Here is a 72,089-nt window from a genome sequence, read left to right on the forward strand (position 1 = left end):
ATTCAGTTAAAGCCAGACAATTCTATAAAAACGAAATCGAATTCTACACACACACACACACACACACACACACACACACACACACACACACACACACATATACACAGAAATAAAATTGAGATTATGTCAATATGAACTCTATTGACGGGTAAAACAATACAATTAGCACTATAATTAAACGCTCCAAAAATCCCAAAAGACCCTTTGTATTGAAAAAGCGAATAAAATTAAGAATGCTTATTAGAGAGTGTATTCATTAAAAAAGTTATTGCCACTGGCGTTTAGCATCTTAGTTTTCAAGCGCAGTGATGATGTAAAGAATGGTCAATATTTCTTATAGCGCCAATGTCTATGGGCGGTGGTGACCACTTATCATCAGATGATACAATTGCACGGCCGCTTATCTATATCATAAGAAAGATAAATGCGAAACGAAAAAAAAATGAACTTTACGTGTGAACTTTTTCAAAGACTGTTTTTGTTTATGTATAACTTATCATTAACTAAGAAATATACTTATATATATATATCTGTATATATATATATTAAATACAAAAAAGTCTAGAGGAAATTTTTTAGTTCAATAATTTGAAAACATTTTGAAAATTGTACCTTTACTTTAGAAATAATAAATAGGTTTATCCTGGTATTAAATTTAATTTATCTATATATGGAGATGTACAAACCTACTTGAGAATTCTCATTTAAATTTTGAAATACAGAATCTCTATTATATCTCTTGGCGTTTTATGGAGAAATAGTTGCAACTTTACTTGGAAGGACTTTGCATATAAAATCCTTGACTATTTCTTGCGGATTATTTTAAGCACCTTCGCAACTTTTATTCATTATTTTCTTCTTTCAGTCGAAGAAGTTATTACTTTACCAATTTCACGTAGTTTTGAAATTCGAAATCACAATCTTCAAAACAGGAAATTTAAATTAATGTTAACTATAAGGTGCTTGCTTAGAAGGTTGAAACTACCTTTGTAAAACACATGACGTGTAAACCTAAGAATATGGTAAAAAAATAATAATAATAAATATATATATATTTTACTTATAGTGAGAATAATTCAAAGATATTTTTTTTGTATAGTTTATGTAAAATATTAAGTTCATTATTAATTGTTAATATGGATTATTTATCTGACACTTTCGAGAATAAATTAACCCTTATAATTATGCTTACTCAAATTAATTTAACATTAGTTTACGACCGCGGCTCCGCTCGCAATTTAGTTGATCTTTAGATGTTAGGCATAAAATACCCAAGTCCTTTCTTGGAGTTCAGCATTGCTTCCTCACAAATTTAGTTCCGTTGCTGTGAAAGAGCAACAGACAGATCTCTTCCCAAATACAAACGTCAAATACCCAGGAAACCATAGGAACTGGCATCCCTCAAGTAACCAGCTTCAACACCGTTTATTAGAACAACGCTGGAAAATAGTGAGCGAGGAGACTCCTCCTCCTCCTCCTTGGAGTCCTGAGAAACAGAAAAGTGGTCTTGTTTATATTCACCAACTACCGAATGTCTAGAGATAGTCTTTTGCAACGCCAGCGGATCAGACTATAGCAATGCCAGGAGTAGTTCTGTTAATGAAAGGTACAAGAATAAGCATGAATCGTACAAAGTATGACGCGCGACGAACTCGAAGTAGCGGAACTTAATTGACAGGAACGCAGGAAAGTCTCTTTCAAACTAATGCCATGAGATGGGCCATTGGCTCGTCCGCCAACTAACAACATGAAACAAAAAAATAAAAAAAAATGATATGATATAAATATAATTTATTTCTCACGAATAATATAGCTTTCTTATTAAATTGATTCATTAGTTCCAGAGATACACGAGCAAACAATTTAAAGAAAAAATAGCGCATCAATATTATGTCTATTCGTTACAGAATCTTATAGAGACATAAAATACCATGGAGTACATTTTTATCGATGGAAAGGCTATAAATATTTATAAAATATTGCATGCGTTACGTTACGTCACCAAGCGGTGACGTTATCTTCGGTCAATCAACGTCCGTGTTGGAGCCATAACGAGCTGAATGTAAAAAGCTTTTCGTAATCACAAAAGATCCAAACTCTACAACCTCCCTGATAAAATATTATAAAAAATGTATCAATTGTTCTATCATTATAAATGAAGTCTATAAGCATAAATAACAGATAAAAAATTTATGGTCCGATTATAGAATGAATAAATTGAATGTGTTAAATAAATAATAAATTAAAAAAAAAGGTTTAACTTTATCCGCATTATAAAAGTTTTTACTTGCAAGAGTTAGATTTTATATAGAGTCTTAAAACATAATGTCAGGATATTTTAGGAATAGAATTTCCATCTCTTTATTACTTTATTAAATTTTAAGGTTACAAGACAATAAAAGATTATATATGAAGCACAAATATTTATTTAACCATTATAATAGCTGTAGTAATCGTAATATTATATTAATTAATATTTACATTAACATCAATTACCTTAATACTAACTTTGCATCTTGATAATTCATATATCATCAATAATTTGACAAACAATTACAATTATACTTTATCACAAAATTATATCATCCCTTAAATTTTAACACCTTGCTGATTCAAGAAAGAGTAAAGAGTAAATTGATCTGTACGGAGCTTCCATTACTTATAGCAGCCTGTAAATTTTCCCACTGCTGGGCTAAAGGCCTCCTCTCCCTTTGAGGAGAAGGTTTGGAACATATTCCACCACGCTGCCCAATGCGGGTTGGCGGAATACACATGTGGCAGGATTTCGTTGAAATTAGACACATGCAAGTTTCCTCACGATGTTTTCCTTCACCGCCGAGCACGTGATGAATTATAAACACAAATTAAGCACATGAAAATTCAGTGGTGCCTGCCTGGGTTTGAACCCGAAATCATTGGTTAAGATGCACGCGTTCTAACCACTGGGCCGTCTCCATTCCATTACTTATATAAGCCTAACTACAATGAATCTCATGATTCACAATATTGAACAGAAAAGTCAAAGTATCAATGTTATCAATACAATTCAAAAATAATTTAAATCTACTTATTATTATAACAGAATATATTAAAAGATTAAATAAATAATGTTAGCGTTTTTGTAATCTTCTAATTATTTAATAATTTCTTACTTAATCTGTCACGTGCAATAAATAACAATTATTGCAAATAACACATTAAAAAACATATTAATAATTCGCGCTCATATTTTTTTCATAACGCGCCAAAAGAAGTATAACTTCAAAAAAGGTTAGTTTAGCAATTTTTTTTTTTTAGTTAGTAAACAAACGTCTTAAATATGTGAGGCTAGGTTTATTGAGGAATGTTGTTAAAAATTATATTTTAAATTGAAAAGTTTTTAACACCAACCTAGATAAGCTATATTTTAGGTTATGTCAATAAAGGTGTATTTTTTTGCACTCTCTACGTTGCTTTATTTACCGTCTATATTTTCATCACTCGAAAAATAAACTCAGATCGAAAAACCGCTTCCGGAATCCGGTTAACACTTGTTACCACTTCGTGCAAATTAAAAATAACAAAACAGTACAAAAAATCCAACTGTATATATTAAAAGTCGAGACCTATATATATTTCGGCGAACCAAACGTTAGCGCGATTTAGAATTTACATAGTTATAGAGGCGCTATGTAAATTGTAAACAAAAAATCATCACACAAAAATGAAACATGAAGTAACACTAAGTTATTTAACAAGCATAATAGCTTATATAAAAGTTACGGCTGTATAATGATAAAATACCAGCTAAAACCAGTTTTACAGTTTAATAGAGTTACGGAGTTCGGGAAAGGTTCATTAATAATACATAATTTAAACACTGAAAACTATTCATAAGCTAGGCAACGCACTGTTGACTGACAAACTCGTTTTACAGTAAACCTAAATATGTTATGTTTTATATCAGTCGCTAAAGTTTTAAAAACGTAAAATTACCTTATGCATATTATCTAATATAGAGGAATAAAGTATTAATAGGATTTCTAAATATATAATAAGACTATATATATAAAATATGCAATAAGACTAGCGATTATCGTTTAAAGTAACATTTATGTGAATCGAGCAATAACTGATTTCAGATAAGAAATACAACTTGTATACGATTTTTTTTTAAACAACGTTATAAATATCATACTCAAAATGTGTTAATACATTCATGAATCCTAAAAAATAACACTCCTTTTTTTGCGTACCAATAAAAAGTCACTTGAGATTTTTTTAATAGCTACTAAAATATCGCCGATTTGTGGGATTTTCTCACTAACAATTAAACCTTAAACCTTTGTAAAATTAACCTGTCTTGGTCAATTTTGGGCACGGCACCACTTTTAAAGAAGCCAACCTTAATTATATACAAATATATATATATATATATATATATATTTATGGTACAAATCATGACCATGTGTTATGGTGGCAAGAATGCTAGCAGCATTCCCCATTGAATCGCAATACCAATCCTCTGGGCAAAAATTATGTGTTTAACTCATGTACCAGTCCTTATATCCAATATAATAAATAGTTTATGATAGGGCTCCATCTCTAGTAATCAATAAAACTGAAGTGACTATCTTCTTCTCGTTTATTACGTATTATTTAAATTTGAGGGCCCTTCACTATCAAAATTGAAATCAAATTATCATTTATTGTAATCAATTGTTTTCTGCTAATAGTTTAAATTACGAATACAGACAATCAAAACAAATTATTCCATTATAAACTTCGAGCGCGTCCGATATATCCAAATCTTTGTTCTACCTATAACGCCCTTTACAAATAAACTGTGTTGAACTTTAGAATTACAAACAGACGCCCATTGTCTTGTAGATGTTATCTCAATTACGGGAAAGTTTGAGTTTGAAACTTATTCTAGGGAGACCATGACTTTGGTCTTGAAAAGCGAGAGAAGAACTAATCTTGATATTTTAGTACGAAGTTTATTGAATAACAGAATTATCTTTAAATATAAAGACACAGTAGACACTGTCTGTTTGTATCACATAGGCTCTTCTATAATAGTATAGATTACTATAGATTCCTTGCTACCCAGTGCCATAAAAATAAAATTTAAATTGTATTCAAAACATATTCTTCATCTAGGAAAAGGAACAAGAGCGAACTATCGTAGTTTCAAAGTGGGTATATAATTGTGATAATTATAGTGTTATTTAATAATAAAAATAAGGAAAGGAAAGGAATTTTGATAAAAGAATAAATTGGAGATGAGAAGAAATATGAAGGAGATGAGAGAGACTATAGGAACGGTGGAGAACATGATAGATAACGATTGATAAATACATATTTCAGCGTAGACTCTGTTTTTTTTTTGTATCACAAAAGGGTTTCTTGAAACATATTAAGTAAAGAAAAAAAGGTTAACATGCCGTAAATATCCTTTAGACTATGTTCATACAAGAGGCACATTATAGGCCTACTGACATAGTTTCACCCGACGCATAGATTTCCTCTGATTATTTTTATCCACTTCTTTAAATTAATTCTATTCACTATTATTTTTCATCGATTTGTTTATTTCTGTTATATATTTAATAACTAACTCCTTATTTTTCCTCCTTCAAATTCCTCTTAACTCGTATCTAGGATATATTCATATCATAATTTGTCCGAGAGTAACCGAAACGCTTGGATACACTATTTCACTGGTAACAGGTACAACGATACAGTTGGCTGTAAAATGAGAAGCTTGTGAGATATTATATGGTTCTTCATAATGACTTTAATTAAACTATGTCGGTATACACATACATATATCATACAATTTCCTTACGATTTTTTCTCATCTCAAAACACGATGAATTATAAACACAAAAATGCAAATTCAGTGATAAGCACGTGGAACAGTAATTCAAAACGACATCTTATTGTAAATACCTCAAAAGTGTTGTCACTATAATTATTAATTTTATTGACAATGGTCTGCCTCATTGGTCTTATCTTGGGTTAAAATCCCTGATTGGGCTGATAAGCTTATTGAGTTTTTCTATAAAAAAAAATCTCAGTAGGCCGGAATCTGGAAATAGGAAGTGTGTTTGACTCCCCTACTTCGAAAAGCACGTGAAGCCGTTTGTTCTGCGCCTGAAGTCTTTCCGGTTGTGTAGGATTAGCCGTCCTATTGGATTATTAGACAATATTATATTAGAGTCAGGGAATATAGAGTGCACCTGTTATGTGGTTGCGCAGATACTTGTGCTCTAAAACATGTCCTGCGTAGTTGACTTATTCAATATAGAAGCAATGCGCTTACTTATTGATTGTCAAATTAAACACTACCACTGGTTTTAAAAAGAAAATACTCTGAACTGACTCAGTTGGTTTTTATTGTCAACTTGTGTACAAATATCAAAATCAAAAAGGTAATTTAGTTACTTTTATTTTGATTCCCATTTCCAAGTTTATGTCTTAATGTATCTTTAGTTCCTAGGTTATAATTAATAGCGGCTGCTTTACCCCAAAGCATAATATCGTAAAAAATTATACCGTGAAAGTAACTGAAGTATACTAAGCGAGCCGTATTTAAATCGGTAAATAATCAACAGCGAAATCCATCGATTCCCCATTGATAAGTACAATTTTTACATTTAGTGTACCAATTTTTAGTTATTATTTCGCCTAAGATTATTTACACTAAACTAGTGTACTATATATAGAGATAGCATTGTTTACACCATCGTACTGTACCTGGTTTCTACTAATTTTAAAAATCAATGTAATATCATCTGAAATTCTATTAGTACCGAAATTCCAGGAGACCTTTTTCCTTGAACGTCCTTCAGAATTCTTTTGTTAAGAAAAGTGATAAATTAATTATAAAAAAATAGTTTTAAAGTGGAATGTAAATATTATGTTTTTTAATCTACACATACATAACATATACATAGGAGACGCACAAACATTATATATACGTTTAGATGCTCATACACATAAATATTTACTAACAAATACACATAATCATATATAAACTAACACACACACGCACCCACAGGCACCCACGCACTTTCGTTGTGTAATTTTGGTTTTTCTTCTATTTAGTGTAAAATTAAATAAATAAACAGGTCCTAACCCTAAACGAGGAGCTAGGTGACATTAATTGTTTTTATTATTAAAACTCATAAGAAATATAAGTCGAAGTATCAGTGGGAGAAAATAAATATATGTATTAAATATACAAACAATTAGTATAATTACGATAAGCTATGTCAACAGTGTAACATCGTCTTTAGACAACCATGGAATGCTTCAATCTAAGTTACATGTATAGAAAAATGAGCCAATTAGCGGTACACATCTTTTCCCTATTACAATAATACTGACTGATATACTCTTTAAAAACAATACAAATCATTGTTGTTCCTCGCTACAATAGTTATATTCATGATTTCCACTCAATAACTAATGAACTAGTTATGAACTCAGCCTTAGACCACTTACGGCATTCACAACCAGTAAATGAAAAATAAACGTAATAATTTAAAACGTAATAAAAATAAAAATTTATATGCTGCATATACTGGCTTCGAATTTCTGTTTTGTTATTGTATATAACGTCAAATTTATAATCAGAATCTTTTGATAGTAGAATTATTTTTTAATATTGGTGGGGCGGACAAATGGTCCACCTAATGATAAGTGGTCAACACAGATACGTAAAGACATTGGCGCTTAATCAACCATTCCTGAAAACTTCAACGCGTTTCCAACCTGGGTTCTCAAAATCGAAATATTGTTTATTAAAATAGGCTCACTCAGGCTCAGAGCACTTTCGAATCGTCATGCTACAGTGTTCAATTAAATGTAAATATACCACCGGATCGGAAAGTAGATTCTACCAAAAACTGGTTAGATTAATTAATATATCATTAAAGTACTATTAAATTTAAAAAATATTATGTCCACGCATTTTAATCTTGTATTGAGTGATATAAATTATTTATCGATATTTTTTTGGGATAGGCTTTAAGATTTTGTCAATGCCTGCTTTTACATTGGCTCACTCACCTTCGAACTGGAACACAAAAATACTGAGTATTTACTGTTGCAGAATATATGATGAGTGGGTAGTCCCCACACAGGCTTGCGTAAAACTCTACTACCAAATAAGACACGAATATTAAATATATCAAATTTGTTATGTTGATAGAGTTTTGAGTAAACGATCAACGGAGTATTAACTACTCACTCTTCAAACTTAGCATTAAAATATGCCAAACTGCCAACGAGTATATTTTATCAAAGTGGCGATGTGAAAAGTCTTCTATACTTTATCTTTATCTATTAAGTTTGAGCATGGAATTTTTCGAACAATTATTTTAACCCTAGACGTTGTTGATACCTTAATCTGAGGACCGGCTTCACAGGACCCTTAAGACGTAATCTTAAGCCTTAAATATACTTTCAATTTATGGCTTGATTCTCGGTTCTCATCTTCCTGATTGACACCATTGAGACTGATCGTACAAACGGTTAATAAATTCCGAAAAGAACGGAAACAGTTAATAGTTTTTTACCAAAATCTTTGTTCTAAAAATACTAACCACTGTGAGCTGAACAATAAAGATATAAATTAATAGTTATCGCCTGCTGTTTCTCTCGGATTTTAGGGGTCGATCGTCGAGTGTTATGCATAAAAAAGTGTTTTATTAAATTCGGCAACACAGACAGAAAGAGTTTTGCATTAATAATATTCGTATAGATAATATATCATATTATTATTTCTATTGACATTATTAGGCGTCCTCTATATCCTACAATGATATTAATTTAACATATAATTCACACATTTCGTCAAATATATTTATGATTTTGTAAATTATTTGTATTTATATTGTATAACAACGAAAGTGCCACTAGGTGGCACTGTAAAGGATCTTGGTTGCGTGTGGTCTACATGCTTTCAGTTCAGTTGCTAAGTGAACATTGGTCGTGACACTGCCTACCTAGGTTACTCAGTATTTAGTGACTTTTTAAGATTAACTATTTAAGCGATATCGCATAATACACGATACCCAAGTACAATCCAATCACCATATAATCCATCAAATCCAATTGATCAAATATCGTAAATACATGATATAAATAAACTTTAATGTCCACTGCACCAAAAAAAGGCTGCATATTGAGGTCTTGAAGTCAAATACCGGGTATTATAAGTTCACGGAAATATATCCGGCACTCTCCGCTTAGAATACCGAAATTCAAATCAGTCAGATAACGTTATTACGTCAATAAATCTTTGTAATTTATATTTATTTAGAAAATAATTTATTACGCGCTGTTAATTGAATCATAATTAAATATAAACGTTCAAATTATAATCAAACTGTAACATGAATAGTTAATACACTGTTAATACTGTTATTTCATTTAATTAATTATACACCAAGTATTGAGAGAATTCCATTAATGTAATGTTTAATATATTTGACTAACATTTTAATGATTATATTTATTGATGATTATTTTATTTCTATGGAGATGAAAAATAAGGCTAGAATCTAAAGTTTGACTTATTCTATATCTATTCCAAATTTCATCCACACACGTTCAGGAATTTTAGAGATAAGTTTGGACGTTTAAATAAACGTCCGAACTCTTGCATCTTGCGTCCGACGTTTATCTGATATAATTCTAACTTATATTATTATTAAGAAAATGAGTTGGTTAATTAATTGTTTGTGTTTGTTTGTTACTTTAACGTCTTAACTTCTTATCCGGTCATTATGAACTTTTGCACGTTGTCAGGGGTACAGATAAAAACACCACATTTCCTTTCCAAATAAGCGAACGCAACCGCGTTGGAAAACTAGTAAATAAAAATTGAATTATATTTAATTGCCATAACTTTTCTTACACTCATAGCTTCCTCCGACATAATATATATACAAATAACATATATAATTGTCATAATCGAAACAAAGAAAGGTTTTGTTTTATTGTTACAAACTAAAACAAATCGATTCGATGTTTGTTTCTTAAATCGACCTCTCATTGATGTACCTCCTTGGAAAGCAGAAGTTAATTCGGTGCAGAAACAGGCGGATACCTTTCTTTAAGAGTACACGGGGACAGTAACGTAACGTAAGAGACGTGAAATAAGATTTAAAAAAAAACATCAAAAGTGCTACCGACATACCGCTCATAAAATTGAAAACAAGACAATTGTAATCATTGCCAAAACTCAAAATTAAACGAAAATAATAAGTATATGTTTTATTCATTAATTTACTAATTAAAATTAAGCAAAATTGAGATATCCGATAAAATAATAATTTATTGCAATAAGTGACCTACAATTAATAAAATTAATTTATTGGAAAAAAAATTACTCCGTTTTTATTTTTCAGACTCGATTGACGTGAAAAGTTTTTATATTACATTTCTATGAAATAAAATCTATTTTTGAAAATAAGAGAATTTATTTCCATTATATTTTCTTTACAAGAGTAAAGTATCTCAATTCCGTGAACTAACAGGAGTGTAATAATAAAAGTAGTTGGCGGAATGAAACGAAAAAAGATCGTAAAGCACTCTCTGACGCTTCGTTTAATGAGTCGTGCAATTCACAATTTTTACATGCATGCATATTTATGTATATTCATTTCTAAATTCATTTAAGGAAGTAGAAAGTAATTTAACTGTTCTGTATTACTGGCCTAAGCCTTATTTATTTAAAGAAAAATATTTGCCTTCAAATGTCAACGAATCGTCATAATACCTTCGTACTATTTACAATCAAGTTACCCAGTGACTAGAACGCGTTCACCTTTAGTGCTGATTATGGGGTTAAACTCAGGGTAGCTCTAAAATGTTTTTTTTTTTTAATAATCTCGTGCTCAGCTGCGAAAAATTTATTTGAGGGTAAGTCTTCGTCAAGCCAATTTGGGTAGGTATCACCCACGTATCAGATATTCCACTGCCGAGCAACAATACACAGTATTATAGTATTCCGGTTTGAAGGGTTAGTGAGCCAGTGTAACAACAGGGACATAACGTCTTAGTTCCCAAGGTTGGTGGTTGCTAATGTAAGGAATAGATAATCTATCCATCCATCTACCCAAGAACATCAGGTGGCCCATTTGCCCGCCCACCTACCTATATCATAAAAAAATCAATAGTACTCAAAAAAAGTCATACATATCTCAATGTAACAATGACATACAATGAAGGCATTGTACTTGACTTATGACGTTATAACGTGAACAGTAAAGCCCATAAAGGCATACACACACAGTTGGACATGAAATAAAAAGGGAGTGAGACGTAACAATAAATTTTCACATGACGAGTCTCATAAGGTTCCTCGGACGATAAAAGGGCCCGTAACACGTGTCTCCGACTAGGGTTGTCACTGAATTATATTATTCTAAATAATTTTATATTCTTTGAATGTCTGAAATTAAAAATGTTGTTTTTTTTTTCTCATGGAAAGTGTAATTTCGGTGTCTATTTTGTTCAAACTCACCGCTAGATGGCGCTGTAACAAAACGCCAACTCAAAACCTATATGTTGAGATAAAATCTACCGATACCCATGAAAGTTTGAATATGAAAATGAATTATTTAATTAAGAATACTTTTACTATTAACTTATTTTAAAAAGCCTTTTTTTTAAATAGGAGTACAATGAAAAAAAATCGGGTAATTTTTGATTTTGAGTGAGTTTCAGTCTTCTCATTGTTGTCTACTGCTGAATATTCGGATAATGCTAGTAGTTATATAAAAGTGAACTTTAATTTTAAAATATTACGAAGTATTAAGCGTGATCGACAGCCCTAATCTCAAACAATTTATAGCATCGCAATCACTCGCGTACGTTACAACGGCTCTTCCGCGAAGTATTATTGTTAGCGACGCAATCAGGGGTGTATATATGAAACTTGCATTTCTTGACACGCATAAAAGTAATGGCTACGCTTATTACATTTTTGCCCCTTAATACACGGAACAAGCACCACCCCATCTCCCTCAGTCCGTTACCTTGACAGTTATAGCCAAAGTTTTACATCAAAAAAAAAATCGACTAATTGTGAAAACAGGGTCGAGTTGAATTATTTCACAAAATTTTGATCTTGATCTACAAATATTACAAAACAAAAGGCAAACGGAGTGCGCGGAACATTAAATGCTATTAGTAATTTTTATCACACATATTATTAATTTTATAGACGTATTAATACAAAGACGACGTTTCACAGTACCGGGAATTTATAGTCGCTTTTGATGTTGTATTAGCTTCTATTGCTTAACTACAATGTTCCGTGCACTCCATCTGTACAATCAACCTATTTCTATTAATATTCTAAATAATTATATTCGTGATATATCAAATTGAAAATATATACTGTATATGTAATCCAAGAAGAAATACTATATAATCGCCATTTCACGAGACTATATCATTTAAAAGCTACAAAAATAAGTCCACAAATTCACATGATGAATCTTACATACAAACAAAATTGATTAGTTAAGCTTAGTAATTTCATACATTCATATTACTATACTATTTCTCTGTTGCAAATTTCGTCGATAGGGTAAAATATATCCAAACTTACTTATCTCCCTTGTCCAAAAAGTTCAGGTAGGCTTTTCCACCACGGTTCTCTTAATGACACAATAAAAAGGGCTCTTGCCACCATCGACGTTCCTGCTCTTACTGAGCCTCGTGGAGTTAGTTTTGACGATGTTAAGAGACCTGATTGACTGACATTTGTTCCCTGGGAAAGGGGACGGGCTCTTGTGTGGGATGCTGCATGCGTTGACATGCTGGCCCCGTCTCATATCCGAGAAACAATGCTAAGAGCTGTTGCCGCTGCGGACGGAGACCTGAAGCAACAAAACGATCCAAATATTTGTGTCTTATATCAAATTACATTTAGTCCCATTTGCTGTCAAAACTTGGCCCTTGGGGTAATGGTGCAAAAAGCTTAATTAAAAGTATAATACGTCACCTTACTGTCTCCGCTGGTGACAGAAAGACTGTTTCTTTTGTTGCCCAGATGATTCAACGGGGAAATTCTGCTATTATTCTTGCCACCATTCCACACCATGTATATATCTAAGGACATAGTGTTATTGATTGTTACGTAAATTAATAAATAATTTACGTAAGAATTCTATATACTTAGATACTTATAATATTATTAGTTTAGTGTCATTACTGCCTCATTGGTTAGTAGATATAGCAATAAATCCCGAGATCCTGTGTCTCTTACCCAGAGTCAAGCTGTGTATACAGTTAGCTAGCAATATTTCTCCTGTAACCTAAGTTACATTTGTATCGCTGTAATTTAGAGAATGTATATTATTGTAATGTTGTTTTTTATTAACCATGGAGCTAATACTTAAAGACTTCCAGGGTTTGTATTTAATTGATATAACGTTGTATCTCAAATGTTCGAAAAGAGTAAATACTTAAATACTTGCCGGTCTTTCTCGGTAGAGTACCTTTTACAACGAAGTATTTTATTAACGCATAACATTATATAAAACGAGATTTCCAACTAAATTAGCATGTAATCTAAATAAATACACGAAAACCGTTTCAAATACGCTATGACCTATATTTTTGGACGTGCGTGATAGCTGACGTGTTTATAACTTTCCTTGACAGAATTGCTTTTTGTAAATAACAAATCAGAAAATATTTATACACACTGTACATTCTTTTACGTGGTGGTAGGGCTTTATGCAAGCCTGTCCGGGTAGGTACCATCATGTATGTACCATCTTACATCAATACTTAGTATTGTCGTGTTCCAGTTTGAATTCCAGATTAAATGTAGATCAGTATAACTTAAGGTTGATATGTCGTATTGGCGATGTAAGACAAGATTTATATTTCTTACAGCATCAATGGTAGAAGCTACAATATTCCTGAGTATTATAGGGTCTCAATTACAAGCATATCGTATCAATTTCTTTATTAATAAACTGCAACCGTGCAAAGCCGGCATGATAGAGATATTATTTTTATGAATTGTATCTCATATTATCTCAAATTTATGAATTTAAGGTTATTTTTTTAAAAGTACTGTCAACGTTCTTATCCTATCCTACCACGCGCAATGACTGCTTAAAGTGGGGTTGACAATAGCCCAAGATGCTAAAATGGAAACTACGACTTTTAAATCTTTGAGTAAGCCGTTGAGCTGTTCAATCTTAAAGGAGTTGAAGGTGGCGCGGGGCGTAAATTTAAGGGTAAAATTGCACAATTTGGATATTTTAAGCTATGTTCAAAATTCTATCGATATGTCATACCGATTGGCAAAAATTGACCACTAATTCGGCATAAGCATTACGGATCTGAGAAGAACCTTACTTAGAAGTAAATTAAAGTCGCAAAAGTATTTTTTTTTTTGTTTGAAATAGTCTAGTTAAATTACAAAAAGCATGTTATATGTTAAACAATTGTTAAGTGCCATAGCAACAGTATTAGCAAATAGAAAAAGATTTGAGTAAGATATCCGAAAACAATTCGTTTCTTTCGAACAAAGTGTTTTATTGTTTTACGTTTTATTCGTCAAATAAGCTTCTTTTAAATGTCTGTCTAGAAATAAAACCGTTTCTATTGTCTCTTGACAGTACTTAAGAGATCACTTTCGAACCCTTCGTCTTTTGTTCGGAGAAGTTAAATAAATATTGTTAAGCTGAAAAAAATAAATTTTTCTTGTAATAAAATTTTGTTTGAAAAAAAAACAATATTCTGAATCACGCTGTCGATTGGTTCAACTCGATATATATATATATACCTTGTATAGTAACATTAAAAATAGTGTGTGCAACCGCCTTTCATAGAGACTTAGGTTAACTTTTGGCGCAAAGTTTTGGTACTTCGGACATACCACCCACCATTGGTTGATAGAATACCTTGGGAATGAAAATAACGCTTTCTGGCTATTTCTTTTGAAATTCAAACAGCCAATTTTGCCATGGAGGTTTTCTTCGCATTTTGTAAATATTGCTATAACATATTACGCCACGGAGGCTTAGTTTTATATTAATATCACTACAGAACACATAACACTACAGAAGACATATTAGAAATATATTTACAGCAACAAAATAAGAAACGCCCCCGGGTGGGCTCGAACCACCAACCTTTCGGTTAACAGCCGAACGCGCTAGCCAATTGCGCCACGGAGGCTTCTTTAGTTATTTGTTAATATCGCTTCAATATATACCTGAAATTTAATTCAAATATATATCAACAGCAACAAAATTATAATCGCCCCCGGGTGGGCTCGAACCACCAACCTTTCGGTTAACAGCCGAACGCGCTAGCCGATTGCGCCACGGAGGCTCTCTAATACTTTTATAAATACAGTATAGCATACGTAACAGACGGTGCGCTGTAACGATAGCATAGTTTTCTTTTTACTATCATAAACATAACAATGAATCCCACAGGTGGGGTCGAACCTCCTTGCAGTTAACAGCCGAACGCGCTAGCCGATTGCGCTACGGGAGCTCCATAACCTTCTGAAAATATTTGTAAAATGCACACCAGGACGATTAAAAAAATATGTTACATATCCCAGCACGGCGAACGAGCGTCGTACCTTCTTCTTAAGATGTAAAAGGGCAAAGTTACTTAAATCAATTTTAAGTATAATAATATTACAATAACGCGAGTTACTGCTTAACACAATTCACTCGCAGATACTTAGAAATAACTAATTGCGTTTGGCAAAGAGGTAAATTATATTAAAACGAGACACAGCTTATAAGACTAATATCGCGGATGTAACAAATAAGTTAAATACGAAAAAGGGAAAAGTGAGTGATATTCCACTTACTACGAGTTTGATGTTATCCTAAACAATTTTGGCAACAGCAGCAAGGGAGACCAGCTCTTTTATGCAGGACATATTACATACAGAATAAATACAGATGCACTCTATATTTACTCACTCTTATAATCTGACGAAACGGCAAATTCTACACGACTGGCATATCTTTCATTCTGGCACTATGTTTACCTATATTATTTTTGACATTTTCCAATTCTTAGGGGGTTTGCTTTCTGCTGTTACGAGAATGCAGTTTTCCAGCCGTTTGATGATGGAAAGCTTCTCGTTGTCGAATTCCTTCTCACAAAGTCTTCCTATTGGAGTCATTTGAATCCAAAGTCTTTCTATTGGAGTAATTTGAATCCAATTTGGAGATTTACTTGAACTGTCTGATAACTTGAATTAGTCCTTGAAGGATATAATTGGATTCTTAAATATTTGACGTTTGTATTTGGGAATAGGTACTCAAATTCTGTTATGTGTTTCTTTTCAGCGCTATTTGAAATATTTCTCCACGAACGTCAGGAATATGCGGTATGTTAGTCTCTGTCAGCTTGATGTTGAGTTAAGTTTCAAGGTATGTACAATCTAGAATGATGAGCCAAGTTGACTTAGATTGAGCTTGATGCGGTGCAGTTATTCTGATGCTCTTGTACTTGGATGGGTTTTAGTTTTATTACTTGCACTATTCGGTATACTGTACATACATATATTGTGCAGGAACTTCCTGGTGATTCGTATCTGTCCTGTCGTTAGCGGATTGATTTCTAGCAAATATGCTAAATGTGTAGTTTGAGTCTACCATCTCTACCACCTCGCACAGACCGTGCGATCGCAACACCATGGTAATATTCTAGACTAAACTAAATATATAAATATATATCCACAAAATCATTTTTACTTTCGAAAATTTCGAGTCGTTCTAATAAAAAAATATATTTATTTTGAGAAACAGAAAATAAAATATTCAGTGTTATTTGGCCTTGTATTATTTCCGTACCCAAAGGGTGAACCCTTTTATTAAGCGTAAGGAAACGGCCCTGTGAAAAATGCCAGTATCATCCACAGGGCCGTTTCCTTAGAACCTCAATAGCTAGCCCATTATGACAAATAACAATAAAAAAATCAAGCGTGGTAGAGAATTCTTAGACCGCGATTCAGGATTCATTACTTTTCAGTCTAATGGTTAAATATGAGGCCGTGGAGCATGAGGTGCTGGGTTTAGATCCCAGGTCAGACCGATAAAAAGAAGAAGCGCCTGCACCTGAGCTATGTCCGTTTGTGTCGGATTTGGCGACCCATGGGATTTAGCGCTCTTGTTTGCACATGTGCACTATAAGTATGACTACTGTCGCTTGTCGAACTTGATCTTGACCGCCGTGGCCAAAATTGGTCAGGAACAAATTACCAATTTCTTACCTACATTAATATTAACATTAACAGTCTGTAAATTTCCCACTGCGGCTAAGGACTCCTCTCCCTTTGAGGAGAAGATCTTGGAGTATATTCCACCACGCTGCTCCAATGCGGGTTGGTCGTTGGTGGTAGACACATGCTCGTCCGCTAAAATATACCATAAAAAAATCTTAATATAAATTATATTAAGATTTTATAATAAAACCGATCGACTTTGGCGTTGAGTTGATTAATATATACTAAAACCCTTAAGTAAGACTCCCTACATCTGGTATATGTTTTATGTATATTGGTCAAGTAGTTTTTTTCAGTCATAAGCAACCTCTTGTATTAATGTAGATATATTATAATTATTTTACACGAATGTTCACATTGTCAAACAATTTCATTTATTTTGTTACATACTCGTTTATTGAATAAAAGCATATCTATAAAGTTTTATTGTAATCATTTTTGTAATTCCATTTATGTAATAGTCTGGTTTGAATCACATCGTACAAGATTTATCATTGCAAGCTTTAAATAATATTCTATGTCCTAAAATAGCTCAAGTAATGAGGTCTCCAGAGGATAGAATGTCTACGCTTATTTTGATATTTTACCGTTTACACTCTAGAGACTGGAATGAGCTAATGTATCTCTTAGATAAATCTTCCGTACTTTAAGGCTATCTATAGAAATATTAAACTTGAATGTAATACTCGGTGAATTTCCATTGGTAGCTTAGAGACTAAGCTTCATTTTGTCTTGGACTGTGTATATTTGGAAGAAATATATTTTATTGCGTCTTGTGGAAGCTTTGGTTTGGTACAACTCACTCACCATATATTCCAACACCAAACAGCAACACTTGGTATTAGTATGTTTTACAAAAACGAACATTCTTCAAACATCGAGAATAAATATTGAGAATTTATACTTAATTACCAATAATATTTCAATTTTTTGTTATTATATTAAAGTTAGGTCACGATTTCCACGAATACAGCCCCGACTACCGACGATTTAATTATAGTGCTTGACCCTGGGGCAGTTGACGCATGAGATGGGAGTATTGCACGTCCTGTTTCAGACGGCCTCAGAGGAAGGCACTGCCGTACACACTAGCAAGGAGTAGAGAGAGGCGAGATCACTTTTGCCCTCTGAAGAGAGCTCGGACAAATCCCGCAGATTCTCCGATTTATGCTGAAGATGGCCATTGCAGGGGTTTTAGCAGGCATGAATTCCAACATAAGCATGTTAGCACAGACGACGTGTATTTTTATTAATATGTAAATCTTAAAGTGACTCTCATGATTTTGTACTCGCTTTTATTGCTTCATTTTAATGTTCCGTGCTTTCCGCTTATATGTTTGATTTAATAGTCCCAGAATTGAACTATGTTATGTCTTTAACTATATCTCTTTAACTAAACACTAACGACCCTAATATATGTAAATATATGTGTGTAAATTTTGTAGCTCCATGATAAACATGAAACAAAATGATAAATGATAGCCAGAACGGCTATCTACCCCAGACGATACTTATACTACGATAGTTTACGGTCAAATGATCATGAACTCTGTCGATACTTAAGTTTTATTTCTTATCGATAAACAAATAATATAACAAAATATAATATATACTAAATAAGGTATCGAATACAAATCAAGGAACATAGAGATCAAACAATACAAAACTGGAAGTAGTATTGTAAAAATATATTGATAGCAACAAAACAATAAACGCCCCCGGGTGGGCTCGAACCACCAACCTTTCGGTTAACAGCCGAACGCGCTAGCCTATTGCGCCACGGAGGCTTCTTTAGCCTTTTGTTAATATATCTAAAACATGTACCACAAATTTAATGCAACTATATATTAACAGCATAAAAACAATAAACGCCCCCGGGTGGGCTCGAACCACCAACCTTTCGGTTAACAGCCGAACGCGCTAGCCGATTGCGCCACGGAGGCTGATTATCTCTGCACAAAAAGAAGAACTTACTTATTTATAGTATCACCTCCAAATCAATTTTCTATTCGACAATTTACAAATCAATGAAAGGTTTATCGAAGAAGTAACAAGAGCGTATTTCATACTTACTCCTTCATAAGTCATACATAGGTGTGTATATTTAAATAAAAATGTACTGTTATTTGCACGAATTCTGCCTCATTTCTCGCGCGCTACAGCGTAAATATCTTCTGCAGGCATGTTTGCTGAGCATTATATCGAGCTCGGCTATCTTGAAATCAAGATTGAATAGGAGTTTTCTAAGCAAGCCTGTTCGAAATTTAAATCAGTACTCAGGTAAGATTGAGGTCGAGAGTAAATAAAAACTAAAAAAAAAAAGAGTGTGTGTTGGAATCTATTTATTAATAATTAAATAATAATTACTTTTATGATATATCTCAAACACTAAATCACAAATTTAAATATTCAACCTAAATTTTAAATTTATAAACAAACATTGTATAATCAGATAAGGTGTGAAGTTATCTATTTTAAATGGCTTGGCACTTAATTGGCGGCTTAGCTTGCAACTTCATGATGTAGTTTTCATGTTACTCTATGCGCGTGCATCATAAACGTTCACTCTCAAAATGTTTTAATAGCATATAGCAATAATATAACAGCAATTGCGGTCGATTTTCTCGCATTTCTTGAAGAGTTCCGTTGGAGACAATCCTCGCATCATCGGATCCTTACGACATTGAAATGTAACCATGAAACTACAAATGGAAATTGTTGGCTTTTTTTAGCATTAGCATTAGCAGCCTGTAAGTTTTTCCACTGCTGGGTTAAAGGCCTCCTCTACCTTTGAGGAGAAGGTTTGGAGCATATTCCATCACGCTGCTCCAATGGGGGTTGGCGGATACACATGTGGCAGAATTTCGTTGAAATTAGACACATGCAGGTCACCGCCAAGCACGAGATGAATTATAAACACAAATTAAGCACATGAAAATTCAGTGGTGCCTGCCTGGGTTTGAACCCGAAATCATCGGTTAAGATGCACGTGTTCTAACCACTGAACCATCTCGGCTATTAGTTTAATTTATAAATGAGAACCAACATATAAATATGGAGTACAATAAAAAATATAGTTTCGTTAGTTTATTTTTATTATATATACTATATACTCTAAGAGTGGGCCTCGACGGCGACATAGAGCGAGCGCTTATACGTTATAAACGTTCCACCTGAAATCGCATCGATGAATGAATATTCATATGATATGTTTCGTCGTGCATGGAAAACTTACCAACTACGTCATGATATAGTTAGTAGTGATACTACACTATTTAAACTTTTTTCTCTCTATTGTAGTTACATACATATCCTGAGAATATAATATGATACTGTGGCAAAGCAATAATAAAAAATGTATAACATAACATAAGACTTTTTTAAATGTAATTTTCAAAATTATATTCCAGATCAGAACAAATATAATCATTTTAAAATTAAATTGAATCGTACAAATCGACTTGTCATAAATCATCTACAGTTTGATTTCGTACATTTTCGCTTGACGTTTTTCCAGCGTCTACGCTTTTCCAAGTATGATCAACTCTGTCAAAACGTATGAACTAAAATACTTCTCAAAGGCTTTAAAATATACACGCAAAAATACTTTTTCGAATCGAACTGACAGTTCTTCGAATTAATGCGTTCAAAGGCAACCGCCATGTAAAGCATGTTACTGGTAACATTAATACCATTATAAATGTGTCACTTAGGATTAGAAAATCTGCTCAAGTTTAATCTAGATTGAAGCTATATTCCTGCTCCCTAAGGGAGTCAATACAAAATATATGTCAACTCCCAACTCCCCTCCCAACAGACCCTATTAGTGATGTTACTATATATCAAAATGATGGATACCTTGGGATTTTGATAAATATTTATTGAATTTGGACACTGACATGATATCATATAAACTTAAATTTATACCGGCGATCATTTACGACACATACAATAATAAATTCAAAATCAATTCCTTTGGTAAAATAATGTTCAAGTATATCACTTACCAAGTAATAATTGGGAGTTAGAAAAAACCTTAACTTGATAATATAGATATAGAACATTTGCGTTTTACGTTTCCTAATGGATCGTTTCAGTTAAAGGCATTCTGACCTCTATGAACTCACGGATTGCATAATGACATCACACAGTATGATTAGGTGATGACGTAATGATAATGATTAGAAATTTACTTGCTATTATGTTGTAGTAATTTATTTATTTAATTTATGAGTCTCTTAAACTATATACACTAAACACATATTCCAAAAATTAAACAATATAAGGTTTACAAGATGTGTACTCCTTCAATTATAAGAAAAAAAAATATTTAAATACACTTGAAATAAAAAGTGAAAGAATTATGTAACATAGCAGCAAAAATTAAATATAAATTAAAAACTTAAATTTAAGAATAAGTTTATAAATTCGAATTCGAATTGTTTAAATGTTTAGTGAGACGTTCTGAATTTGGACCAGCTGTAACGATGAACATCGAGGTCATTATTATTCCTAGAAAGTTGTTTATGTATGTATTTAGTATTGTCTATAGTTCCTTGGAACAGCATCGTTATGTCCTACGTTTGATTGAAATGTAGGAAAAATAAATTTAATAAATTTTGAGTGGGCAGTAGCTATCCAGACACTGGTGCTGGGACTGTATGCAAACTCGTCTGGGGAGGTACCATCCACTCATTAGATATTCTACCGCAAAAAAGCAATACTTAGTATTGTCGTGTTTCGTTTTGACGAGTGAGTGAGCCGGTGTAACTGCCACAAGGGCAACATCTCAATGTGCCACCAACCTTGAATGGTGGCGCTCTATCAATTTAATAAATGACTAACATTTCTTACACCGCCTATGTCTATAGGATCTATACCATCAGGTGGGGAATTTGTCCATCCGCTTAACTATAAGATAAAACAGACCATCGAGGAAGTAAGTAAGTTGTTATCGTATCTTTGGAAGTAAATCGAATGTTGGTATAAGTTGTTAAGTGAAACAGGTTTATGTGTGTATTATAAAAAAGAGCTATTTGGAGTTCGTAATAGAGAACAGATATAAAGGCGAGAGATCACCTTTGATTTCTGACTTCTAGATGTAATTGGATAACAAGATAAAACGTCAAAATCAATTGTATAATCAATTTACTTCTTCAATTAAAACGAAAATCAGTGTTTAGTCCAAAAATCTAATTAATAGTCTCAATATTCACAAATGAATCGAAATTAACGAAAACTATCGTAAATTACACAGAACAAAAGTGATTCGTCGTATTCGTGGTGCGTTTACGATGACGGTTTCTCTTCCCAGTTCGATGCCGCCATTTTGTGTGCGCTAACCATCCACACGACGCTCCGCTAGATTTTGACAGTGACTAGTAGTTGTCAAATGTAGTTCCGACGTAATTCAACATATGGCGCTACGCATGCGCCGTCATATATTTAGCTAATAGTATAGAATCACTCACCGCCCCAGGCGTTTATTATTTTTTCGCTGTAAATATTTTTCCAATACGTATTGTAGTGATATTAATGTAGAGCTCAAGAAGCCTCCGTGGCGCAATCGGCTAGCGCGTTCGGCTGTTAACCGAAAGGTTGGTGGTTCGAGCCCACCCGGGGGCGTTTATTGTTTTGTTGAAGTAAATATATTGTTGCATTATATTTACAGTATTGCAACGATATTTATTGTTAAATAAGCTTCCGTGGTGCAATCGGCTAGCACGTTAGGCTGGAAACCAAAAGGTTGATGGTCCGAGCCCATCTGGGGGCGCTTATTATATTTTTCTTAAAAATGTATTTCTGATAAATGTATATTTCAGCGATATTAATAAAAAGCTAAAGGAGCCTCCGTGGCGCAATCGGCTAGCGCGTTCGGCTGTTAACCGAAGGGTTGGTGTTCGAGTCCACCCGGGGGCGTTTATTATTATGTTGATGTGAATATACTTTTGCATTAATATGCATTTAGCAAATGAAACTCCGTATATAATATATTTAGAGCTAGTTTTCACGTACCCTCAGAATTTATGTGAACTTGTGGCTTGGTACCAAATATGGTGGGCAAAGCCGGTGGGCTGGTCCTCTCTGCTCGAGAGGAGAGAAGTATTTATCTTTATCAATAATAATATTATAAAACGATATAATTTGTTTGTTTTATGGAGGGAGTAATCTGCGGGAATTATGGTACAATTAAATAAAAAATGTCTTCTGTTAGAAAGCTACATTATTCCTCAGTGTTATATCAAAAAAATCTTATATATTTCTTTATCGTATAATTTCCTTTTTTAATATATTGCACCCGTGCCGTGGGCCGCTAGTCTTGTAAGTAATTTAATTGAGAATTATCTAATTTTAACTTGATATCATTTATCTTCAACAGCAGTATAAATATTATTTTGTGCTACATTCAGAACGGCTGGTTTTTATTTTCTGGTTACACACGAGATATGCGACCGTTGTGGTCAGAGCACGCCGACTATGGGAAATGAAGGCTACAAATAAAAACCAAAAAAACTGAATTCAAACTAAAAATTTCAAATTTTAACGCTGGGCCAAGCTGAAAAGCCAAAAATTGAATTCAAATTTCAACGAAGAGTTTGTTTATTTTCACTTAGTAGTAACAGTCTGTAAATTGACCACTGCTGGTCAAAGCCCACTTTTCCCATTAAACAGAAGGTTATGGAGCTTATTTCAGCACGCTGCTTGCGGGTTGGAAAATAGCAGAATTTTATTGAAATTAGACACATGCAAGTTTCCTGACGATTTTCTCCTTTTTTCCACTGACACGAGATGAATTATTAACACAAATTATGCACATGAAAATGCGGTAGTTCTTGCCTAGATTTTCTCGTGTAGCCCGAGAACCCTTCTAGGTGCTGGAGGTGGTGCCCGCCGAAAGACGGAGAGGATACCGCTGCTTTTTAGTATGTATTCCGGTGCACTCGGCGTCCAGGGCACTGGCGAGTCCCACAAACCCCTCCCACTTCCACGTGGAGGAAACGCGTTACGCGTTTATCCAGCGCGAAAAAAAAAGGTTTTCACGTGTCCTAACCAATGGGCTACTCTTTTTTGCACTTAAGGAATGGAATTAGAATGAAACAAATAAATAAACATAAATGTATGATACTGTCTCGTGGTTGCAGATTCTTAGTTTCTGTCTAGAAACTATGAATCTGCAACCACAATCTCCAACCACGATCTAGATTCTATACCCGGTAAGAACTAGTAAAATTTTATTGTATATGACTGTTGTCAAATTAGTAATGATGACCGATATCAATCACGACGATCTGTTTCTACGGAGAACAGCAAACAACGCAGGATAATATATTACAGAGTTCGAGTATTATATAAAAATTCAAGTAGGTAATCCTCATTTTACAAAAAAAATGTAATGCATATCATTACCATAGGAGCATATAATCATCCATTCTCAGGAACGGAGCGGTAATTAGACATCAATTAGAAGTAGCCTTTCTACTACCTAGAAATTTCTACATACTGGTAGAGGTTTCTTCCGAAACAAAAGCAAATAAAATATTACCAAGCTGAATCACTCAATTATTTATAAATTGAACCTTAAATGAGTGGTTTTAAAATGCCTTAAACTTTGCAGGTGCTTGTGTAAGTGTTGATACTTTACCACCAGATTAAACCGAAAAGTACTTTTGAACTGCTGGATATAAACACGACCCTCCATGATATTGCCAAGAAAGACGTTACTGGTTATCCCAGAAACGCCACGTTTGGTTTGATGATTATCTAAACCTTAATTGTTTCAAACGTATGTCCATCAGTTAAACCTTTTTTCATCAATCCATTTAAGCTACTATTTTAATGATATAACATGTACAATAATTTTCAGAATGCATGTCAAAGCATGCTCACTGTTTTTGAAATGTTCTACTTTAATATTGCAGGATATACCTGAATAAGAAAAATTTGATATCAGCGTCTGTCCTTGTTATATTATTCAAGCGATGGGTAAAATTTATTTATTGTAACAGTAGAGACTATTTCCTTAAGGCTGTTTTCCCACGCGCGACACCATCACCTTGCAATAATGTTTTACCGATTTAGTTAGAATATATTTTGCTTAAATCCAATGCACAATGAAAGATAGAAAAATAGAAGAAGTATCGTAGGTTCGTTACATTTTAAAAAATCAATATTGAATTTGGTCCAGCATAATTTGTGTTTATAATTTGAATTTAAATTGACAGGGTATCTGTTTGTGTCGAATGAATTTTTGAAACATGAATTAATAGTCTTCTACTTTGGATAAACGGGTATAAGCTCTAAAACTAGTAAATATCGTATAATTTCAACTCAACTGTAAAGATCATTCTACTATGGCTTTATTTTAGGACCAAGAGTAAATTCCATTTCCAATTAAATTCAATTTTTTTTTTTTTTTAGCATTAGCAGCCCGTAAATGTCCCACTGCTGGGATGAAGGCCTCCTCTCCCTTTGAGGAGAAGGTTTGGAGCATATTCCACCACGCAGCTCCAATGCGGGTTGGCGGAATACACATGTGGCAGAATTTCATTGAAATTAGACACATGCAGGTTTCCTCACGATGTTTCCTTCACCGCCGAGCACGAGATGAATTATAAACACAAATTAAGCACATGAAAATTCAGTGGTGCCTGCCTGGGTTTGAACGCGAAATCATCGGTTAAGATGCACGCGTTCTAACTGGGCCATCTCGGCTCAATTAAATTTAAATAGAAACTATTAACTTCGAGACCAAACCAAAAACTCAAGGTCACTCTTCGTGTTGTGGAGTGAGTTCATTTTGAAGTATAAAATAAGAACATAACGAAGATAATCAATGATTTTACTAACTGCATGTCTGTATGTAATGTGAACTCTCATACAGAGCCATGATGGCCCCGTGGCTAGAAGACGTAAAGTTCAACCGATGATTCTGAGTTCAAACCCGGGGCTAACACTATTGAATTTTTATTTTTTTGTTTTCATAATTCGTCTCGTGCTCTGCGGTTAAAGAAAACATCACGAGGAAACTTTCGTCTGGGGGATGAGAATGTACGAGAAAACAGAGTGGCCTAAGGTCAACAGTGGGATGTTTATCGACTGCTACTCTTCTTTTACTTCATGTAAGCCAAGATAGTTATCAGTTCGTATGAAAGCGACCTTATGTGTCTCCGTCAAATAAAGGAGGATAAATCGTATGGTACTTATGATTTTTATGGATATTATTTATCTTCTTTAAGATATAAGATCATCAATAATACATTAAAATGTAATATTACATGAATGAAAATTATTTTAAGGTATGACTATTAGATCATTGACATATTGATATCAGATTCATTTATCAGTTATGTTAGTGCCTACTCTAAACTATTCAAACGTGTATGTCATACAGCTAAATCATTGCATATAAAAAAAAAATTTTTGACGCACCTGATAAAATTAAAATGACATGGAAAATTATTAATTGCGAAACTGGAAGAGTCAAAAATAACATCTCCGACTTTAGCTTAGATTATTATTATTAGTTAGATTTTTGACTATCAATAAGCAAATGTAAACACTTCTATATTGAATAAAGATTTTTGACTTTGACTTTGACTTTGAGATATTATAATACCGGAAACAGGAAACGGTGATATCTTCAAAAGTTTTAATTCGAATATTAAAGTGTTTAGGGCTATTTTAATACATATCGTATACCTCAGGTAACTAAGATATTTGTCTGAAATGGGATTAATAATGCTCTAGAGAAAAAGGCTTCGCAATTAACTTATCGTTTTTACTCATCTGTAATCCTAATTCACATGGTAGTGAGGTTCGTGAAAATCAGTTAGATATTCTACCCCAGCAATACTTTTTATGGTAGCTTAAATACTGAGTGAGCCAGGATAACAGGCACAAAGAACATAACATCTCCGCAACATTGGTAGAGCATTGTCAACGTAAAGAAGATACAGCACCAGTGTCTAGGAACAAGGTGGTGACCATTTACCATTAAGTGGCCCATTTGCCCGTCCGCCTTTTAAAATAATATTACAAAAACTTGGTTAGGTTTTGTATTATGTTTAAGATGGAAAATGGATCCTTTTTTAACTGTAGGATAAAACGATATGTGTTCATGTGTGTGTGAATATTACCTCAAGCCTACTAAACACCTCAATTCCGACAAATGAGATATCATTAGTTACGGAGCGTGGGGCTTAAGACGTTATTAGGTCTAATATGGTTGGCTAATATGGCAATATATTCATACATTTTTTTATTTCTGTGTGTTTATTAAGTATTTATAATCTAGTATGTCTGATCTAGATAAATATATATCTGTGTTGTATACATCATACAATCAGACTGCATGCTTCCCAATAGGACGTGGACAATCAAATGAAGCACTGGATGGTAAGTTTTCATCATCGTCCATAGATTTGAAATATATTGACCATTCCTTACATCACCACCACCACCACCGACCTTGAAAACTAAGATGTGATGACCCTTGTTTAACTTTACCGATTCAAAAAATGTTGGAAAAGAGTAACTATTGAGTTTTTAGCTAGATCTTATCGTTTGACTACTTTGACTACTTTAAATATATTTTGGTGAAAGCATACTTAGATAAAGCATATTTTTATTTCGATTGATTTTATCCCCATAGTTACACTGGCTCACATCTGTTCAGCACGACAGTACTGAGTATCTTTGTTTGGTTGTAAAATATGTGATGTTACTAACTGACGGGCTTGCACAAAGTCATACCATCAACTAAGGCTTAATTTTTGTTTTTTTGATAAGTTGCAAATATTCATTTTCGAGACAGTTCATTAAACATGGAAAGAAGCTCATTAGTCTTTTGAATTCAATAAAAGTTTCGTAACCATAAATATGTGTGAACAAGCCGCTCAAATTGTGGCATTGGTACGGGCTTCGATCAAGAAAAGATTGCTAGAAATTTAAATTTAAGCCAGACTACGATTTTTAGAGTATACCGAAGGTTTGAAGAGACAAGTTGTTACAAAACCCAGTACCGACAGAACTCGAACAACCAACCATCGTGACGTCCGATTTATTGAACTTCTCTACGAAATCGTTTCCTCGCATCAGTTAACATCAAAACAGAGCTAAATGAAGTGCATGGAGTAAACGTGAGGGCACGAACAACAAGAAGGAAGCTGAAGGAAGCTGAAGAAAGCGACAATCATCTCTCTTAGATCAGCAAATGGTCCAAAGCTGTCTGTATCTCACAGACAAGCTCGTTTAAAATTTACGCGAAACCGATTAGAATCGGTAATAAAGGCACATGGATGAAATATACTCGTACCTTATTAAAAGAAAAAAAAACTGTGCTTCAACTTTTTTTTTTTTAAACCAAATTTTCCATAAACCAACTAAAACTATTTTTTGTTTTACCGTTTTAGGTAAATAAAAATTAATGACCCTTTCCAGTATACAAATATAAATCGGTTAGTAAACATACAATTAACTGCATCCTTTTGAATATGTTTGTTTAATCAAAAACCCAAAATAAACTCTATTTAAATAGGCTTTTGTATTGTTTTCCAATATTAATTAAATGTAAAACCAGGTTTCAAATGTAGAAACTAATTGGATGGATTACCAAAAACAAAACCGCTTCTATTTAATGCAAATTATGACTTATTTCGTTACCCATGTGATTCAAAATTGCTTATTAGCCATAAAGTGTGTCTTTAGCTCACAAAATACATGTGACTAGTTCTATTTATTTATTTAGCTTTTGTTTTCACGCAGTGGAAACCATCAAAGTCTCTGGGGAGTAGTTTATTTATTTAGCTATGCTATCGGACACAAAACATTTTTCACGAAAACATACAAAAGATTCGCTTATTACAATCACAAATATACATTATATTTATTTATTTACGATTGTAATACGTCTATGATTGTCTTTATATATTATGTATATGTATATATATTTATTATAATAGAAGCTTAACGCTTCATAAGATTATCATAAAGAAAATAAATACATGGTTATTTCTGTTTTCAAGCCCAGACAGGTGTAATTCACAACGTTAATAATTTGAATTGTAATAGACAGGTTTGGAATCACGCTAGGCAGTATAAAATAGTACTAAGGATGAACGAAGTGAAGGTCATTCTGCAAAAAATCTAGGAGTCTGTCTTGAACCAAGGTAGTGGAAATGATTGTAGTGTATACCTGAAAGAAGACAAAGGAAATCTTAGCACAGATAGAGAAACAAACACGATTAACGGAAGAGACGAAGAAATAAAATTGAATATTTAAAAACACATGTTCTAGAAGTAAATTAAATTACAAAGAATATAAAACTGGTACCAGACAAGGTGCTAAATTCTTATACAGCTAAAGCAGCCCTGCCTGTGATTTCCTGTGACAATGTCATTGATACGTTGGACAATGTGGTAACCTGTATACGTTGAGCCCTCGATGTGCATTGGAAAGACTGAGAAAGCTGGGGGACCAGAAATTGGTCTTGGACTGTAGAGACAGGAAAGAACTTGAGAGAGTAAAGACGAAAGATTGGTGGGTTCAAAACTCAGGATAGCAGAGCAAGAAAACGATGATCCTCTAGTAATTCTAAAGAACCTACTAGCCTACAACAGCGATGATAACATATTGTGCTCTGTGAAAAGGCAAAAGAAACGTCTGGTCCAGAACATCCCAAAGTCTGATTACAGAGCTGTAATTGCAAGGCTTCGCTGGCGGTATCGCCGAGTGCCGTATTAACCCTCTCGGGTCTTCACCCTTTGGACATGCGCATGCAAGAAGCAGCAGATCTATATGAAGCGAAACGTGGAAAGACGCAAGATGTACTCAGGGTTCGTATAGTTGAGGAAAGAGCAAGTTATCTTAAGGCACCGAATCCGGCGTCGAGCAACGAATCTTCTCCTCACACTGTGTATTTTTTGGTTCAGTTTAATTGTTTTGATCTCTGTCGACATGTGTATTGTTACTTTGTTTAATTATGCATAAAAGAAAACGAAATGTGCGGTGGGACACCCGAAAAGTATGTATGATTAAAATACATAATTAAAAAGAAATATATTAAAAATCCCGTGTGAATTTAAACAATAAAAATAATTAGTTTAAATAAAACCGCTTATAAAAGAAATTGGCAGAGATTAAGAGAACGAGATATAAAGGTCACCTGAAGGGGCATAACAATTTTCCCTTATTACTGTATGTTCATATTCATATACATTAGGTAGGGCGATAGGAGATGAAAATGGGAAAGAGGTGGACATTACAAAAATTAAGTCTATAGTTATTGAGGTCCGAAGTTGTTATCCAGTTATTAAAGTTATCCCGATCCCTACATCCGTAGGGACGGACTTCGTTTATTAGGTCACGAAACACAAAAACTAGGTTACAATGAAATATTACAAAGTTTTGGAAGAATAACATCAATTATTCATTAACAGACTACCTTCATAAAGATTACATATAAGATCGACCATTTCATTTTATATTATATTAAGTAGTTTAATACTTCTTGTGTTATTATTATGATTACCTTGTTTATCTATTGGCTAGTTTATAAGGATTTAGATTTCTAGGTCCTAGGTTCAAATTCTATCTTATTAACATATTCTGATCGTGTATAGCCGTCTAAAAGAGTTTGTACTTGTGTTTGCTTACACTTGTGCATTCTATATGTGCAGTCAAGTCAGTCATGAGAACATTAATGTATAAAACAGATTATCTTCACAATGAAAATCAAAATTTCACCTAAGTTAGGTATATATGTACACCTTGCCGTCCCATGAGTGATGTGACCAATCTATCATTTGCGCGCTGTTTGCGTTTGCATTAGCCCCCTGTTGAGACGTTAATGAATGAACGTTGAAACTTGACGACTTTATGTATATATACGGATATCTTCGTGATATATTAATCATTACAAGGAAGCTAATGACTAGTGGTGTAAGACTATCCTGTAATAACTCACCTCGCATTTCAGACTTACGGTTATATAGATCTGTCCACTTACAAAGGCGCGCCCTTCATAATAAATTATTGTTAAACAGATTTTTTAGGTAACAGGTCACCTGATGGTAAGTGATCATCACATCCTCTAAACATCGGCCCTGTAAGAAATAACCATGTCCTTACATGACACTAATGCGTCACCAACCTTGGCAGTTACACTTCTTCGTAGAACTGGCTCACTCAACCTTCAAACCGGAACATAAGGATACTAAGTATTGTTGTTTGGCGGTAGAATATCTAACCAAATAAATGAACATGGAATTCTTAACCAAAGAGGATTTCAGATCAAAGTGTTCAGTACGACAAAACGCTAATTTCATATGTAAGGACCTTCATCATGTAGTTTTCGTGTCTCTTTGTGCACGCATATCAATTCACTTTCATCATAGCTTGCCAAAAACAGCATAAGGTCTCAGAATTCGCCTCTAATTAGTCTTAGTAATTAGTCACATTAATATTCACTTCGAAAAAAAACAAGCAAATTTTGTGTTGTACTTCAACGTACGTGACCTGCTTTTCTCCAGGTATTTCTATCACAATAAATACATTATGGCATTTCTACAGGGATTTTGTTGGCTTATGAATAAAAACCCACTGAGGTTATATCAATCCCATGAGCGATGGCTTCAATCTATCACCATAATGAGACATTAATGAATCTGTGATTCATGATAGGGAATATAATGGAATTAAATTTGGCTTTTTGCCTTTAGCTTATAGTGAAAATCAGGTAATGTTATAATAAATAATAAATAAATAAATAATAAATAAATATTGGACAACATCACATACATTACTCTGATCCCAATGTAAGTAGCTAAAGCACTTGTGTTATGGAAAATCAGAAGTAACGACGGTACCACAAACACCTAGACCCAAGACAACATAGAAAACTAATTAACTTTTTCTACATCGACTCGGCCGGGAATCAAATCCCGGAGTGGCTTACCCATGAAAACCGGTGTACACACTACTCGACCACGGAGGTCGTCAAGTATCATAATGTATACTTATATTATAAATGCGAAAGTAACTGTCTATCTGTCTGTCTGTTGCTCTTTTAATGCCAAATCACTAAACCGAATTTAATTAATTTGGTATAAAGCAAGCGTGAATTCCAGAACTTGAAGTACGGTCAAGGGCTACTTTAAACACATAACGAACAGAACCTAGAACTAGTTGATTATAATTTTTTAGTTTTTGTTTTACTTCAAATCCAAATCAGCCAGTGTAATTGGTTATATTAGTAACACTCGTGTGTTTATTTTGGTAAGCGACTACAAAGTCACGTGAAAATGAAATGCACTTAGTAAAGAGAGAGAGAGAGAGCATATTAACAGTTCCTAAAAGTGTCACTTCTTACGATTTCTTTTTTACGCTTCGTTGGGCTGACTAATTTTAATTTCACAATCTCTTCTCCTATTAAAGCCGAAGAGAAAACCAAATAACAATTTCGATAAATCTTACATCATATATACACGGAGGCCTATTTTTATTCAAAATAAGTGGATTTATACTGTCTTTTATTATTTTATTTAGAACAACTTCTGTAAGTCCTTCCGTCCGTCCAAGAGGCCAGAATTCAGTTCTATTTATAAAAATAATATTATAATTCTAGACTCTGTCAATGGATTAAATAATATTTAAGAAGTTATACTCCTTGTATATGTAAAATGATTATGTATGTATCTTATTTTATCTAAATCTTATAATACAGATCTGGTAACATCCGTACATCTAAATCGTCATTTGCTCTGTGTTGCCTGAAACAGATCGTTCTTTAACAATGATGTGACCTTTTGGAACGTATATATTACAATATTTTTTACAGTATTTGTTTAACTACAAATGGTCAAAAAACAATTTTAATTAAAAAACATTTCGCATAGAACTGGCAATTCTGTCCTAGATATTATATTACCATTGATACTTGACCTTGAATACTTTTTAGCGTACACAGTATCGTCGTCAATTTTCAATATATCTTTTGTAATAATATACCTGAGATCTGTACCAATTATTTCCAGCTTCCCACTATTTTTTGTTCTGTTTTGGTCAGATTATTATATAATAATTCTGGATACCGATAATATGAATTATCAGTAAATCATAATTGTATTTTATGTACACCTAACACAGGTTCAATTATGACAATTCCAGAATTATATTGGATATATCACTGAATACCATCCTTATATTTAGTGTTGTATCATATTCGCTTAGCATTAGCATTAGCATTAGCAGCCCGTAAATGTCCCACTGCTGGGATAAAGGCCTCCTCTCCCTTTGAGGAGAAGGTTTGGAGCATATTCCACCACGCTGCTCCAATGCGGGTTGGCAGAATACACATGTGGCAGAATTTCGTTGAAATTAGACACATGCAGGTTTCCTCACGATGTTTTCCTTCACCGCCGAGCACGAGATGAATTATAAACACAAATTAAGCACATGAAATTTCAGTGGTGAACCCGAAATCGTCGGTTAAGATGCACGCGTTCTAACCACTGGGCCATCTCGGCCAATATTCGCTTAATGATACCTAAATTCCTTCAACTGATAATTAGTCTTAGCTGCATCAGTAATGGGCATTATTCGCCCAACAATATACCAGGTATGCTCGTAAATGTAAGTGCTGAGACCAATAAATCATCGTCGTTTTCATTAGCGACTCCCTGATGGGCCGTTAATGCATTGATGCTTGACCGTCTTGTGTTCCTCAAATGTTACATAAAATTGTTTGTTTGTTGTTTAATAAATCACTTATACTGAAGTAACTGTTTGACTGGCTACTTAGTTAGCTCCGTGACTATTTGGCATCAAGTTTCTAGGTTCTAATCCCATGTGGGGTCAATAAAAAGTCAATGAGTATTTCTGTTGAGAAATTCTTAGTTAGAAATTCTTAGTAGAGAGTGGAATTTGTCTGTACACGTACCTCGGAAAGCACGTAAAGACTCAATGGCACAACGGCTTTTCTTCGCTTGTCTTTCCGGTTGTGTCGGATTAAAAAGGTGAGTGCACTGTACACTATAATATGCTTCGGTCTCAATTTTTGATAAAAATAATTCAATTGATGGTCCCGTTGCTTGTACAATTAGCTGATACTTATAGGAACTTGGATCCCGTATTAATGTGGCTTTATTCTTATATGTTGTGGCTTATGTTCTGGAAAATGCAATAAAGTAATATTATAATAATTTGGTATGGATTGGTACAAAATTATTATCGCCCCCGGGTGGGCTCGAACCACCAACCTTTCGGTTAACAGCCGAACGCGCTAGCCGATTGCGCCACGGAGGCTTTGTTATTACATTGTAAATATAACTAGAATACGTATTTGTAGTGGTAATGTAATAATTATTTTACTGCTACAAAACAATAATCGCCCCCGGGTGGGCTCGAACCACCAACCTTTCGGTTAACAGCCGAACGCGCTAGCCGATTGCGCCACGGAGGCTTTGTTATTACATTGTAAATATAACTAGAATACGTATTTGTAGTGGTAATGTAATAATTATTTTACTGCTACAAAACAATAATCGCCCCCGGGTGGGCTCGAACCACCAACCTTTCGGTTAACAGCCGAACGCGCTAGCCGATTGCGCCACGGAGGCTTTTGTGAATCAGATAAAAATAAACTATTTAACAATTATTGTATGTTTAAAATATAAAAAGGATTATTTTAGTATTCTTAGACATAATAAAGAGTTCATACGTGTAACATATACATATACTATGTTATAAAAATTACTTCGTTTTGTTTAACTAATTATTGACACCGTGTCGGTGGTGACTACTGGCCATAAGGCGTCCTATTTGCTGCCTGTCTACAAATCTATATTATTATTATTATAAATGTGAAAGTAACTCTGTCTGTCTGTCTGTCGCTCTTTCACTACCAAACCAATGAACCGAATTTTATTCAATTTGGTATGAAGCAAACTCGAACTGCAAGGAAGGACATAGGCCACTTTTTGTCTAACACGTGACAATCAACCCCCTAAAACGCGAGCAAAGCCGCGGGCGATAGCTAGTTTTAAAAAAATAGTAAATTTAATTATATTGTTACTTGGAGTAATCTTAGTCTTATGGTTGAAGAGGCCGATTCTGTGTTATTAATACACTACAAGAAGGCATTTATCCCCAATCTACATTTACTTATATTATAAACGCGAAAGTAACTCTGTTTGCTGCCTCTTCACGCTTACAACGCTGAACTGACTTATATGAAATTGGGTATGAAAATAGTTTAAGTCCCCGGGAATGACATAGGATACTTTTTTTTAATTCACCCCCCGTGGGAGTAAAATGAGGCGGTCGGTTTGTGTGATATAGGTAAAGTTTTAGCCATATGTTCAGCTAAAATTATATAAAACGATATCCATAATTTTGTATAATAATATCCAATCATAAAATTTTCACTCTAAAAAAATTCAACCATTTTAAACTTGTATTAATCTGACCTTAAAATCTACCGAATCATTCATTTATTTTCAAAGATTTATCACATACATTTTTAAGTCAGGTCACCAGTTTACCGACGTATCGAATGAACTCCCTAGTGGCGTCATTACGGATTCTGGTTTATTTTTGGGCGAGAAGAAATTGTAAATAAAAGAGGAAATATAAATTTTCATAGCGGGATACTATCGACCGTTTTGCTGTCAACGGATATCCATTTTGGAGTATTTTAATTCATGCCAATATATATTTTGGGCAATTCAGTTATTCCTAGACCAGGTTTTGATCGTTACTCTTTTTTTTTTAAATATGTAGGGAGACATGTAAATGGGTCATCTGATGGTAAACCACTTACCTTACTTAAGTCCCTTGTACCTGTGGTTACTCTAGCTCACTAACCCTTCAAACCGGAACACAACAATACAAATGATTGCTGCTTGTATTGGTTGTTGTACCCGAAATAAGCCATGACTATGATGATGAACCACTTTTATCGTTGTCCTAAGATATTTTTATTGGAAATTTTATTGATTTCTACAAAAATGAAATCGCCCCCGGGTGGGCTCGAACCACCAACCTTTCGGTTAACAGCCGAACGCGCTAGCCGATTGCGCCACGGAGGCTTTTTAATAATTCAATAAATACACATAGCACAAGCAACTGGCATTAAGTTGCAACAATAGTTTAGGGTTTTGTTTACTATACAAAAATATAAATCGCCCCCGGGTGGGCTCGAACCACCAACCTTTCGGTTAACAGCCGAACGCGCTAGCCGATTGCGCCACGGAGGCTCTTGTCTTATCTATTAAAATACTCCAGTGAATCATCCGCGAAGCGTAAAACATAATTAAATAGATAACGACATATTTCACAAAAACAGCTGTCCGATCTATTTATAATCTTGGAGCTCGAGACTCCTTGGAATACTTCATAGTAAGAGTATATATACCGTTGCATCACATTGTTTTAAAAATAATATTGGTTGTGTACGTATGTTCCCAATAATATAGATCTTCTTAAATGTAAAACATTTTGATAGAGAAGGCCTATTACTCAATAAAAGATTATATTTAGTGATCAAAAAAACCTAACCTGGACCTCATTTATAATTTAAATGTAATATATTTTATTATTTACACATTCATAATATAATATAATTGATAAACTTAATTATATTATATTGTTATAAACATTGTAACAAAATGAGTAGAAAAGAGTAATTACTTAGTTTTTTGTTAGTCCTTATCGGTAGACTCTACATTTGGAACCAGCTTTAAATTTATTTAAATACTGGTAACATTAAGATTCAAAAGAGATTTTATAAAACTACTCGAATAAAGAATATTTTGATTTGACAGGGATGATTTTGATAACACCAATAATACTATAAGGGAAATTTTGAATAAAAAAAATAATCGCAATTTATCATTATAAATCGTATAAAATTAAAGTTAGACATTAATGTTCCTTATATATATTCTTTAAAATTGGATTTGCGTAAATCCTTAGGCCTAGAGATAGGCGTAAGGAGAGGCTTAGGAAAGAGTCTCCCCTGGGGAAGTATGGCGAACATGGAGTGTTTTTATCGTTTTCGATTTCATACAAGACTTTATAATTATTACGATATCATTTACATCTAACTAATCCTGTGGATATTTGTAACGTTCTAACATTTTTACCTTGATTACGTATCATGATTTTTGTAATCTTTTCCAATGGGAGTAACATCTCAAGGATTTATTAGATATAGATTTCAATAGTTAACGGTGGGAGGGAAAGTTTCTCTACCACAAGGTTAAATTTAAAATATAAAAGTATAGCATAACTCGATGAAAAATTCTTGAATATTCCTTAAAATAAAGATGTAAAATACAATATGGCGTTAAATGATGGATGCGGTGTATCGCTCATGAAAATAACCCATTTACCTAGAATAATATTTTTAGGGAATACGGAGAAAACTAAATAAGTAAATAATGTATTTTAGAAGACAAGAGCTGGTTTATTAAATAGAAAATTATTATATATTTAGAGCTGGACCACTATGGTAAATTATTGACGCAAAAAAAGGTAATTGTCTAAGAACTTGTAATGGTTGTTATAGCGATGACAAAAATTACTTAGAACTCCTCTATCTCATACATATAGCTCGTAGAACCGACGGCCGTTGGGGCAGAAAAGTGTCTCGAGTGTCGACCACGAAACGGAAAACGCAGCATGAGCAGGCCCCTTACAAGGTAGATTGACGATCTGGTGAGGGTCGCGAGAAGCCGCTCGATACGGGGAGCGGCTGTTGAGAAGAACTTTGGAGGAGGCCTTTCACCTTCAATGAACTTCCGGGTGAAATGATAATGAATGACGACGACGACGATTTTGAATGAGCACAGTGCTGTTTTAGACCCTTTTGGAGACTCATCAAACAAGTTCCACAAAAAAATATTGTCAAAATTGTCAGCAAACTAATTTATTTTGTTTATATTTGTATGTTATTATTTTACTATTATTGTTAATTCTTGTCATTTTTAACCTTGATTTACTAACAATTAATTATTTGTAAGTTTGTCATCTCCAACTTTATCTTTGCAAGTGGTATTCACCTTAATAGGTAATGCATTTAGTTTTAAGTTGTATTAAAATTGTATACCTTTGTACGTGTTGATGTATTTACCACTGGTGAATCTTAAATAAATAAATAAAATGATGATGATATCTATTCATTGTCAACGATCAATATTTATAAAACATATTTGTTAATTCTAATTTTGCTTTGATTTCAGATAAGTCAATTTGATAAGTTTTATATATAATTTGAGTAAAATGTATGTTTGTGTATGGTAATATTTGACTAGCAAAGCTTAGCTATACCTATAAGACAGAGACTTGAAAAGAGTTTCTTTATAATATTATTCCTTGATAACATTACACTGGTAGGTCATTCTCTTCTGGTGATAAGCAATATATGTATAGAAGTACATTGGAGTATTTCCAAGAAAAAAAATTACAGTGGGTTTTTATTCACACACACGCACAGTTTTCTTCAGCTTCAAGTATGAAATGACTTATAAATACGAATTTAGCGTAAGAATTCAGACACTTTTCCAGGTTTGATCTAGAATTAAAATTTACGCCCTCTACCCACTGCTTAAAAAATTTTACTTTTCAATTATAAGCTATAAACGTTTATATAACATATGAATATTTAGATTTTCATATCGACCTCAAAAAAGAGACAATACATAATATTATATATCAAGCTTGTTTAACACGACGAACTCATTCGATTTTAAAATATAAAAAACTATTTAAATTAATTCGTAATTGATTCCTATAAGGTCATTGAACTCGCGCTTTATTTTATAGCGAGCTGTCTGACTCCAGTTTCATAGATCGTAAGAAAATTGTGAGTCATTTACTACGCCTCGCGACACTCCATCAAATTGAAGGAAATCGAGGGGAAATGTATTTGTCAACGGAATGGCTCAGTTTTGTCTCCATCTTCGTCCCACGATTGAGACTCGAGGAAAAATATTCCATATTAATTCAATGCTGTGTTTTAAATCATAAAGACGTTTTATGTGCGAAATTCTATTAAAGAGGAACGTAAAAGGCTTCTATAACATAACAAAAATGTACTTTTAATGCTGGTGACACTTTTATAATAACCAACTGAACATCCTTTACCCGCGGCTTAGTTTATAAAACATTACTTATAGCACAAAAACTGTGTCGCTTCATTTTAGTCCTTTACCGGAACTCAAACTCTCTCATTACCAAATTTCATCTATTAAATTTACTTGGTGGTAGGGCTTTATGCGAGCCCGTCTGTGTAGGTACCATCCACTCCTCAGATATTCTACCGCCAAATAACAGTATTCTGTGTTGTTGTTGTGTTTCGGTAAGTAGGGTGAGTGAACCAATTTAATCACAGGTACAGGGGACATAACATCTTAGTTCCCAAGGTTGGTGGCGCATAGTTGTTGTAAGGAATGGTTAATATTTCTTACAGCGCCTTTGTCTATGAGCTGTAAGCCAACCAATGCCATAAAAAAAACTCGGTTCAATGGTTTAAGCGTGAAGAGGTAACATATATTAATGTAGATTTTCTAAAACGCGCTGCGTTTTCTGGTAAAAGTTTTATGAATATTAGTTTAGCAGTTCTTTCAGCTAGTCAGTATAAAAAAAAGATAATCTTTATTTATTATATAAGCTAGAGTTTTCTTAATAGATAATTCATTAGTAGAAACTTTTTTGACTAATACTTTTTTAACATACGAGTGATTTAATCACAAACTTTTTTATTCCATATGGCATTCACAATACTTTCAAGAGTTTCATTTTCGAGAATAATATTTATTTATTACTATTGTCAATATGATTTTAGATTCTCTCTTAATGAGATTTTTATCTAGATAAACAAGGGCAAAATTTTATTGAATTTTCTAATTGTATAATTATTATCAATTTTGCTTAAAAAAACCTCAGTTTTAGTAAACATAATTTATTGTTTTTATTTGGAACGGTAAAGTTGTTTTAATACGTTAACAGAATAAAATAAAATGTTGGTTAGTTCGCCAAAAATGCAGACATGTGTTGGTGATCTGTGTACATACATACGCCTGTCTAAGCAATATCTAAGCATATTAAAAAAATCTTAATAATTAATTGGAAATCTTTTTATTTCTTTCAAAGAACGCAACTAAAATATAGTTCATTGATATCTAAACATTACTTTTCATACTATTTAGTTATTAGGTGAATAACAGATCGAGATGACACTTGGTTCAAACTCAGTTGAGCACGGGTGATAAAAAAATTTACACATTTTCCGTTGCTGGTTTAATGTCACATTGTTTTGATTAATTTAAGTCTGCGCGTCTATGTAAATAGTGCCTTGTTATTTGTAATCTAGTGAAGCACCCCGTCTGTGGTAGCGAGACATTTTGAGATCATTATCAGATCAGAACGCTCCGTATCAGTGGCATTTTTTTAAAGGCTTTTGTTACAAACGAGATGGCACCTGATGGAAATTGACTACCAGCCCATGGACGTCTGTAACACCGGAGGGCTTATCGGATTTGATGAAGTGCTCTGAGTCTTTGTGTATATATACGTAATATAACACGTTTTTAAATGATTTTTGGAACGAAATTCTTTTATTTGGCTCACAGTCGAGTAAGCTGGCAACTCGTCGCGTAAGGAAAAAGCATTATACCTACTTTTTCTTTCTCTCTTTCCCTTTCTTTCATTGACGGTTTTATCTAAGCTTATTTTTTGACATATAATTCTTCTCAATTTTTTTTTAATTAGTTTTATTGTGTCTGACATTAAACACATAATAAATAGCGAAAGTATCTTCGTTCCAACCGTATGTCTTTAACCTTTCGAGTTTTTTATCAGTTTACTGTTACTGTAATAAAACTTACTGTGATAAAAAGTATCTATACTTGGAATATTCTGATATTTTTCGGATAAGGCATGTAGCCACGTTATCTATCTACTGTACCTTCTTGGATCTGACTTTGTAGCGGAATCTATCACATCAATCTTTAGCAAATTGACAATGAACGCCCACATACTGTTCTTATTTTATTTGGTTTGCCTACTGGGTACATGACAGTGACCACATATTCTACCACTAAACATCACTACTTCGTTGGTTTTCGGTTGAAATGGTCAGTGGCTCGGTGTAATAAACGGCACAAGGGACATAACTTCCTCGTTCCCAAGTTTGATGGCACATTGGTGACGTCAGGAATGTTTCGTATTTCTTGCATGGCTAATTTCAGCAGGTGTTACGTGGACTATTTCTCACTCCTCCTACCTACGTATCCAATAATAGTTAAGTAATAAAGTATTCACTTAAACATTGTATAATCTGGCTTGTATTACTAGCTGTGCAAATAGTCATTATGAAATTTGTAAGTTACAAGTAAAAACAAAAATACAATTGTATTCGTTATTGATTTTTAGTTAGTATATCACGAGCCTCCGTGGCGCAATTGGCTAGCGCGTTCGGCTGTTAACCGAAAGGTTGGTGGTTCGAGCCCACCCGGGGGCGTTTATTCTTTTGTTGCTGTTAGTAAATATAGTTGAATTAAATTTCCAGTATATGTTATAGCTATATTAACAAATAACAAAAGAAGCCTCCGTGGCGCAATCGGCTAGCGCGTTCGGCTGTTAACCGAAAGGTTGGTGGTTCGAGCCCACCCGGGGGCGATTTTTATTTCATTTAAACATACTGTTTTATTTATTATATTATCAGCATCACGTCATATTTTCAAAGATGTCTCTTACCAAGAGTGCGAAGGGATACTAGGGCGAGTACTTAGATATCAGCATCGGGTAATCTACAAAGTGTCAATGTTGTGATTTGATTGGTCTAGTGTTATCACCGGCAAAATATATATAACATCTTTGTGCACGCCCATCTGGGTAGATAAACCCCACTCCCCCCACTCATCATATATTATTGTGTTCTGATTTGAAGGCAAGAGAGTGTTTTAACATTACCGTTTCATAAATTCAAATCATTTGGAAAAAATACATTGGTAAAGAAGGTATATTATTCGATACAAGATTATATAGATGATAAAAAAGCGTGGAGTTAATGCTTGTTGACTTCCAGACAGGAGTCATAACATACATATATTTTGTTGTAGTTGTATTTAACTAACATGACTGTATTTTTAGCTGTTGAAAAAGAGTAACTACTGAGTTTCTTGCCGGTTGTTCTCGGTAGAATCTACATTCCGAACTGGTGATAGCTTTACTTTAAATAGTTTGTTAAATGAGGATTCAAAAGTGCTTGTAAAAAAAAGCCTACTTAAATAATGTATATTATGATTTTGAGTGTCATTACAGACACAGGGGATATAGCATCATAACTCCCAATATTGGTGACGCATTGGTGATATAAGGAATGTTAAAATAAAATTTTTACAGCTCCGATGTTTACGCAAAGTCTGTATCTATCTCTCTCTTGCCTAGTTTACAATTACCATCAAACGGCCTGTTGAAACAATTAACAAACAAACCTTTAATATAAACAATAAAAAATCTCCATCATCGGTTGCTATTTTTTGTTCAGATTAAGTAAAGTATACTTCGCCTGTTTATTTTTCAGATATGTAAATCGTTTTTTTAATGGTAAAATAGTTCGTCTCAAACAAACTTTACTTCTCTTATCTAAAAACCGTTAACATCCGAGTCGTAACGACATAAATTCGTCTTTTATTCTTAGTTTTACCCTTAGTGTTTATTAAACAGCAAAACAATATTAAACAGAACGAACATAACACAAAGCAACAGCCTGTAAATTTCCCACTGCTGGGCTTCGAGCTTAATCCACCACGCTGCTCCAATGCATGTCAGTGGATATGAGGCAGAGTTCCATTAAGATTACACACACATGCAGATTTAATCTCAATGCTTTGCTTAACCGCTGAGCACGAGCTGAATTAATAATAAATATTAAGCATTTGAAAATTCAGAGGTCGTGTCTGAGTTTGAACCCATGGGGTACATGTCAGTCACCTCCTCGTGGTGTCCCCTGGGCAACGGGGCCGGCTTGAGCTTGCTCGTCGGCCACGGCTAAGACTAGTGGGAGGAATGCCGTGGAGCTGCTCCTGGTACGACCCTGATCGGCGTCAGGGTGGACCATGTGAGTGGCCTCGTTGGCTAGGAGGGAGTGGGAGGGCTCGCTACTCGAGCCTACCAGGTGTATTACACCGGCGGTCAGCGGCGGAGCCTACCATCTTATCTGCCGCAGGGCGTTGGTTTGCGGTTTGTTTGGTTGCGGATGGTTTTAGTAGGTAGGACAGGGCATTAGCACTAGCGTGCCCTGGCACGGGGCATTAGTTCCCGGTTGAGTCCTACATACCCGTCCCGGTCCCCCAACCGGGCGGCATGCGTAAATGCATTTCCTCCTTGTTAAAGAAAAAACAAAAAAATGAGCTTGAACCCGCACAACCACTATCAGTTTTCGCCGGCGGTTTTTCCGAACCGATACGACTTGGGAACCTTCAAGAAAAGAATACTACTACGTACTCTTTCCTGAAAGGCCGGCAACGCACCTGGAAGCCCCCAGGTGTTGCAGATGTCCATGGACGGTGGTAGTCACTTTCCATCAGGTGAGCCTCCTGCTCGTTTGCCACCTTTGACATAAAAAAAACCCATGGTGATCGGTAAGATGCGCGAGCAGCAAGGTTAACATTTTAGGTACGATATAATTTTTTGGTAAAATATAATTATTGATATTGCTTGTCAAATTTGTGTTTATAATTCATTTCGCGCTCGGCAGTGAAGGAAACCATTGTGAGGCAACCTGCATGTATCTAATTTCAACGAAATTCTGCCACATGTGTATTCCACCAATCCGCATTGGCGCAGAGTGGTGGAATATGCTCCAAACCTACTCCTCAAAGGGAGAGGAGGCCTTAGCCCAGCAGTGGGAAATTTACAGGCTGCTAATGTTGTCAAATTATTGATGATGATATATGAATGGTTTTTGCAAGTATCAAAATACAAAGATAGCATTAAGGTAATTGGTGTTAAAGTAAATATTAATTGATACAATATTACGGTTACTACAGCTATTATAATGGTTAAATAAATATTTGTGCTTCATATATAATATTTTATTGTCTTGTAACTTTAAAATATAATAAAGTAATAAAGAGATGGAAATTATTTTTAAGAATATCCTGACAAGTCTCTATAAAAAATCTAACAAAATTAAATAATAAAAATATTGTTACAAATAATTTCAAAGTAGATACGATTTTATCTTTTATCATCAAAAGCGTCAACTTAAAACTGCACTAAAGATTTATTTAAAAGATACATTCATAGAGCGTAGTCTCTGAAGAGTAAATTACTCTATATTTAAGGAGGTATACCGTCCGCGTTACTATCACCCCTTAAATTTCAAAATTAGTATAAATCCTTAAATATGGGTGAAACCGGTTCCAAGATTGATTGAATAATATGATACTCATAAAATAGTCTCAAATTTTTGATAAACTAGTTTTCAACCGCGGCTACGCTTACGTGGGATTGGTATTTGGTACTGTGTGATATAATCTCTTTGGTACCCGAGACAGTGTGTATGCAAAATACCAAGTCGATCGTTTGGATGGTAAAGACGTAAGAGCGTCATTATATAAATCTTCCTTTTAATATTTTTTCCTTTTATAATTGTGTTTGCGAGTGACAACCTTATAGCTAATACATTACTCGTAATTAAATGTATTTTTTTAAATCCTATTTTATGAACGCGCAATGAAAATTTAATTTATTCGATGCACCTAAAACAAGCAACTAATTGTATCCGGGGATGCGTACGATACACTGCACAATGCAACTGTATTATTGGCAAGTACCTATGTGTGTGTTCTTAAATAAATTCCCACGCTTACAAACTACGCTCTTAAATATTATAGTATTCTAATCCGAGATGACTCTATCGTTCTATTTTTAAATTTTAATATGTTTTAATATTTAAATTAAATACAAACTTTAATTAAAAACTCATTGTTGCAAGAAGTTTGAACAACTAAAACTCACATATGGTTATACTAGTAATGATTCCTAATTGTTAGCGTATTATAACAAATCTGATAAGAGCCTCCGTGGCGCAATTGGCTAGCGCGTTCGGCTGTTAACCGAAAGGTTGGTGGTTCGAGCCCACCCGGGGGCGATTCATCTTTTTATACCACAAACAGAACACAAAAATATTGTTGGTACGCAATGTCAGCTGCTTGTGCTATATGTATTTATTGAATTATTCATAAGCCTCCGTGGCGCAATCGGCTAGCGCGTTCGGCTGTTAACCGAAAGGTTGGTGGTTCGAGCCCACCCGGGGGCGGTCATTATTTTGTTTTAGTAAAGATTTAACTTTGTACGATTACAATAAAACTTATTAATAAAATATAACAGTGTATTCACTATCATGGAACATATATTAAGCTTAAATGAATATACTTTAATATTTTTCATTCCTTTATTAAATTTAACTTAATGTATTTAAAGAACAACATAAATAATAAATAAAAATAAAAAAAAAATCCACATCAATCAAATTTATTATTTTTAGACAATATCGCACAAATAAAAAATAAAACTAGGTATATTAAAGCAAAAATATTATCCAAATATTCGTCGCATATTCCAAATGATATCTGGGTTCAATTTGTAGTTGAAACACTTAGAGTATTAAGTAACAGTGCAAAAAACTTTATTAAAAGTATAACACATCGCCTTATTGCGTCCATTGGTGACAGAAGGGCCTCACTTTTTGCACAGAGGATCGGTATTGCGATTCAACGAACAAACGCTGCTAGCATTCTTGCCACCATTCCACGCGGTCATGATTTGTAGAGTAACTATTTTAATTTGTATATGTAATTAAGGTCAAATTTTTAATAAATCTTCTGTGAATAAAACAAATATTAATTTTGATGTTGGTCGATTTCGTCTACGGAAATTCTTAATGTAAATTCTTTAATAATATTACGTACATATTACATGTTATTTCCAAGTAGTGCAAAAATTATCAAGCTCTTAAGAAGTACTTATTTATATAATCCGGGTTTAAATCTAGGACTTGGAAATTGTAATCCGAATGAATTATGCCCTATGAGTTAAGGTTAGCCTTAGGTTAGAATAACAATAAACACTAAATGGGGTAAGGTTTTTGTTTAAAACCTAATTTCTTTAAACTTATAGCAGAATATTTATTTTTATTTATTAATAAATAACCATAACCAAATAATGTACAAGGATATTGTATCATAACTTATGAATAATATTTGTTACCGACTTTAGGTATTTAGATTTTAATACATTGCAGAAATATACGATACTTTAATAAATCACAAACTATATCCTTAAAATATTTTAGTATTTCAATTGATTCTTTCCGTTTAGATTTAAATATTTATTTTGATTAATAATACGGTTTTTATTTTGACTAGAAATTAAGCTTATAATTAGAGTCGGACAACTAGCCATTCGTTTGACTGGACACAAACGAGAGAGAAGTGTTAACTAATAAATATTAAGTGTTTTTTTTTTACTATAATTAAAATCCTAACGTTGATAATTAAAGTGTTATAGTGTAAAGTTAAGTGTTGTGAAGTTTGAGTAATTTAAATAATGAAGGCGTTAACATATTACAATTTGTACGTACTTATTCTATGAGTACAAGCGCCTGAACTAGGCTGATCCTGCGTCTCAGACTCTAGTCTCTTCCGATGACGTTGTACAATTATTATACGAATATACAGTGACATACTAATACGGATATAGTAACAGTTACATCTTAATACAAGATGCAGTACACTTGGAAGAAAATCATAGTGTATATTAATCTTCCGCGGCTTTATTTGACCTCCATTTGATTGTTTGGTCATTAAATGTTAGGCACAAAAAGTAGCCTACGTCCTTACTTTTAGTTCGAGCTTGCTTCATAACATCATCAGTTTCGGTTCAGTGGTTTGGCTGTGAACGAATACCAGACGGACAGAATTACCTTCGCATTTATAATATTAGTATCATACATCGTCATCATCAACAGCCTGTAAATTTCCCATTGCTGGCCTAAGGCCTTCTCTCCTTTTTGAGGTTTGGAGCATATTCCACCACGGTGCTCTAATGCGGGTTGGTGGATACACATGTGGCAGAATTTCCTTGAAATTAGACACATGCAGGTTTCCTCACGATGTTTTCCTTCACAGCCGAGCATGAGATGACTAATAAACACAAATTAAGCACATGAAAATTCAGTAGTGCTTGCCTGGGCTTGAACCCGCAATCATTGGTTAAACGCGTTCTAACCACTGGGCCATCTCGGCAGTATAGACAACATCAATATACACTAAGTTGCGTTTCGCAATTTCACTCGCTTTAAATTTTAGCTATTCCCCTGACGAGTGTGAATTACATGTTCGAATTTCATTGTTAGTATTAAAAGACACAATGTTTGCAGTTTATTATAAAAAAGATGGTCAGTTACTCTTAATAAGTAAACAAAATTACACAATTGAGACCGACATTCCATCATACTTAAGGGAATTGCGGAAAAGTAGTAGAATTTCGGAGATACTCGTTTCGATCCGCAAATTAGTGGGAAAACCCTAGTGACCGCTAGCGAAACAGGTTCGACTCATGAACTACAATCTGTCCTATAAATAAACTGTTTTCAAATTATTGAAAACTAACTCTCGCTGAGAATATGTTGAAGTTAAATAATTGCTAAGAAATAATTAAAAGGTTTTCGAATGATCTTTGAAATCATTAGACGTAATTTTAATTATTTTCAAAGGCCAGCGACCCTGGCTTCGCAGCTGTGCAATTTATCAATAGAGAATAAAAAGTACGCCTAACAATACATCGTTAAGTATTTCTATTTGTTTTATAAAGTTTATTTACTTATTAGTTTATTGTCCTCAAACAATACTGCACGTTAATTTTGTATATTTTCGCGAGAATTTTAGTTTAATTTTATATATAATTTATATCTGATTAGATACATACATATAAATATATGCTTGTTAGATAACTACTGTAGATTATTTTATTTTAAATATATTATCATTTCATTGTAATGTTATGTCATATATTATGTTTATATATGCCTTGTTATACTTATACACCCCTATCTCTTTTTATATCTGCTTCTTGCCTCTACCTTAAGGTTGCCTGGAAGAGATCGCTGTTTTAGCGATAAGGTCGCCTCTTGTGCGTCATTCTTAAGCGTGACTAAATTATTTGTTAACTGGTACAATAAAGAGTATTTTGATTTGATTTTATTAGTGTATATAAATGTAAATAATAATTTTATTTTGATACATAGATCAACTTTAAATTTTGACCATGTAGGTATAAATGTCATTTCGTTTACTGTGAACGATTTTTGTCGTTGCGATTTATTTGGAAACGATAGTATCATCTCAAACATAGGTTAGAATTTAGTATACAGGAAATTTTAATCTATCTTAAATATATTAACTAATATATTTATCTGAATGAGGATTAATAGATAATAGTATAGATATTCTTCGTAAATCACCTATAACTTAGTAATTTGTAATAAATAGAAATCGTTTTTACGAGTTCTTGCGGACTTTTCTGTGGGTCTTTTTAACACCTATAATATTTTAGTAAGTACATTGTTTTGATGTACCTTCTAATGTTTAGCCAGCGTTACCGGTGATAAATATGTACACAAAAATATTACTCGAACCCTCCTCTTATTTAATCTTTTTTATTATGCTTATTTTAACATTTATTGTTTTCTTCTAGTGAAAACCGCGTCAATATTGAGTTAGAGAAATTGTTGAAGTTAGCGGCGATATAGTAGATAGAACCAAAAGACTTTGTTTTTTCTTATAGACGATATATATATAGTCTTCTAGGATATACATATATGTACCTACTCTATAGTACATACGTGTAGGGTAAGCGTGTGAATTATAATATCCACTGTTTCTTTTTAATTTTTGTATTGAAAATGGGAAAACAATTTATCCTAAGTTAAATAGCCTAGGTTTTAATTACATATATTTAACAAAATTAAAATATACTTTATTCAAGTAAGCTTTTACAAGCACTTTTGAATCGTCATTTAACAAACTATATTCAGTGAAGCTACCACCGGTTCGGAATTCAGATTCTACCGACAAGAACCGGCAAAAAACAGCCGTTTAAACATGTTACATTCCGCCATACGATAGGTAATAAAAAAATGTATTAATCCATAAGTAATATTATGGAGTTATCAATTTATTCCAAACTAGCTTCCCACAAGTACAGTTTATTAATTAAGAAAATAATATGATACGAATACAATTAATATTTTGTAGCACTCATAAATTATTAAAATTAAATTATTAGTTCCGGAGATAACCTTCTACTAACAAACAAACAAATTTTACGTAATTATATTTAAGCTATGATAATATTCTCCTATTGATAACATGGATGTTACTTTGTTAATAAGTTAATTCAACCTTGTATATTTATTCGTCCAATTCAATATTTTCGTAAGACAAGAATATGTTTAAACTGGAAACGACAATGACAAAGGCCTTCCTAGCAAATTTCACCACTAATACGCATGCAAGTACGGGTTTTTAACATTAACATATATTAACAGCCTGTAAATTTCCCACTGCTGGGCTAAGGCCTCCTCTCCCTTTGAGGAGAAGATTTGAAGCATATTCCACCACGCTGCTCCAATGCGGGTTGGTGGAATACACATGTGGCAGAATTTTGTTGAAGTTAGACACATGCAGGTTTCCTCACGATGTTTTCCTTCACTGTCGAGAACGAGAATTATAAACACAAATTAAGCACTTGAAAATTTAGTGGTGTTTGTCTGGGCTTGAACCCTCAATCATCGGTTAAGATTCACGCGTTCTAACCACTGGGCTATCTCGGCTCTTTTTTAAGTACGGGTACTTTTTATTTACTCACTTGGATGGTACAAAGAGATTAAACGGACGAACAATGATGTGTTTTTCGGGAATGTAACAATAATCTGCCCGCAAGAACTGTCACTGAATTTCTTGACAGTAAATCTCAATTATCTTTGACTGCCTCGAACTGGAATTTGGGAACAACACTTCAGGAAGTTTGATAAGACCAGCGAGGTAATTAACAAAGTGATGAATTGAATTTGTTGGTTTCATTTATTTATGTTACATTGTTTAAAATTTCCACGATCACGATTTTTTAACTCTATTAAAACCTCTTTTTTTAATAATCTTTGTTTTGCATTCAATATAAATGCCAGTGCTTTATCATGGCTGTTAAGTTTATTTTGTCACGTTCCAAATATAAACTGATTTTATTCGTTCATTAACTTTATCAGACAGCGATAAACATCTAGTAGGTATAATAACGAAGGAAAATAATTGTTTTGATTATTTAAAAATAATAGCAATGACCCAAATTAATTAAGGAATTACTTATATATTTATTGATGTCTCCTTTTAGGTAATACCTAAATCTCTATGTAGAGATAATAAATAAATAAATATTGGACAACATCACATACAATACTCTGATCCCAATGTAAGTAGCTAAAGCACTTGTGTTATGGAAAATCAGAAGTAACGACGCTATCACAAACACCCAGACCCAAGACAACATAGAAAACTAAAGAACTTTTCCTAGATCGACTCGGCAGGGAATCGAACCCGGGACCTCGGAGTGGCGTACCCATGAAAACCGGTGTACTTGACCACGAAGATCGTCGAATCTTCATCAGTTCTTCTCGGTAGAATATATTCTCAATGGAGAATATATAACTACTCGCTTTATAGCACTTGAAAACAAGTACACTTATTTTTCCCTCTCCCTAACGATATCATGGAATATAACAACCGACAATATACAATCTATACATATAATAAAATTGGAGTGTCTGTTTGTAATATTAAAAAAAAACATTAACCCATTCTTACTAAATGCTTATAGTATATGTATGTATACACGGTATAAATACCAAAATAACATTTTTTAAATTTTTGTCTATGTGTCTGTTTGTTCCGGCTAATCTCTGGAACGGCTGAACCGATTTCGACGGGACTTTCACTAGCAGATAGCGGATGTAATAAGGAGTAACTTAGGCTATTTTTATTTTAATAAAAATAAAATCACGCTACAATATCCAAATAACTTAAATTCAAACAACGCGCACGAAGTCGCGGGCACAGCTAGTCCGACATAAATACGTACATATATAATTACTTGTGACGCAACGGATTTACGCGTTTTCTGAGACACGAGAGTACAATACCAACGTCTTCCAAACTTCTAGCTGCTAAGTATGTCAATATTTCAACGAATCAAAGGTAAATAATATGTAGCTTATCTAGATATCATATATCCGTGGTAATATAAGCTTAAATTGCTTAATTAACTGAGCCATAACCACGCCCACGAGTCTATTAGATAAATTAGTGTGAAAACATTTCTAACGCCTATCCCGACTTATTAACGTTTAATTTTGTTAATCAATTACTGGTAGATCGATTAAGATTAATTTAATTTTAACGAATATAAACTTGAATTAGTATAGAGACGCTATCTATATATTTTTTAATTTTTTTGGGTTCGTTTGGTTTAAAAATGATTAGTACACGGTGTCTTACGATTTGTGTGTAATTATTATAGTCGTTAATTATATTTTATTATGTTACATTAGCAGCCTGTAAATTTCCCACTGCTGGGCCCTTAGCCCAGCAGTGGGAAATTTACAGGCTGCTCAAAGGGAGAGGAGGCCTTCCTCCTCTCCCTTTGAGGAGAAGATTTGGAGCATATTCCACCACGCTGCTCCAATGCGGGTTGGTGGAATACACATGTGGCAGAATTTCGTTGAAATTAGACACATGCAGGTTTCCTCACGATGTTGTCCTTCACCGCTGAGCACGAGATGAATTATAAACACAAAGTAAGCACATGAAAATTCAGTGGTGCCTGCCTGGGCTTCAACCCGATATCATCGGTTAAGATGCACGTGTTCTAACTACTGGGTTATTAGGTAATGAATTAAATTAATGTCTAAATCGGAGTGTGTTCGTAGCGAATCTCTTCTATCACAATTAATAGATTCAATATAATAGGTCAATGGGAATATGTAATATTTATCTCGCAAATCCTACTCCAGAGCTAACCAAAATTATGTATAATAATATAGGTAAACATATATAAGTGAAACTAGATAACATAGTATAAATAATGTTAAGATGTGTGTAACCTATCAGAGCAACATAGTCACCCAAGTGAATCAGCTCTTAAAATGATAATAAAAAATAAATCTTCAGTTTAACAATTTATAAAGTTTTGAGTTGTACTAATGTTATACACGCAAAAGTTTGTACGGATGGATGTTTGTTATAAATCACGCCAGAACGGCTGAACGGATCTGAATTAAATTGAACACAGGGATAGATTATTGCTTGGAACAGCAGAGTTACAATGTTATCCCGGAAAATATACCTTAAATTGCAAATTGCCCGAGTGAATAAAATATTTAGTAATTTGTACTGTAATGAGATCGACTTAATATGGACCGGGACGGGTATGTGGGGCTCAACCGGGAACTAATGCCCCGTGCCAGGGCACGCTAGTGCTAATACCCTGTCCTACCCACTAAAACCATCCTCGGGTTTCCACCATGCCGCCGAGTGGTGAGGCCATGGGATCGCCAAGGGCATGCAACCGCGACCCGACCAGCGGCAGCTGCCGAAAAGCGCGCCTAGTGCGCGCCTTCCCCCTTATCCTCCACGTGGGAATGTGGCGAACTCCCCCGAGTCCGCCACTGGAGGCGGGGCGTCAACGAAGCTGAGGCCATGCGGCGGATAAGATGGTAGGCTCCGTCGCTGACCGCCGGTATAAAACACTGGCGGTTCGAGTAGCGAGCCCTCCCACTCCCTCCTAGCCAACGAGGCCACTCACATGGTCCACCCTGACGCCGATCAGGGACGTATCAGGAGCAGCCCCGCGGCATCCTTCCCGCCAGTCTTAGCCGTGGCCGACGAGCAAGCTCAAGCCGGCCCCGTTGCCCAGGGTACACCACGAGGAGGTGACTGACATGCAGTGTGATTCAACTAACTCACTCGTAAAATTTTGACAACCGACTTACATTAACAGCCATTTTGATACATGCATCATATAACAAACTGAGATTTCACTTGTGTGAGTTTCGAGTTCCTTCTTACGAAATATTTTACTGGTTGCTTTTTATTAAAGTAATATCCAAAAGGTATAATTTAAGCACACTTCCATAGTATCTTTTAAATACTTTTTTACAAAATAAATTAAATGTTCATTCCGGCTTGGAATGAAGATTCTACCGAAATGAAGCGATAGGAAATTGAATTACGTAGGTATTTTAATTAAATACTTACTAAATTTTTATTCTTTTTATATTTATGATTGTACTTGTTAGTTGGCTTTGTGTAAGCCCGTCTGAATAGGTACCAACCATTGATCAGATATTCTACCGCCAAACAACAATACTCAGTATTGTAGTGTTCCGATTTGAAGGGGAATGAGCCAGTGTTACTACAGGCACAAGGGACATAATGTCTCTCTCTTGTTCCCAACTTTGGTGGTGCATTGGTGATGTAAGGAATGGTTAATATTTCATACAGTACCTTTGTCTATGGGCGTTAGTGACCAAGTACCATCGACCACCAACTTATATTTTAAAAAAATAATACTAAATCTTTATTTTATTATTATTAATAATAAGTATCACTTTTCATCACGAGATTATAGTTTAATAATTAGTAAAGCTAAAAATATTGTAGATAGGTATTCATAAATCGTAGTGAGTGACCGACAGACCAAACTATTTATTAAATGTACCGCTAGTACCGGTCATCAAAACAGCTTCCAACTGCTAGAGACAAGTCTCGCCACGCCATTGCATGTTAGATATTTACTCAACAAAATCTCATAAAAAATTAAAAGTATTTTGGTATCATGTATTTGTGAATTAAGCTGATATTATAAACGCAAAGGCGTTCTATCTGTTTGTCGACTAACCACGGAATTGATCGTAATGAAATTTATAATTGAGTTAGCCTCGGACATAACTACAGAATTACCGGATCTACAGGACAAAATTGACGTGAACAGATATTCGAGGAACAGCTTGTAGCAATAAAATATTTGATTACCGAATTATGTTACAAGCGAGTTTACTAAAGATACAAAAAAAGTTACAAGTGATTGATGGTAAAATTTAGATGAGTACCCGTGGTATATATTATTGAAAATGTATTTAATTTTTTTTAAGGATAAGTGCAATGCCTCGTATCAATGAAGAAATTACTAATAGTCCTATTTGCCCCTCTATTTAAGCTTATCACTTGTGTTAGGAGTGGGGACGATAATAGCCCAAGGGGTCAGGATCGAACCTGCGCCTTTTTACATCGCTAGGAGGCCCGTAAACCATTAGGCTTTTGATGCTTTGTGAATTTTCATACCCAATTTCACTCTGTTGGGTGATGATTGATCAAAAACGCCGTAACATCTTTCTTTTCCTCATCGTAGCATAAATACAAGTACAAATCTTAACATCGTATTCCAAATTTAAACTTAAAATAATGACGGCTTCGTGCAACCAGCCATACTTAGTATTGTTGTGTTCGGGTTTGAAGTGTGAGAGCCTATGTAACTACAGGCTGAATGTACATAAGTCATAACATCTTCATCTCAGTTAATCAAAAAAATCAATATATACTTAATTCAAGAAGGCATTTACAAGCACTTTTGAATCCTCATTTAACAAACTATTTTAAGTAAAGCTACCACCGGTTCAGAATGCAGACCGAGAAGAACCGGCAAGTAACTCAGTGGTTACTCTTTTTTAACATTTAAAAATACAAAGTCATATTAGTTAAATACAGTTACATATGTATAATAATACATCCTGCTTGGAAGTCAACAAGTATTAGCACCACGCTGTTTAATCATCTATATAATCTTGTATTAAATAATATGCCTTGTTTACCAAAGTTTTTTTACAAATGTTTTGAATTTATAAAACGGCAAAGTTAAAAATATCCGCAGATATTATTGTTATTTATATGATATTTCGCTAATATTCAGAATATGACCCAGACATCTTTATTTACTTTTTATATTTTATTAACATTCAACTCATACATATAGTATGTTAATAGTTGATATGAAATAATTTCGCTCAAGTGACAATAAGCAATGCATGCACGTACAAAATATAAACAATTATTCAACTTCATATAAAACTTTTTTTTCCTCCAGTGAAAATCTTCAGAAAGGTCAGTGGGATTTCTACGCATTAAAACCACTGTGATGGACAATGGCACGGATTGATGCATCGTATCGATATAACGCATTCGTGTGTGCTCCACTCGTGGCTCGGTGGGGCTCTGTCCAGGAGGCGAAGGCGATATCACCTCCCCGAACTCCAATTATAATAGCAATCAGTTCAATGGTATAGAAGTTGATATTCTAGTACGACCTGATAGCGATTTACAACAAAATTGGTACAATATATCCCCACTTTCATAACAAACAGTCAAAGATTATCGGTCTTTTAGATGTGTACACACTGCCTCGCGGCAGTCACTGCTTTAGTGACTAGATATATGGATCGACCGCAGATCTTGAGTTCGTGTGTTCAAAAACCAGATCGGGCCGAATTGGTTTCTTGTATCGAAAACTTCTCAGTAGCCCGGAGTCTGAAAGATGGAAGTGTAGTGTACACTTGTGCTCGTGCTTCGGAAAGCAGGTAAACATCGTGAGGAAACCTGCATGTGTCTAATTTCAACGAAATTCTGCCACATGTATTCCGCCAACCCGCATTGGAGCAGCGTGGTGGAATATGCTCCAAACCTTCTCCTCAAAGGGAGAGGAGGCCTTTATCCCAGCAGTGGGACATTTACGGGCTGCTAATGCTAAAAAAGGCCTCCTCCTCCTTTGAGGAGAAGGTTTTAGAGCTAATTCCACCACGCTGCTCCAATGCGGATTGGTGTATACACATGTGTTAGAATTTCGTAGATCCATTACGATATTTTCCTTCACCGCCGAGCACGAGATGAATTATAAACACAAATTAAGCACATTGTAAATTCAGTGATGCGTGCCTGGGTTTGAACTCGCAATCATCGGTTAACATGCACGCTTTCTAACGACTGGGCTATCTCGGCTCTTGACATAGTCTCGTAAGTTGAAATTAATACGTCTATATAGATAAAAATAGTATCCATATCAACCATAGAAATGACAAAATTAATTCCATTACGCAAATTACAATAGCTTGTTGTTAAAATGTTACTGTCCGACATATTGGGTTTAATTAATGTTGTATTAATTAAAATAATTGCTTTATTAAGCTGTTTCTCTTATGATAATTATGTAACGTATTTTCGCTTTCGATGTGGTAGTTAAAAAAAATATTATGCTTATATAAATATATGATTTTAACGCAAAGTCTTGGTGTTTGGTGTTATATTTCGTTCAAGTCATTTATGTATGAATTTTCACGTTTTGGACATATTTTTTTTAACGTATTCTTTGATTTTATTTTAATGGTAATATTGAACCTCGTCAATAGCTAGAATCGATCAAAATTGTTTGATAGGAGAACCGAGGAGAAAAAGTTAGGATAAGATAGATGAACTCATTTTTCTTTTCCTATTTAAATACAAGTAATATACATATAATTCGATATTACCCGACGGCTTCGCTAGGCATTAAATAAAACAGGGAGGAAGGATCAACGGAATTAAGAAAAAAAATTATAGCCTAAGGACATACTATAAATAAATATATAATAGAATACATCTACGGACGATTCCGTATTCCGTAACGTATGTTTAGTATTTTTTATATGATTGACGCACATACATACTCACATATATATATACGTGTGTAGCGTATTTACGTGTATGCGTACGTTGAAACGTCTATGTTTTGTCTATGGAATGATTTGACGTATGACGTACTTTCTTTCCTCTTCCCTTCTGGTGTGATCCTTCTCCTATAATATCACATATCCCTTTGGCTGTGTTCTTCGAGTGTATGAAGACCAAGGGAGCGCTCCCAAGAAGAACGTGTCTTCACCGAGCCGAGTTTTGAGGTAACAACCCCTTTTTTACCAAAAATACAGTCCGATTTTCTCTCGCGCGTACAATATGTATTATATTATAGATAGCTTATATAAGTTTAATTTTTAAGTTCAAGCTAAAGGTAACGCAAAGATTTGTTTATTTATTAAGAGCAATAAATTCACTGGAACTATTTCAATATCAAAGACAGAAGATTCGTACAACGATCAAACTTTGGGAAATTATTCAAATTTCCACCGTCTTCATAAACTAATCGAGACTCCGGGATTCACATTATCATACATTTGAACTCGATTCGAAGGGCTTTTATGCGTGATATTTCAAGAAAGTTTAACTAGTAATTATTATGAATATTCAACATTTTTATATATTTTAAAATTCGAATTCGTTTTAAAAACATTTATTAATCATAAATAATGCAAGAACTATTAAAGACAGTGCTGTATGTGTATAAGGCGTCTTTGATACTTTTAAATAAAAAACTATGGAGAATGAGCGCGGTACGCATAATACGCATATTAACACATGACGTACTTAGAGAGCCGAGATGCCCAGTGGTTAGAACGCGTGCATCGTAACCGATGAGTGCGGGTTCAAACCTAGGCAAGCACCACTGTATTTTCATGTAACTAATTTATAATTCATCTCGTGGTCGGCGGTGAGGGAAAACATCGTTAGGAAACCGACCAACCCGCATTGGAGCAGCGTGGTGGAATATGCTCCAAACCTTCTCAAAGGGAGAGGAAGCCTTAGTACAGCCTTAGCAGCCTTAGCAGTGGGAAAATTACTGGCTGTTAATGTAAAATGTTGTTATCAAGACAAAGACCGTTGTTAAGTAGGCGTCGCCGACAATTGATATGTGTTTTTAGTGTAATTTAGTTTCCTTTGGTATTTTATAAATTAAGTGAAACTGATTCCTTAGTTGGATTAATAAATATTGAATACCACCTTGTATTATTCAATTGATCTTATTCTTAAATAAAAAAAACAAGTCGAGTCGGACTCGCGCACGAACTAACTATCACGCTTCATGAGATACAGCCCGGTGACAGACGGACGGACAACGGAGTCTTAGTAATAGAGTCCCGTTTTATCCTATATGTACGGAACCTTAAAACGAGTCCTAAAGTGAAGTTATTTTTATAACACTTAATATATTTTTCGATCGTTGAAAATGTATTCAATCGTGCATCGATATCCTAAGAAAATATTCTATATAAAACTTCAATAGAACAGTTAAAAAAATTCTGTGTCATCCTTAAAAACTATTTTTAATATCCAATTAAAAGTAAGTTTACGCGACGGCGGACGCAATGGCAATTTTCTAAGACCATTCAGCTTAAAACATGTACTAGTTTTTGATCATTTATATGCCTAGACAGACTGCCAAAGGGCACGCGTCGATAACAGCAGTAATTGTCAACTAAGTACACGTAACTACGCACACTAGTAAAGTAGTTTGACGTTTGTCGAGTTCAAACGTAGCTGTCACGCACACTCAGATAATAGAGTTGGTTCGTTTGTTTTAGTTTGACATTCTACCTGTAACTGATCTAAGTGTGCATTTTTTATGATATTGGTTGGCAGGCATATAGGCCGCCTGATGATAAGTGGTCACCACCACGTGGGCGCTGTAAAAAATACTAACCATTCCTTACAGCAACAATGCGCCACCAACCTTGGGAACTAAGATGTTACGTCACTTGTGCCTGTGATTACACTGGCTTACTCACCCTTCTAACTAGAACACAACAATACAGTGTACTGTTAATTGGCGGTAGAATATCTGATGAGTGGGTGGTACCTACCCAGACGGGCTTGCACAAAGCCCTACCACCAAGTAAATTAATGCACAGCAGTTATTTTAATAGCGCCATGCGTTAAAGAATCTGCTTATGCCTCTCCGTATTTTGTTGAATCAGAAAAATTAATATCACCGCGACAAAATGTGATTCTAATTTTAAATGTACTGCAATATGGCGTCATTAAAGGTTTAAAAATTTCAATAAAAATAATCTCCGAGGAAATAAAAAATCTTAGGAAGAGTGTCCCCTTGCCTAGACTGGTTGCAATTGCAGCACTAATAACACTACTTAGTATTGTTTTGTTCCAGTTGAATGGTAAGTGAGCCAGTGTAATTAAAGGCACAATTATATAACTTGATAGGTACCTAGGTTTGTTGCGTATTGACGAGGTAAGTATAGGTTATATTCTTTACAGTGGCAATTCCTCTGAGGGGTAATGACCACTTACCATCAAGTGAATTTACTATTCAATTTTGATTAAATTATTATTATATACTACGAGACGTCATTGTGAGCCTATCTCGGTGTGAAGCCGAAGATCCTGAGATACTGGGTTCGAAACCACGGGTCCGATACAAGGTTATTGGATTTTTCAGTCGAAAAATTCTCCTTAGTAACACGTAAAGCTGTTGGTCCTGCATCTCAACTCATTCCGGTCGTATCAGATTTGCCGTGAAGTGAAGTAAAAAAGGAAAGTATAGGAAGTGTACTCGGGTTTGCGCACACACTTGTGTACGATATGTCCTGCGTAGTGATTGGCTACTCACCCATGAGTTTAGTCGTCGTGGCCGGAAACGGAATAATTACTATAATATTATTACTATAATTATAAGACAACCCAAAAATTGTTATTGTTATGGCATTTAATTGTGAACTATTCTTCTAAATATCTAATGAGATACATATATTTATGTATGCTTGTTAGCTACCAGGTACTGTACATTATTTTATTTTAAATATATTATTATTTCATTGTAATGTAATCATATATTATGTTTATATTTGCCTTGTACACCCCTACCTCTTTCTATATCTGCTTCTTTCCTCTACCCTAAGGTTGCCTGGAAGAGATCGCTGTTCAGCGATAAGGCCGCCTCTTGTGCATCTTTCTTAAATGTGATTTTTCTTTTTGTTTAATGGTGTACAATAGAGACTATTTTGATTTGATTTTGATTTAAATACACACTCATATCAACAATTGCAACGACTTATCATATACATATAAAATCGTCACTAAAAAATACAAAAGGTTGTTCATATTATAAATGAAAGCTATTATTATTTATTTTTATTATATTTTAATGCTTAATAATATTTTGAAGTTGTCATTAAAACATTTCTTCGAGAAATAAAAGCTACTACAGACTTGTTCATCGACGCTGCGTTTGACGCTCGTTTATAAAACTAATAAAACTTGCTTGATAAAAAGTATATAATCTAGTAAAAAGTGTGTCCGCTGTTTTATCGATATATACTTTGCAAACTAAGATTTTATGATCCTTGCGCCTATATTGGCTCACTCACCATTCACACCGGAACACAAAAAACACTATTACTGATTGGCATTTGAATATTATAATAAGTACAGACCCAAACAGTCAAAACACGACAAAGTCTTTCAACCAAGTAAACTCACTTCTCTCTTACATGAGGAATATTCTTTTTTTCTACACTAAATACAACCAATCAATTAAAATATATATAATGCAATAAAATAGCGACTCATGTGAGCCATTGTAAACAGTTTATCAATCAAAATCTTACATATCTCACATTATCGGATCTGTTTACAAAACGTGCGTTACCACTCACGTAGTGTGAATCAGCTCTAATTCACGACGGAGATTTATATAATGCACCGACGTATCGCTGAAAAGCTGAGTGTGTTCCAAATGTGGAATCTTTTTAAAAATGTCGTCGTATTTTTATCTTTGGACGAACAAGAACATCAGTGCACATACAGAAACTTGCTCGCTCGCCAAAGAACGGTTACACTACACTACACAGTCATTTGCAAAGCATTGCAACACTTTCTGTTTATTTTATAAATGACGTTACAAAATGTATGATTAAAGATTATCGCGTAGATACTACAAGCTATTGTTTAACTAAATACATTATAGACTAGCACGTAAAGGAACAAATCCTCAGGATCCGCATCGACCCATTGAAGCAACGTGATGGAATACGAGCCGAGATGACCCAGTAGTTAGAACGCGTGCTCCTTAACCGATGATTCCGGGTTCAAATCCAGACAGGCACCACTGATTTTTCATGTGCTTAATTTGTGTTTATAATTCATCTCGTGTTCCGCGGTGAAGAAAAACATCGTGAGGAAACCTGCATGTGGTTAATTTCAACTAAATTCTGCTACATGTGTATTCCAACAACCCGTATTGGAGCAGTGTGGTGGAATATGCTCCAAAGCTTCTCCTCAAAGGAAGAGGAGGCCTTAGTCCAGCAGTGGGAAATTTACAGGCTGCTAATGTAATGTAAAAATGTAATGATGGAATACGGTCTAACTTTTCCTCGTGAGGAAAGCACACGTTAGTCCGACATATCGTGCTATTATATATATTAAAATTATAAATATGTATATAAAATTAGTCAAGTCAAATCCCAATATTTTTTATTCAAATAGGCTCAATTAATCGCATTCATTCATATTTGAATTTTATTTAAACAGTAAAGTTATTGATACAATAAAATGGATCGATTCAAATTTCGAATCTTACTTCGACCAATCAAAGTCAGGTAGATCGTTACGTAAAACGCTAGTATCGACACGTTTTTCACGTAATTATTGCGACATAAGCAAATAAGACTGAACAAACTGTCGCCTCGTTAGTTACTGCGCGTGAAATTATACAGCGAATTTATCGTAACTCGTTTTAAATTTCACATTCAACACAATATGTTCAGAAAACATCGTTAAAAATAAGGAGGGATGTCCTTTTTCGCCGTTGATTTAAATATATATATCGTCTCTATTCAATCATATATAAATAAATATTGGACAACATCACATACATTACTCTGATCCCAATGTAAATAGCTAAAGCACTTGTGTTATGGAAAGTCATAAGTAACTACGGTACCACAAACACCCAGACCCAAGACAACATAGAAAACTAATGAACTTTTTCTAAATCGACTCGGCCGGGTATCGAATCCACGACTTCGGAGTGGCGTTACCAATGAAAACCCATGGAAATACACTACTTGACCATGGAGGTTGTCCATATATATTTTAAATCAAATTAAGACTTGCTTGAATCGATATATAAAAAAATGGTGTTAAATCTGCTTGATTAATAGACTTTGACACCGTTAAACCGATTAACATAAATTAACATTTACTTGGCGGTAAAGCTCTGTATAAGCCTGTCTGGGTAGATATATTCTATCGTCAACAGCAATACTTAATATATTGTTGTGTTCCAGTTTGAACGGTGACAGAACCAGTATGACTAAAGACGCAACAACTTAGTCCGCAAAGTTGGCGTATTGGCTATGTAAGGAATGGCTAAGAACGCCAATGTTACTGGCGGTGGTGACCACTTATCATCAATTGACCCATTTGCCAGTTCGCTTATGTATTCGAAAAAAAAATATCATGGTTCATCCATGTATGAAGGGGGTTTTTAAATTGTCCACTATGTTTTAACTAGCCAATATGGTATGAAAGTACATCTCATCTTCATGACAATAATTGGCATATAATATTTTAGCCTAAGTCATATCAAATAATTGTATACAAACAAATATATAATTATATTTAGTAAAAAATGATTTATATTAAATATCTTCTACACTTTTTTTGGGTAATGCCCAATCGAAATGGCTACTAAAACAATATAAAACTTCTACTAGAAGGTCCATCGCATTTCGAAGAAGGTTTTTGTAAATAAGCTAATATTTTGAATGCGAAAGTAATTCGGTCTGTTATGCTTTCATGGCTGAATCACTGAACTGAATTTGATAAAATTTAGTGAGCAAGCTTGGACCCCAAGTAAAGATGAATTACTTTTTATACGTAAAATCTGCTACCGTAACAATAATATGCGGGTGATGCTATAGGAGAAAAGTTCTACTCTTGCGATTCATTAGCATTTTTAGCATTAGCAGCCTGTAAATTTTCCCACTGCTGGGCTAAAGGCCTCCTCTCCCTTTGAGGAGAAGGTTTGGAGCATATTCCACCACGCTGCTTGAATGCGGGTTGGCGGAATACACATGTGACAGAATTTCGTTGAAATTAGACACATGCAGGTTTCCTCACGATGTTTTCCTTCACCGCCGAGCACGAGATAAATTATAAACACAAATTAAGCACATGAAAATTCAGTGATGCCTGCCTGGGTTTGAACCCGAAATCATCGGTTAAGATGCACGCGTTCTAACCACTGGGCCATCTCGGCTTGCGATTCACCTTCTTTAAATTCAGACAATTAATACGACGACTGTTAAGAATGAATTTCATGTTTTATGTTTCATAATAGTGAAAAGATATATTTAAAAGGCATAACAATTTATAATTTTCCAAAGAAGTTTCACTTGAAACAAACTAAATACAAAATGTTCAGCTTAAAAAAAACCTATTTCTCTGCAATACGGGCTTAAGAAATGATGACGTTAAAGTAGAAAGTTTTTAAGATAAAACGGAAAAAAACTTCAGAGAATCTGATAATTTCTACTTCAGAATTCTCAGCTTGAGATTGGATCTTCAAACTATAAACAAAACTCAGTACTTTGTGCAGTCCGCCTGGGTAGGTATCACCTATTCATCAGATACTCTACCACTAAACAGCAGTATTGTTGTGTTCCGATTTGAAGGGGAATGAGCCAGTGTAACTACAGGCACAAGTGACATAACGTCTTAGTTCTTAAGGTTGGTGACGCATTGTTAATGTAAGGACTGGTTAATATTTCTTACATCACTATTGTCAATAGGCGGTGGTGATACTTTACCAACTGGTGGCCCATTTGCGTGTCAGCATACAGATATCATTAAAAAAAATAGTAAGAACCCAGGCTTAATACATTTGTTATTATCAGCGTTTTGGATCCAATGGCTGGATACAGCCTATATTCCATTTATGCAACTACTTTTTTTGGAATACAAGACCAATCATTTTGCAATGAGTCCAGCACATCTGGCTGACTCTTTTGGAGCCTACCACGATATCTTTTGCCACTAAAAGGAATCCATTTGGCTGAAATGTTGGCTCATCTGATATGCGTCTGTAATTACGTCTTCGCCTATTCTTAACTTGGTCTGATAATAATTTATGGCCAAAAATATGTGGTTCTATCGAGTTTGTATTCTGCAATTCTCCCTTAACTGAATAAGAATGTTGCTATTTATGTTCATGTATAAATGCAAAAGTAACTCTGTTTGTTACCTCTTCACGCTTAAAATGCTGATCCGATTTAGATGAAATTTCCTACGATGAAAGTTTGAATCCCGCAAAAGACATATGCTACCTTTTTTAATTCACTTCTTGAGAGCGTAAGATTGAGGGTGACAATTTGTGTGCTATAGGTAAAATTTTATAAAATAGGAAAACGTCAATGAAAAATATGAATGAAACGGATAATTCAAAGAGATGTGTAAAGCAAACGTATTTTCTTTGGTCCAGTTTATAGGAGATAAGGAGTATAATTACAGGTAATACAGTACAATGACGACATAGGAAATATTTATCACAGAGGTATGTCTTTAATAATAATATACATATTACACGAGCGAAACCACCCGCGAGCATACGTCCCGGAAATCCCGTAGAATTAACTTCGATTTTATCATCGTAATAAAATTGAAAACAAATTATTTTAATTGCCATTCGCATTTATCGTTCGGAATTATCGCCCGTATTTTCGGTAACAGATATTAATAAAGTATTTTCATTATTAATGATATTTAAATGATTGTTTATACGTTTTAAAATTAATGATCTTATAAAAGATATATGTAGAGCTGTGGTCAGCCAACCGGAAGTTATAGTAATCGGTTATTAATCGTGGCTGTGATACTTTTGCATTAATCACCAGTGGTAAAGCTTTTTATATAAATCTCAAATTACGCACACATAATTCAAATTCTTTTGCTTAATATTAAAGCGTTAAATAAATAAATAAATATTGGACAACATAACATACATTACTCTGATCGCAATGTAAGTAGCTAAAGCACTTGTGTTATGGAAAATCAGAAGTAACTACGGTACCAAATACACCCAGACCCAAGACAACATAGAAAACTAATGAACTTTTTCTATGTAGACTCGGCCGGGAATCGAACCCGGGACCTCGGAGTAGCGTGCCCATGAAAACCGGTGTACACACTACTCGACCACGGAGGTCGTCAACTCGTCGTTACTTTTACTTGTTTTGTTAACAGATATTACCCTAACCTGAGTCTGCTTATCTATATTTATAAAAAAAGATATATAATGGTGTGTTTAATATTTGTATGGAATGTCCAGGTGGAGTACGTTAAGCATTACAGTGAAGCAATAAATACAAAATTGCTCCATCAGTCTTTTGTTATATAATCTGAGGGAGTAGTTTTGACTTTTAAAAATACTTGGTGACAGTGCTTTGTGTGAGCCCGCCAAGGTAAGTATCACCAACTCAGCTATTCTACAGCCAAAAAGTATTTTTGTGTTCCGAGTTGAAAGGAACTTGTACCTGATACACCGACTTCAGTGTAACTACAGGCACAATACATACATATTAGCTACTAAGGTTTGTGGAACACTTGCGATGTAAAAAATGGTTAATATTTCTTACAGCGTAGATATCTATGGGCGTCATTGTCCAATTAAAATCAAGTAAATTTACATTCTAAGATAGTTAGAATATATATGATATCTTTAGAATATATATAAGTAGCTAAAGCACTTGTGTTATGGAAAATCAGAAGTAACGACGGTACCACATTTACCATGCTATACCATAACATGCACTTTGACATGACATTGATAACGTTTGAGAGTCACTGAGGCATGCGAAAACGATCCTGTGACGATCGCCGATGAGAAGAAGAGGGTTTTTCGTGGGCATTCCGATGTACTAGGACGCACTAAGGGTCCTAGACACCGGGGAATCCCATATATCCCCTTCATGTGTTGTTGGCGTTTTAGCGAAAGAATTTGTTATCGATATAATATATAAATTATAATAATTCTTTATTAAGATATAGACAGATTCATTTGTGCGATAATAATTATGGAACAAAATATATGATTATTGTTTTTGCAGGCGAATAATCCGCAATGAGTCATGTGAAATATTATTTGCGAACTTATAAATCAGTCAGTTTAAATATTCCTTTTCGAGTCAATTGAGATTATTTAAATCCTCGTTTATACAAATGACTGTTTAAAACTTGATAATTATTGTCACGAGAATTAAAAATAATTTATCTATACATACATACACGTTTTTGAAAGATACAAAAAAGTTTTAGAGAATTTTCCATGTAAAACGGGAGTAAAGCCGCGGGGGACAACTAATATTTTTAAAACTGTATATAATATAAAGAGACAGAGAGATAGAGATGGAGGGGTGGCCTGATGGGGGCAAAACGTTTTTTTCCCTTAAGTAATGATTACTGGCAGTTCACTCAACTGTAAGTCGCGTAAAAGGTCTTCGTTCCAATAATTAATGAGCCGAGATGCCCCAGTGGTTAGAACGTGCACATCTTAACCGATGTTTGCCGGTTCAAATCCAGGCAATCACCACTGAAATTTCACGTGCTTAATATGTGTTTAAAATTCATGTCGTGCTCGGCGGTGAAGGAAAACATCGTGAGGTAACCTGCATTTGTCTAATTTCAAAGAAATTCTGCCACATGTGTATTCCACCAACTCGCATTGGAGCAGCGTGGTGGAATATACTCCAAACCCTCTCCTCAAGGGAGAGGAGGCCTTAGTCCAGCAGTGGGAAATCTGCAGGGCTGTTAATGTTATGTTGTTTAAATTATGTCTTTTAGCCTGAGTGGGTGTGGCGTTTCCTTCTGTTCCCTACACCTATTAGTAAGAAGATAATAAAATAATGTCCATTACTATTTTGTCGTTACAAACACTTGGACCTTGAAGTAGTATTGCAAAAAGCTTCATTAAAAGTATAACACCTCGCCTTATTGATTCCACTGGTCACACAAAGGCTGATTCGTTTTTTGCCCAGAGCATCGGAAATGCGATTCAACGGGGAAATGCTGCAAGCATTCTTGCCACCTTTCCAAGCTGTCAAGATTCATACAGTAACTATTTTTAGTTCATATTTGTTTATATTTAAGAACTTAATGTTAATAATTCTTATGTAAATAAAATCTTAAATATTTCGTCGATTTAATTATTATTTAATCTTTTCCTCAGAATTAATGCTTAAAATTAATTTTTAAAATTTTTACTAGACAGATATGGACAAAAACAATTCTGGAGATGTACAATAATATTCAAAGTATAGAGTCCTGGCTTTGCAGTTAGCTTTACATGTTTCCAGGTCTGGTTTCTCAGTGATCGTCTAACCTTCTTGCTGGTGAGGCATTGTGCAAGCCTGGGTAGTTACCACTCACTCATCGTATATTGTGCCACCAAACAGAAATACTTAGTATTCCGTTTTGAATCATCTTCATCTAAGTTCCTAAGGTTAGTAGTGCATTGGCAAAGTAAGCTATGTTAAAATAAAAATTACAACTCTATTGTCTGCGCTGGTGACCACTAACCCTCAGGTGGCCCGTTTGCCCTGAAACATATCTATATAATAATAATAAAAAATAATAAATTTGTAAGAAAAGTCGTGAAACCCGCAAGGGATAACTTCCAAACAAACCACATAAATATCTCTCTCTTTTGTTCTATTATTTATGAAAACAATAGCTAATTAAATATTTGGCTTCTAAAAAGTATCAAAAATATTAATGAAATACTTTTGTTTAAACCAGAGTTTCACAATATCGGGCACCAATAGTTTAGCATTGAAATTTGGTAACTAAAGTTCTTCATTCAAATATTTACAATTCAAGCTTAAAACAGCCGAGATGGCCCCGTGGCTAGAACGCGTGCATCTTAACCGATGATTTCGGGTTCAAACCCAGGCAGGCACCACTGAAATTTCATGTGCTTAGTTTGTGTTTATAATTCATCTCGTGCTCGGCGGTGAAGGAAAACATCGTGAGGAAACCTGCATGCGTCTAATTTCAACGAAATTCTGCCACATGTGTATTCCGCCAACCCGCATTGGAGCAGCGTGGTGGAATATGCTCCAAACCTTCTCCTCAAAGGGAGAGGAGGCCTTTATCCCAGCAGTGGGACATTTACGGGCTGCTAATGCTAATGCTAATGCTTAAAACATGGGATTTTGACCAACGAATTTTCGGACAAATTAGACCATTCAATGTCTTTTAAGGGTTCCATGCTTTCTGCTCCTTGGACGTGGAAAGTCCCATACAACATAGCATCTGTTTTTTTTTTTTTATTTCTACCTACAAACGGTATTGTTTTGTTATTGTATTAACCCCTACCAATTTCACATCTATCTTTAAAGACTCATGTCTAAAGTTTTGATCAATTAGAAATCGCATACTTAAATCGCGTGTTGTAGTATATATTAATACTTTCAAACTTTATTGGAATTTATTGAGTGTTTGAACGTAATTTTAGTAACTTGAAACGTGTGCTATCTGAGCTATGTGTTTTAGGTGACCTTAATAAAATTTCAAGCATACTACATTACATTGACGTGGCTCACATTACAAACAAACAAATTGCAATAGTTAATGCTTTTTATTTTTTTTTCTATAGGCGGTGCACACATATAGTAATAAAAAGTTGAGAGGTGTCAAGGGACACCCAGGTGGAACGAAGTTCTTATTATTATAAGAAATTATTATTATTATTTATTATGTATAAAAATCCTGTATACACTCAACAAAAATAATCGTCGCGACACCACACTGTTCAATGCGCAATAGAAATGAAAATATCTGGCTTGCTTTCTATAAGAGAGAGAGAGAGAGACAGACAGAGAAACATGCGCACGCCGCACAGCTTACAATGGCAAAAAGTGTCGTTACAACTTTTCGTGAGAATTTTTTGAAAAATATAAGCATTACAGTATTTACACCAAGTCGCTTATATCTACACTAATTACTTTACATTTTTTTTAAATATTCTTACTAATTTGACTGAAACATACTACTAAGGACGAATGAAATAAAATTTATAAAAAAAAAATAAAATAATAAACAAAATAAGCTTATATCTATTTAGGGACTACAAAATTAATCTTTAAAATTCTGGAATATATATAATTGTTTGAATATAGTATAAAAGGGATAACAAAATGTCTACATCTCAACATTTAACAAACAATTAGCAATTGTTTGGTTAGTGAGAGAGCATGGTTATCTAATAAATATGTTAATAATAAATATCACAATATAATTATATGAGTCGAATCATTTTCTCCTGCAATAATATATTATAACTAGAATTAAAACAATACAGAAAAGGCTATAATAACATTACATGGAGTGAAAGGGAAAATCTTGGAAAAGTTGATAAATCATTATTTAAAAAAATCAAAAATTTGGACTCAATAAGTTTCCATTGAAATTAGGTATTGTATGCAAAAAGATTAGCAGGAATTCGAATCATCTATAACTTTTAATAAGACTCAATAGAATGTACCAACTGCAATATACATGCCTGTACATGTCAGAACAAAGTCCTAGTATGTGTCAGAGTAAGCGTCAATCTACCTAACATTAAGTTTGTGATTTTTTTTTAACTGAGAATATATATATTACTATTTTAAATTCAACACCAATGTTTTTATTCATTTAAAATTATAGGTATCACTGCTTATTATATACGATTCAGAGAGAGAGAGAGAGAGATGCACGACAAATAACATTGCCAGAAATTAACAAATGTACTCTGATGTGTGGCCCTGCGTGTGTAATATGCCTAACAATGAATCCACAGTTCCCTGGAGACTTACCTTTCGTGAGATAGACTACAGCAATCTTTACCTAATTCTCATTGAAAATAAGATTAACGTTCAGGTAAATTATTCTTCACTATGGACCCTGTAGCTCGTTGGACCTGAGTGAGTCAACACTCACCGAAAATTCTCTCACTCACCGAAGGCCCGCTATCGAGTTTAAATTATTTGTTTCTATTCAAAATACGTGATCTTATTTTTAGTCTGCCAAAATGACCAATTATAACTATTACGATTAGAGTGGACCCCACAATGTGTCACACAATGAAAACCTCATGAGATTATTACGCAGGTTTTCTTTATCGAACACATTTAGAACCACTCATCTCACTTCCGGCCAAGGATCTTGTACCGTTTCTCAATACTGTAATTTCTGCCATAGCATTACTGATTTGCTATTCTGTAAGAATTCTCTTCGTGTATCATATGTGAAATATTGACTACCGATTTATAGATAAAATAAAAAATAATAAAAAATAAAAAAAATATATCCCGCTGAGTTTCTTTCGCCGGTTCTTCTCAGGTCCGAGGTGCTAAATTCCGAACCGGTGGTAGATTTTTGACAATCAATAAGCAAGTGCAAACACTTCTATATTGAATAAAGATTTTTGACTTTGACTTTTTTTTTGATAGTCATACGCAATTTTGATAAGTGTATCCTTGTAATTATTAAAGTCAATGTCGCTTATTACATTTTGATAATGAATGCTCGTATTATATGAGATCCAAGTTTTTTCTTACAGAATCGCTATATTGTAGGACCTTTTTTGGATAAAGAATTTGCCCCAAATTAGCTTATCACTTGTGATAGGAGTGGAGATGACAATAATCCAATGGGCCAGAGGCCGTTCAAGGGGGCAGGTCTATTGACAGCGTATAGTATATCATATATCACTGATACCAGGAGTAACTTCTCACTACCATATTCATATGCTTCCGTACATAAAACGTTGTCTTAAACCAACGCAGTACATGCTCTACTCCTTAAATAATATGTTAAACCAAGTACTAACTTCGTAATAGCATCTCACTTAGCTGTCAGAAGTAAAAGTTTTTCCCGCAATTTTGCTTGAAAACAAAAGTTGGTGCATCGACGTTTTCCAAGTTTTGAAAAGCGAAGTTTGTTTTATATTATAAGCCTCGGGTTCTAAGGGCAGTTTTATTAATATTAATGTTCACAGAATAATTTGCTTTAAATTTTATTACGTAATATTTATGGATCTAGTTTACAAGTATGCGATTTGTTATTTTTTATTTCCTGCTTGTTAATGTGAATAGAAGGTGGATTATTATGAAAGATTTTTAATACTATTGGTACCCATCATGGTTTTTTTCAAAGATGCTTTTACTACGAGACTGACTTTTGTAGAGAACTTTTTGTTAAAGTAACCGATAAAAAAATTCAGTCAATTCTTTTAAAAAAACTCATGATAACTCATTTAATCTGGCATAAATACTCTTAAGTATATTCAAGATGATGAAATATTTGTGGTACAAATGAAAATCATTCCTTCCAGCCAACATAGGGTGTGAAGACTATTAGTATGTTCGTATTTTATTAGCATATAAGTTTATATGTAAATGATATATAGTTTATGTTGGAATTTAATTACACCCGGCCTTTACTCGTTCGAAAATCCTCTCATCAAAGGTTGCCTGGAAGAGATTAATGAAAGCAATAAAACCGCCTTTGCACAATTATTGCTTCATGCGTTAATTTACAGATAAATAATAAGCTTATATTTTTTTTATATAAAAATGTATATAAATGCGCCACCTAATGGTATATGGTCACCACCGCCCAGACACCACAGACATTGGCGCAATGTGAATCATCTCTTACCTCCATCATTTGAAACTCAACCTTGGGAACTAAGCAGTTAGATCCCTTGTAATTT

General features: G+C 34.1%; 15 non-coding genes across 15 annotated transcripts; 6 read left to right on the top strand and 9 right to left on the bottom strand.

Moving 5' to 3' along the window:
• Positions 1-15,130: 15,130 nt before the first annotated feature.
• On the bottom strand, positions 15,131-15,204 carry Trnan-guu. Its single transcript has one exon. It is a non-coding gene; the product is annotated as a tRNA-Asn (tRNA).
• Positions 15,205-15,286: 82 nt separating this feature from the next.
• On the bottom strand, positions 15,287-15,360 carry Trnan-guu. The gene has a single exon. It is a non-coding gene; the product is annotated as a tRNA-Asn (tRNA).
• A 3,634-nt stretch (positions 15,361-18,994) lies between these two features.
• Trnan-guu lies at positions 18,995-19,068 on the bottom strand. The gene has a single exon. It is a non-coding gene; the product is annotated as a tRNA-Asn (tRNA).
• An 82-nt stretch (positions 19,069-19,150) lies between these two features.
• On the bottom strand, positions 19,151-19,224 carry Trnan-guu. Its single transcript has one exon. It is a non-coding gene; the product is annotated as a tRNA-Asn (tRNA).
• A 3,608-nt stretch (positions 19,225-22,832) lies between these two features.
• On the top strand, positions 22,833-22,906 carry Trnan-guu. The gene has a single exon. It is a non-coding gene; the product is annotated as a tRNA-Asn (tRNA).
• A 221-nt stretch (positions 22,907-23,127) lies between these two features.
• On the top strand, positions 23,128-23,200 carry Trnan-guu. The gene has a single exon. It is a non-coding gene; the product is annotated as a tRNA-Asn (tRNA).
• An 11,309-nt stretch (positions 23,201-34,509) lies between these two features.
• On the bottom strand, positions 34,510-34,583 carry Trnan-guu. Its single transcript has one exon. It is a non-coding gene; the product is annotated as a tRNA-Asn (tRNA).
• An 83-nt stretch (positions 34,584-34,666) lies between these two features.
• On the bottom strand, positions 34,667-34,740 carry Trnan-guu. Its single transcript has one exon. It is a non-coding gene; the product is annotated as a tRNA-Asn (tRNA).
• Positions 34,741-34,823: 83 nt separating this feature from the next.
• Positions 34,824-34,897, bottom strand: Trnan-guu. Its single transcript has one exon. It is a non-coding gene; the product is annotated as a tRNA-Asn (tRNA).
• A 1,396-nt stretch (positions 34,898-36,293) lies between these two features.
• On the bottom strand, positions 36,294-36,367 carry Trnan-guu. Its single transcript has one exon. It is a non-coding gene; the product is annotated as a tRNA-Asn (tRNA).
• Positions 36,368-36,461: 94 nt separating this feature from the next.
• Positions 36,462-36,535, bottom strand: Trnan-guu. Its single transcript has one exon. It is a non-coding gene; the product is annotated as a tRNA-Asn (tRNA).
• A 5,193-nt stretch (positions 36,536-41,728) lies between these two features.
• On the top strand, positions 41,729-41,802 carry Trnan-guu. Its single transcript has one exon. It is a non-coding gene; the product is annotated as a tRNA-Asn (tRNA).
• An 84-nt stretch (positions 41,803-41,886) lies between these two features.
• Positions 41,887-41,960, top strand: Trnan-guu. Its single transcript has one exon. It is a non-coding gene; the product is annotated as a tRNA-Asn (tRNA).
• A 3,407-nt stretch (positions 41,961-45,367) lies between these two features.
• On the top strand, positions 45,368-45,441 carry Trnan-guu. The gene has a single exon. It is a non-coding gene; the product is annotated as a tRNA-Asn (tRNA).
• A 94-nt stretch (positions 45,442-45,535) lies between these two features.
• On the top strand, positions 45,536-45,609 carry Trnan-guu. Its single transcript has one exon. It is a non-coding gene; the product is annotated as a tRNA-Asn (tRNA).
• Positions 45,610-72,089: the final 26,480 nt, after the last annotated feature.

This window comes from Vanessa atalanta, chromosome 21 (assembly GCF_905147765.1).
Source record: "Vanessa atalanta chromosome 21, ilVanAtal1.2, whole genome shotgun sequence".
Lineage (NCBI taxonomy): Eukaryota > Metazoa > Arthropoda > Insecta > Lepidoptera > Nymphalidae > Vanessa > Vanessa atalanta.